This window comes from Myotis nattereri (genome assembly GCF_964212035.1).
Source record: "Myotis nattereri genome assembly, chromosome: 12".
NCBI lineage: Eukaryota > Metazoa > Chordata > Mammalia > Chiroptera > Vespertilionidae > Myotis > Myotis nattereri.
In genome coordinates this window covers 18464849-18536937 of record NC_138087.1, presented here as the reverse complement: position 1 = coordinate 18536937, position 72089 = coordinate 18464849, and positions in this window count along the sequence as shown.

Here is a 72089-nt window from a genome sequence, read left to right as displayed (position 1 = left end):
CAAACTGCGACACAGGCTAATCCCGGGGAGGAAAATGAAGTAAGACAAAGCTGGTAGGAAGAGTCCCAGACTGCAGTTCAATTTTTTAAAACATTTTAGCCACGTCAACAGGGCAGCCTTAAGCCAAAGTCACAAGTAAGAGGTGTTTGCTATGTCACAGGAATGTGCCTCACTATCCCTGCCACGCTAATTCATTAGGCAGCGTGTCCTCAGCGCTGATGCAGTGGGTTCAGTAGGTTGTCCCTTAATCACACTCCTCAAGGCAGGGTATTTGAGTGGCATATTTCCATGCTCACCACATCCCCTGACCTCACACCACACACAGAAATCATTGCATGGTTGATTGAAACAATAATAAAGAAAAAAAAAAGCTTAGAAGGCAATATAGAACATACCTTTCTAGCTGTGGAGTAGGAAAGATTTTATGAAACAAGGCACATAAAATGCTAACCATATAGCAGAACACTGATAAATTTTAAGAATTTATGTTTCTCAATAGATACTGTAAAGGAGTGAAATAACATGCCACATACTTAGTGAGCTAAGATATTTGCAACACATATAACCATTAAGAGGTAGCACCCAGAACCAATTAAATCAACTATTTCTAGGAGTCTTAAAAAAGTTTTCCCCAAAGGGGAAAGTTCATATGCCCAATGGTCATATGATAAGATAGGCCAACAATTTAATAATCAGGAAAATGTAAATCAAAACCACATGATAAGGTTACAAATCCAGTGGGTTGGTAAACAAAATACTGAAAGTAAAATCTGTCAAATAAAAGAAATAGGAAATTCCAATGTTAATGGAAATGTAAATCGGTACACCTGTCTTGGAGTCAGGCATTAATTTGCTAATGAAGTTATAGATGCCCACAAGATACCATCTAGCAAATCTACTTCAGGTGTCTATTTACAGGCCAAGAGATGCATGTAGGAAAGGACAGAGTAGCTTCTTTTCTGAAGATACATCACCCTGAGGTGTGGAAGGGAGCATTGCCATGGACAGTAGACTACACAAATAGTAAATAAATAGTGGTATATTCATGTCATTAAATGCTGTACAAGAAAGAAAATAAATGAACTAAAGCTATATATTCATCGCAGATCAATCCTAAAGACATATTAAGCAAAAGAATTAAGTCACAGAACAAGAAGTCAACATGCTCTTCATTGAAGCAAACCAAAAGTGCACTGTGTTATGAAGGGATTCATATATGCGGATAACACTATAAAGAAAAACAGAGGAATTTACACAAAAATGCATTACTCCTGGTGGGGGGGCCGGGGGCTCGGGGTTGGAAGGAGGGAGCTGCAGAATGGAGGAAGGGATGTGCACATTTTTTTCTAAAAGGTTAATGAATATACTCCAGTGCTTGTTTTTCCTTTCCAAGATGTAAATGTGTTCTATATTCCTAATCCTGTGTATACTTCACATAATTAATAGTCATGTTATTGTATATTTACAATACAAAGTAAAACTCAGAGACAGTGAGTCACTTATTCCAGGTCACACAGCAGACAAGGAATGAGGAAATTAAAATGCTGTGTGTGCTTCCCCCTTGCCCCCCACAAATTGTCAATACATTCATTTTCCCCTAAATCAACATAATTGTTAACCTCTTTAACAGTACAGTCTTCACTTGGCATGTATATCTTCATCCTTTGAAACTTGTTTCAAAGGTCAAATTTATTTTCTTTCCGTGTTTGGCAAGCACATCGCACAGGCCCTCGGAGGAGAGCCCTCATTTCTGACATCCCCATCTCTGCTTTCTGTTTTCCCAATATGTAAATAATCTGTCTCTTTCACCTTGGGCAGCTTCTCAACTGTATTCTTTGTCCTCTCATTTTTATAGACCAGTGATGGCGAACCTTTTGAGCTCGGCGTGTCAGCATTTTGAAAAACCCTAACTTAACTCTGGTGCCGTGTCACATATAGAAATTTTTTTGATATTTACAACGATAGTAAAACAAAGACTTATATTTTTGATATTCATTTTATATATTTAAGTGCCATTTAACAAAGAAAAATCAACCGAAAAAATGAGTTTGCGGTTCAGAGGTGTCACAGGTTCACCATGACTGTTATACACCAACAAAAATTAAGGGGCAGAGAAAAGGAAAGGAAAGGAAAGGAAAGGAAAGGAAAGGAAAGGAAAGGAAAGGAAAGGAAAGGAAAGGAAAGGAAAGGAAAGGAAAGGAAAACATGCCAGTCCCTCCGCTATAACACTTGCCCTCCCAACTCCCTCCTCTTCTTACCTTTCAAGTAGCCAACTCAAAATTAACCTGCAGTGTTTTTACTAACATTTATTGAATTATGTACCAAATGCTTTGGATTCACTTTCTCGTTGAACACTTACTATCTGCTTGATGTATTTGCTGAGTTTTCAGATAAACTTACTAAATATCTATAAAAGGGGAGTAAAGCGTGACTTCAGGGCTATGGTGAGTTTTAAATGAAATACTAGCACTTAAGATGCTGTTTAAAACAGTGAATGTTCAGTGCTGTCTCAGTTGTACTTGTCATTCAGAAATGTAATAGGCTTTCCACTTGTTAACTGCTACCTTTACAAAGGATGAACCAACAAATACGGGTTTGGGGGGAGTGCTGCCTTCATGCAGAATCTATTCCTTCTCCTGCCAGGTCCTGCATGTGGGGAGGAGGACAGAATGCACTCCTGCTATCCCTGTCCCCGGGAGATCACAGGAACTCACAGCTCTATAACTGCCTGCATTTCCAGGAGGACTGGAAGTGTGTGAAAGGCAAAGGAATCAAAACTGCTGTTGTTTCTCTTAGAGTGAAGATGAGTTCCGCACCCATTTTATATCTCTTTATCTTTGCAGATTCCACTGTTGGGACAGATGAAATTCTGGCTGGAGAAAAAAAAAAAAAATCAAGTAATTTCCTAGAAATTTCTTGACTGACCTTCTGTTCTTCAAGATTTTGGAAGGTCTAAGTTCTCATTAGACAGCAACTGAAGATAGAGTGGTATATGCCAGATAGGGCAGGTCTCTAATAAAGGGTGGCCCTAGAAGGACCATAAAAACCAAGATGGTTTTATTGATAAAGTAATCAATGGAATTTTATATAAACAAGCCCAGCACACCACCATAATTTAAGGGTGCCAGAGCAAGTAAGTTATTCAGATAATATCTAAGTCAGGATTTCACTAGATTAAATTATTTGTCATTGGAAAATTCTTGTTAATTGAATTATTTATACGCTATTTAAGAAACTCCCACTATTTCAGAGATTAATCACTTCCCCAGCTTTAACTATTTGAGGCATCTCCTCAAGTAAACCTTTTTATGTTATTCAGCCTTAAGTTTTGCTTAGAAGAGAAACACCTTGTTTCCAACATATTGTGTCACTTCTTAAGTGCAATCTTGTTTATATTAATTTTTTTAAAATATATTTTATTGATTTTTTTACAGAGAGAAAGGGAGAGAGATAGAGAGTCAGAAACATCGATGAGAGAGAAACATTGATCAGCTGCCTCCTGCACATCTCCCACTGGGGATGTGCCCGCAGCCCAGGTACATGCCCTTGACTGGAATCGAACCTGGGACCCTTCAGTCCGCAAGCCGACGCTCTATCCACTGAGCCAAACCAGTTTCGGCTATATTAATTTTTGAATGTTGAGAACTAATATTCTAAAATACTTAATAGTGACAAAACATCAGCTGAAATTCACATATATGATAAGATCTTTCAAAGAAATTTGGCAGGTGCCTCGTTGCGCAGTAGGTAGAGCATCAGTCTCAAAGAAATTTGGCTATAGATTATTGTAGTCCCAAGCCATGTTTTTCAGAGTAATTTAATATGTAGAACCATTATATTTATTAGTTGTATAGCCTTGAAAAAATTATCTGTGTGTGTGTTGATTTTATTATTTATAAAATTAAAGCTATACTATCTACCTCATGGATATGTAGTAGTGAGTGAATGAATTGAATGTGTAAAGGCACTGGAATATTCTTAGGTCACAATTGCCTTCAACAGAAGCATACTTTAAAATTCTTCACCCCTTTCTGTGCCCACACCCACGTGACTGCAGATCTGCCCTTGACTTGCAGTATAGCCATGTGAGTTGCTTCACCTACAGATGGTACAGAAGTCTCCCTATGTGGCATAATACATGCATATACAGTTGGGCTTGCCATCACCAGGAGAAAAGCTAGCACTTCCTTATCAGCCTCTTTAACCATATTTATTAAAAAATAGCACCATGCAAGTGTATATTACATTTGTATATAGTGGTAAACATGGAAATTCATTTTTATAATATGATAAAATATATGAATTTTTAGGATAAATTTAAGAAAATATATATAGGTGTACACTGAAAACTATAAAATAGTTCTAAGTGAAATAAAAGATAATCTAAATAAATGAGAGACATACCATGTATTTGAAGTAGAAGACTTAATATTGTTGTGATGTTATTTTCTACCAAAATTTTCTATAGATTCAGGGTAATGCCTACCAAATCCACAAATTCATTTTGTAGAATTTGACAGACTGGTGCAAAATTAATATAGAGATGCCAGGTGCCTGAAATAATCAAAGTAATTCTGGGGCGGGGGGAGGGAAAGAAGAACAAAATTAAAGGACTCTAACTACCAGATTTCAGATTGACCACAGTATTACATTAATTCAGACAATGTGAGCTGGAATAAGGTAGACATGCTGATCAGTGAAAGAGAAAAGAGAATGAAAATAAATTCACACAATTGATAAATTAATTTTGACGAGGTAACAGCATATTCCAATGGAGAAATGAAACTGGAAAACCTAGGTAAGTATTTGAAAATAAACGATCATCATAATTTTTGCATGCAAAAAGGTTAACTGGAAATGGATCACAGACAGAAGAAAATATGTGTGACATTGAAAAAGCCAAAATTTCTAAGGTGGGACTAAAAAAACTATGTTGTGAAGAAAAAATTATGAATTGGACTTCATCAAAATGAAGATTTGCTATTGTTCAAAAGATTTTCTGAAGAAAATGCATAGCGAACTTGACTATAAGCAAATGATATATATGTATTATATATATTCTCTCTATATATATGTATATAGAGGATATATAAAACAAACCGATACAACTAAGAAAGAAGACAATTTAAAAATAAGCAAGTAATTTAACACTTTTATAAAGAAGATATAGAAAAGACCATGAAATACTTAAAAAAATACTCATCATCATTAGTTACCATGGAAATATAATTAAAACCAAAGTGTCATATCATTACATATCCTCTAGAATGACTGAAATTAAAAATAATGTCAGTAGCAAGTATTGGTGAAATGCAGCTGGAATTCTCATATATCAGTGATGAAACTGATAACTTACATAAAATATGTAACTTATAACTGATAACTTTCATTTGTTTTTTTTAATATGATAACTTTCAATGGCATATTAACAGATTGTCATAAAGCTCAATATTTACTTATTAGAATAGTCAATTCCACCCTTATGTATCTGCACAAGAGAAATGAAAATATATGTTCAGAAAAAGACTTAAACTTGTGTGTTTATAACGGCTTTATTTATAATAGCCCTAAACTGAAAATGGTCCAAATCTTTTTATTAGTTGAAAGTAAACAAACTGTGGTTTAAGACAGACAATGGAATTCTATGAAGGAATAAAAAGGAACATATGACAGAATCACATAACAATATAGATGAATCCCAAATAATTGTGCATAGTGAAATATGCAAGATGTAAAAGAGTTTATCTGAATATATTTTTTATAAAAATTTAATAAACAAGACTTATTTAAAGTGGCAGAAAGAAGCTATGCAGTTGCTGGAGGCCAGATTAGGGTTGGGAAGATCCTCCGAAAAAAACTGAAAAGGAAACTAGAGGGGATTAAAAATGTGCATTTTCAGTATATTTAAAAATAAATTCTACCTCAAAATTATTAACAAATACACCACAATAAATTCAATAAAAAGAAAATAATATAAAATAAAGCTTTTATATTTATATATATATATTATTTACAAAAATAATAATAATAACATTAATATATATATATATATATATATATATATATATATATATATACTCTCTTTGCTTTGTGAGAAAAGGTTCCCCCAACCACAGGAGTAACAGTCTGAGAAAAAGATAGTCCAATACAATTTTGTGGGTAATTTCTTAAAAGATGGTGCTTAAAATTTTCCAGGTGGCATTAGAGACTAAAATAGCAGCATTCTACAACATTTTAAAAGGAAAATCAATGTTTGGCTGGTGGGTAATCACAGTTATTAATTTTAGGAGAATGGTCATCAATTACTCACTCCTGTCATCTCTGTATTCTCAGCACATAGAGGAAGTCAAATTTTCCTCAATGGTCTGTCACAAAGTGATCATGTTCAATGAAGCCTGAGAAAGTGTGTTACATCACCATGTGGTAACATAAGTGGATTTATTTAATATTTATTATTTTATTTCCCACCATTATGAGTCAGCAGGTATTTGACATAGTCAAATTGCAGCTTTACAGTTCTATAGGCAATCTTAGCACAAGTGAAACATGGATAGATGACTTGAGAAATAAAAACATCAGTGAAAACACATTTTTTTTTTTTTTTACTTCTTTGGAGGAAAACAACAACAAAAGAGCCAGAGATAAGATAGTTGTTAAGTGTACAAAGAGATTATTCTTTTCACAAAGAATAATGAAAAGAAAGTCATTTAACCTTCACCAGAAGAATCAAGTTTTTAAAAATTTCATATTAAAAGAGTTTGTGAAAAATATAGGGAACGTTTCAGAATTTAAAGAAATCCTGTTCTAATATCTTCAAGGGTAAGTAAATACTCAAGAAATTAAAATATTATCAATCATTAACTTCTCAACAGATCAACCAATGAAGTGAATTAATCAGTAAAAGGGTTTGTGGGAAATCAGAACAAATTTTGGAATTTAGATAATTTTTTTTTTATATCTTCAAGAGAAAATAGATCTCAAGAAACTAAGGTAGTTTGTTTTCACTTTAGCTTTGAGAAAAAAGATGTGACTAAAATCTTTCAATATATGCTAAAAAAAAAAAAAAAAAAAAAAGTCAAAGTCCCAGAATATTTCTCTAAATGGCTCCCTGGAAGAAAATAGGGTCACTAAAGAGATGTTACATTTATCATAAAAATAACTTCCTGCAATTCCCCAAAATAAGATGGATTTCTGTGATATATGTAGAACCAGAAAGGAGTTTAATTCCATAGACTTTGATAAATTGCTAGATCGCATCGTCACCCAAAGTTGAAACCAACCCAGCATTTATATAATCAGAAAACCTTTTTATTGAAAGGTTTGCACGAATTAGAAGACTTTTAGTAGGGAGGCAAACGTCATTGATATTTTTATGAGGATATTAGGCATCAAGTTTTTTCTCTCCTCATAAAGCAAGTTGTGCTTGCAGTTACTAATTAATCTGTCACTAGGTGTAACTAATGCTCATCAGGGCTGTTGGATGCTGATTGCCTTCTGAGCCTCCCCTCAATGTCATGTCAAGCAAAATTACAGTGGCAATGCAGCAAAACTAATTAGGCCACGCTGACCTTAGCAGTGGGCAGTTCTCATCGATCTCAGACCAAGCTGGTTAAAATTTTGAAAAATGAAAATGAAGTAAGAAAATATTTCTAGCCCTTTCTAACCACCTATTCATTCCGAGTGACATAAAATGAGTGAATCTTCTATCCAAAGGGGCAACATTCAGAAAAGAAAGGATAGGTAAATCCTTGCAGACGTACTGTTAAGTACATGTCTGTCTTGGTCAGTTTGTGCTGCTGTAACGAAATCCCATAGACTGGTTGGCTTAAACAAAAACACTTATCCATTAGCTATTTATGCTAATTCCCTGTGCTAGCAGGTTTGGGGGTGAGGACCATCTTCCTGGTTTACATGCACATAGTCAGGTTTTTGCTGTGTCCTCACAAGACAGGGAGAAAAATGGTCTCTTTCATGTCTATTCTTTTAATGGAGCTAATCCCAATCATGAAGACTCCACTCCCATAACCCAATTATCTCCCTGGCACCACCTTCAAATGCCATCACTTTGGGGATGAGAGCTTCAACATAGGAATTGCAGGGGGATACAAACATTCAGTCCAGAGTAATGTCAATTTCCCATTTAAATGGGTGCTGTGTTATTTAACGTATTTTATTCACTCAAGTGAGATATTTTTAGTAGAAATACTTTTTATAAAGGAGGAATAGAAATGACATAGGGTCATTAACATGTCACACTCACATTAAAATGACAGTCTCAATTTAAAATAGTTTGAAATTGCATGCTTATTTCAACATTCAATATTAAATACTTTTAAGATTCAATGTTTCCTAAGGTTTCCTTTTAAGAGAGAGAAGTAAAAGATTTTGCTGCCAAACAAGTATTGACCAGTTTACATATTGATAACAAAGTATTTCATTCTCCACATCAGATTTCTGAGACATTTAGGTGGCAGTTCTCCTACTTAGTCACATTTGAGCAGAGTTAGTACTGGTGTTTGTTTTATAAAATGTGCTTCTCCTGACTGTCATGTCATCAATACAGGCAGGCTTGGAGTAAGGTCAAATTTCTAATCAATTCACATTTCATCCAATGGTGACTATAAATTCATAGATATCCTGGTTGAAATACAAAGAAATAAAAAGCTAAAAATATCTGTCTATTATCTATCTATCTATCTATCTATCTATCTATCTATCATCATCATCTATTTATCTATCACCTATTATTTGTAATGCTTATAGAGGGATAGGGAAAATGATATCATACAGTAGTAAATGAAGCTTTTCAGAAAATACACTAAATTTTTATGTTATAGAATGTCAAACTATTAGCAGCATGCTATAGATTACACTGTAACATGGAGCATTTGGCTTCAGAGGGCAGAAGGTTTGTTTCTGATTATTTGTTAACAGCATCAGGTTTTGAGAAAAATTCATAAAGTTGTGTGCTATAGAAGTCTAACCCAAATACTAGGAGAGTAAATTATCTCTATAGAATGCCGAGTGGTGCTTAGCCAGATAATAAAATGTCCTTCATAACATCAGCCATGTATTATATGATATTAACAACTTTAAAAAGAAATCAACAGAGGAGAAATTAAAGTGAAAACATATTGCAGGTACATGTACTCTACAGGTATTCCACATATAAAAAGGAATGATGTGTCCTACCTAAATGTTCAGTGGTCGAAGAAAGAAATGATAATGTTGGTATGAAGTGTTTGAAGCTAGACGCAGCCTTTAAAATAACTAATTATGTAGATTACGTAAAAACCTGAACAAAGTTATGCCAAGTGAAATGCAGAGTTCAAAAGTATAGCTCTACTAAGTTAGAGCTGCAAGTTAGTTTACTGACATTTTCATGTTTCCCTCAACTCTAATAATTAGTCACAAAGACCTCCTGGTTGAATTCTTCAAATATCTCTGGAATCTGATGCCTGTCTTTTGTGTGTGTGTTTTTTGTTTTTTTCTCATTTAACTGTATAACTTCCTTATTTTAAGAATTCTTTTCTCTTTTCCCTGGATTGTCAAAATATCCAGGTCCTTCCTTTCACCAAATCATTCCCCACACCCCATTGAACATCATTTTTCAGCAACTTGCGTCACGGGGTAGAGTGCATTTCCCCAGCCAGTCACTCTGCCTTTGCCTTTTGATTTTTTAAGCAATAGAAAATAATAGAACTGACATTTTCTAGCCTCAGGCAGCCTAGTAGTTTTCAGCTCTCTCTGAGTTCTGCCCCGTCACCGTAAAATACACACATGGAAGCCTGATGGATGAGAAGAGAGCCATGCAAACCACTCTCCACTCCCCACCCTGTCATTCCAAACAAATTTACTCACATCTCAACAGCAGAGCCTCCTTGCTCAATCTACAACTGACCCCAGATAAGTGAGAGTCCCAGAGAGTCCAGAGGAGTCGCCAACCTGAACCAACCATTGACCTGTGAGCTAAATAAAGAGTGTGTTTTTCTTAAGCTATTCAATCTCAGTGTGGTTTACTATGCAGGAATAAGCTAATTGGTACAGTTGTAATTACATTTTTCATCTTCAAAATTTCTGCAATAGATGCCAATCAAACATAAAACCAGACTTCTTTTGCTCAGACAAAGCCATTCTTCCTTGAGCCTATTCAGCTCTACATCCATATAATTTGCCCTGTATTTAAGGAAGGATGTGATATTGTAATATGTAAGGCCCCAAACTGATAGACTTACAAAATCCCCAATGCCTATGTTACTTATAAAACTTTTCAACATTTATCACACAATAAAACAGTAAAGACTCAAGTAAATAATGTTTCCCTCCAGAAAGAGGCCCCTAGATTTAGGGTGCTGAGTCAATATGACATGAATTGAGCTGAGTCTGAGCTTTGTTGCAACTTGATTCAGGTCATCACAGGCTTACGATGATTTGAGGGGAGCATGAGACTTTGACTTCAGCAGAACTTGGAATCTAAGCACAGATAAAATTCAAGAAATCTCTTTTGTTCTTTTGCCTCCTCACCAGCTTTTCGATTGTTTTAGTGCCTAACCACCAGCATTTTGGGGAGCCATGAGGTGACCTTGCTCTCCATGCTCGCCCCAACTTTATGAGCCTTTGGAAGATGCTGCCTTACTCTCTGCAAGGCTTGAAATGCCTTCTCTCAGCATTGGGAGGGTCCTGCCTTGCTTTTGTAGAAGGGCCCACATGCCCAGAAGAAATATCACTCAGATTTCCCTCCCCCCCCCCAGTCTTTATCAAAATACTGCATTATACTAGATGACAACCCGTGGGAAAGTATAAACAGGTAGAGGCAGACTCAGGCTGTGACTGAGCTCTTGGGGCTGACAGTGTCTTAAAGGTTCAGCTAGTTTCCTATTACTTGACTATGGTATATTTCTCCTCTTTCTACTACTCCACTAAGTATGAGAAGTGATCATGGCTCATGCTCCAATAAAGGGCTCATTACTTCTTGGAGTTTAGTTCATTACCATTTACGTTCATCATATCTTGGATGGGTTAAACCAAAACAGCTATAATTTCTGCAGTCACTTAGATGATTTTGTTCAGGCATGAGTGACATCTCTTGCAACCTTGTACATTCTAATTAGAAGCTGAAGTCTACTTTCACAGATTTTTGCTCATCATTTATGATTGAGATGTCCAGATGTTTGGGAATATACATATGCATATCACCCCTTGGCAATGTTGTCCCTTTCCTAGTCTTTAAATTTAATATTTTATACAGGTAAACTAAAGAGGGATTGATTTATTTATTTGTTTGTTTATTCATTTATTTTGATTTCAGAGAGGAAGGGAGAGGGAGAGAAAAATAGAAACATCAATGATGAGAGAGAATCATTGTTCAGCTGCCTCCCACATGCTCCCTACTGGGGATCAAGCCCACAACTCAGGCATGTGCCCTTAACTAGCATTGAACATGGGCCCCTTCTGTCCACAGGCCGATGCTCTATCCACTGAGCCAAACTGGCTAGGGCAGGGATCCCTTTATTGATTCATTCATATTAAAAATGGAATTGTTTGGCTTAAATGTCAATATTTAAGATTTGTCAATATTTGTATTCCAACCATTCTATAAATTTACAAACTCATATTCTTAATTAATGTTAATATATCATATTTAAACTGCAGTATAACCAAGCAGAGTCCAGTTGAGTCAGCATCCTGAGATTTTTCAAAGTTATAGTAAGAAATGTAGTATGTGATTAAAACAACAATAACAACTTCGTGGGAGAACACATAGAAACTATGAAAAATTGCTGAAGTTGGGACTTGAACTCATAAAAAACTTGACAATTCCCAGTAGAAGAAAATAATCCACTAAGAACCATCTTGCAGATCTAGGTCTGAAAATATTGTTGGAGTATTGGTTAAACCATTTTGCAAAAAACTCTTATTAATTACTAGAGGCCCAATGCACAAAATTTGAGCAAGGGTCTCGGCCCTCGCAGCCTTGGCTTCATCCGGAAGGTCATCCAGAAGGACGTCTGGAAGGTTGTTCGGCTGACCAGTCTAATTAGCATATTATGATTTTATTATTATAGATGAAGTGGAATAAATATATGCTGACTTTCAACACAGCGATTCTTTTCATAGGTATATATGCAACAGAGATGCATGCACCAGTAACATGTCTAAGAATGTTCATAGAAGATTCATTCATAGTAGCAACAACTCAAATCTACATCAGAAAAGTTAAATAAGTTCACAGCTAAATAAATCAAAATTAGTGAATTATATAGCTACATGCAGTAATATGAACGATCCTCTAGAAACTTTCGTTTGATGAAGACAAACACAAAAACTACCGATTTTTATGACATTCAAATTATAAATCAATCTAAACTAAATACCAGGGTTCTAAGTGGGATGGTGGTTACCTTTAGGAAGGAAGAGAGGGCGAAATGGCTGAGGTGTAGCAAGAGGGGGCTTCGACGGTGTTATTTGCATGGGTTTCACTTTATGATAATTAACTGAGTTGCTCAATTATGCTTTTGCACTTTTAAGTGTTATACTACAGTTTTTAATATTTAGAAAAGAATAGGCCATTTAGAAAGGTTACTGAGTGAAAAATAGGAGAGATTTCTTTTCCCTATTTCCTTTAGTAAAAGGTATTGAACTTGACACACCGATATCAAGAATACCACACTTTTAAGTGTCAGTAAAGGTATAAAGCAATTGAAATTCTTCATATATTAAGCCAAGGACTTTAAGATGGTACAATTACTTAGGAAAATTATATATATATATATATATATATATATATATATATATATATACCCTCTAATATAGCTATTTTACTCCCACGTTTTTACCCTAGACATAAGAAAACATTGGCCAACAAAAAAAGTGTGTTTAAAAATGTTCATAGCAACTTAATTCAAAATACCCCAAACTGTTAACTAATATCCATCAATAGAAGAAAGGATAAGCAATGGAATGCAACACAGCGATAAATGTAAACATATACACAACAACAGAGATAAATCACACAGCAAAAGGAATACACAGAGTATGATCTAATTATATGAAGTTCTAGAACAGGCAAAAATAGCTATGTTGATAAGAATCAGAACAGTATTTGCCTCTTGGGGGTGAAAATTGAGTGGAAAGTGAATGAGGAAGTTTTCTGGAGTAAATGAAAATGCTTTATATCTTTATCAGGGTGCTAGTTACATATAATTATACATTTTTCAGAACTTACTGAATTTGTATTTTTACTGGATAAATTATAGGTTAGAATAAGGTTTTGCAATAATTAGAAGACCTGACCCACTCTCCTATTTCCAGTATTGTATATTGGCAGCTGATATATGCATGAGAGAATACAGGGTTCAAACAGATCTCTAAATAAAGTCTAAATCATAATCCTACTTTTGTGATAGATAGCAGAAGTGGAATATAGAATAAGAGGTTTATAGGTTTCAAACTATTAATAATTCAATACTGAAAAAATAATAACATGGGAAGAGTGTAATTGTGATTACTGGGGATAATGATATGAAAAAATTGTTAAAAATAAATTTATCATAAATGATGTTAAAATGATATTAATATCTAAATCTTAAAAAATATAAACAGAAACAACGTAATATTGAGCACTATTTCAAAACATTTGAAAGGAAGTTTCACATATTTTATTTAAAGTAAATAAGGTGACAGTCCAACTGCAATATATATAATGATTATGGCTTACATTACTAATGAACAACAAAATTAGCAAACTCATAGATAGTTTTAAAAAATTCCAATAACCTGTGACTTACAACAGAGCCTTAAAATACCATAGAAATACAAAAGACTAAATGAAAAATTATAAGCAGACTAATTTACAAATTTAACAAAAGTTAAGTATATGTAGCACTAATTTGTGCAAGACAAAGTAAAGTTTTGTATAATTATTTATGAAAATCAGGTATATAATAAAAATATGATGTGTAATGTTAACAAACATGAATGTTCCAATTAACCAAATAAAAAAGCAAAAATTAAAAACTAACAGGCATGCAAGGAGAAATATTTGGAAAATAATTAAAAAGAAAATTCCATCCAAGTTTTAATTTGTAAAAGTTATTACAAACATTAAATAAAGATCTGGTGCATTGAAATGGTAAAACTATCTACAGCTATTAAAAGACTAATATGACCATTATTCATAATAATTAAGGGCAAAGTTTTAAGAGCAATATATTTATACATATATATATAGCATATATACTATGATTGTGATTGTGTAAAGAAATATTTTGTATGTAGAAGAGAATATACACAAATGAAAATAGTAATAGAATTACTGCTTATGTTTTAAAGTTGTAACTCTGAAAATTTGTTTCTGACACTATAATGTCTATTCATAAGAAAAAAATAATGAGCCAATTTTCATTATTCTGTATTACTGAAAACTTACAAAGTGCATAAGAATGAATAGGATAGAAACCATTAAGACAGAGGTCATCATTGACCTTCTGCCTATGGAAGAATAAACTGACCTTCAAGAAAGGGGGGCGGGAACAGAAAAAAAAGAGTATTATGCATTATTCAAGTAACTTTGCTAATATCTGCCAAAGAGAGGAGGTAGGGAACAGGTACAGTCCTTACTGACCTTCCAGGTACCTCTGACACTCCAACTCTGAGATCTCAAATAAAATCTGCAGTCTATTGTACCTGACAGCAAGCGTTGCACTTTCATTATGCATATAATATCTAATAGATCTTTTGAAATCATTACCTGTCAAGAGGGGAAAAGAAAGGCAGAGAAAAAGCCTTGAAGAATAGAGTTTGTCAAGGGTCAAGGTAAATGGCAATATACTTTAATAAGCAATAAACTCCACATTCTCTGGGTGGCCTAGACACTCAGTGGACTGTGCTATCATTACATTGAATTGCAGAATAACTTCTTAGTGGCCCATAATAGCCTCCTGGGATATTTTTCAGTTTATATGTAGTACAAAAAAAAAGACAATGTCATTTTATCCTAAGCAACACACAATTGGAAAGATAGATTTTTGAGCACCCAAAATTTTAAGATGTATTACATATATATGATTTGTATTAATTTCACATTAATTATTAATATCACTATTTCCTCATATTAATAGTAACATTGAGAGTAATCTTGTTTTTCATTTTTTTAACACTCAAAATCCAAATAATGCATGCATGGACACAGAATAGGCATCATGAAATGCAAATTTTATTTGCTAGCACTGAAAGAAAAAATATTTTTCAGGTAAATGGCTGTTAGAACTGCATGCCAACAAAACAACAAAAACTTTGTGCAAACATATTGGATCTAAAAACATGGAAGATAATCATTCCATATTCTTCCAAACATCTCATGCATCACAACTTAGTGGCAGAGTGATTGACATAGAAACAGGTGAGTGGGAATCAAATTACTCACATTCCAGTTTGTGCTCAAATGTAAAATACTTCCTCTCTTCTCTAAGTCTTTGGATCTTGATTTTCTTATCGAAAAGGAGGAAACCTCAATACATAGGATAGTCTCCAAAGTTATTGCCAACACCACGGCTTCAATTCTACTTGGAAACCAGATAAAAATTTCCCCTTTTTACAACGGTGCTTATGAAAAAGAAGCAAAACCAATGCCTTGCTAGCGATTACATCATGCTTCAACAGTTGACAGATTGTTGAAGTCATAAAATTAAGGAAGTTTTAATGATAATGCACTACAGAAAAACAGACTCCCTGCTCCACACACTGCAGAGCCGAATGGGAAAATTGCCCTTGCGGCTAGCTTGCATTGGGCTTAAAGAAAACAATATGGAATTTGCTCCAGAACTTTTCCCTTAATCTTCAAGGACAATAAAGTGACTTTCAGAGTTGCCTTGGGGTTATGCAGGCTGGCAGAACACTATGAATTTCAGAGCACAGTGAATGGCATCTAGTGGATTAGCTGTCCTCTGTTTGCTAAACCTTTTATGGCTGAAGGTGGTACTTGATTGGTGCATTCGGCAGTACTTCTCAAGATCCTAAACAATAGCATACCAGGAAGAGAGAAGAGGAATTCTAATATTAAGAGGATTTTTATAGGGGAAAAAAAAGAGATGTCTTAAAGATTTAGACTTAGGATATAAGATTTTACTTTTGGTCTTCAAAGATGAATTTAAGAACGTGGGTTTTACTTAGTGAGATGGAAAGATATAGTGCATTGGATTCAGGTGGCAATTTTAGGTGCCGCCAATGGCCAACAAAATAGCCTTGGCAGTTATTTTCAGCTCTAATACATACCAACACTCTAATAACTCCTACAATCGTGCGTATATACTTTAAGCTTTCTTCTATCCAAAAGTAAATAGACATCCGACTTGTCATTTCTAAAATCACATACCCTTGGGCCTACCTTTTAGATATGGGCACTTGTTAAACACTTTAAAGCTGATGACATGACTTTTAGTTAAAAGAAGTATGTGACTGGATCTGGTGACTATTTCCTTATGCTTCTCTTTCCCTCTGTCATGCATGTCCTTGCTCTGCCAGGAAGTCTCCAAAACATTACCATCTTTATGTATTAATTTTCTTATGAATTCAATATGAATTCAACTTTTTAAATTCAATATTAATTCAACTAATATTTACTATTCAGCAAATCCAATAGCTATGAGCACTTAAAAAAACTAGGACTGAAAAAGAATTGTATCCACTAGGAATATGCAAGGTGGCTGTTCCCTTTGCTATCTTTGTGAAAATACAACATGGAATGGAAAGATAAACAGGTGAAAATATATCATTCTGCATTCTTTAATTGTGGACATATTACAGAAATTGCCTGTTAGTATTTTGAATCACCTTACCAATATCCCTTACATTCAAATCATCTCCAATTTTTTCCACATTGTTTCACTTTGTTTTAGATTGTATGCCAGACAAGCACTGCCTATATCATTAGACAGTGACTCATATGTAATGTTATGTTCTGAGCCGACTCCCTGCTATTCATCTCAGCAAATGCTAAATAACAGCTAGCAATTCAATCAGGAAAATCAGCAGGAATTGTAAACACAATACACTAAGAACTGAATATGTTGTAGTTCCTTGGGAATAGACTTATCTTAATGATTGTCTAAACTTAAAAAGGAAAAAAAGTTTGTATGTTTTTGAAAGGTGAATGGATATATAGATATGTGTGTGAGCATGTGAGCATGTTTGTGTGTATATACTAATACGTATGAGTATGTATGTGCATATGTGTGTGTATATATATATATGCATATATATGTATGTATGTGTCTATACACACACACACACACATATGGTTTTGCAACAAAAAAACATTAATTTTTATATTTTTCAAAACTTTTTGCCCTGGCCAGGTAGTTCAGTTAGTTGGAGCATCATCCCCGTACACCAAAAAGAGCGCAGGTTCCATTCCGGGTCAGGGCACATTCCTAGGTTGTGGGTTCAATCCCTGGTTGGAGCACATACAGGAAGCAACCAATTGATGTTTCTTCTCTCCCATCAGTGTTTCTCTCTCTCTCAAATCAATACACATATTCTACGGTGAGAATAAAGAAAGAAACAAAAACCTTTTCACATGGAAAAATAAACTCATTGGTGATGACTCCTAAGGGCAAGTGTTTTAAAAGTTAGTTGTACATCTCACAAAGGAAATGTGGAAAATGTGGTTTGGATACTTTTTTCCATTGACTCTCCCTTCAGTTCTCTTTCAAGCACACCATGTCACCATGTACTTGCAATTTCAAATAATTTGAATAAAAAACATTATGCACACACTTTTCTATGAAACCATCGAGTATCACTTCACGTCTGAGACCTACTTAGTCTAGCCTTCACCATAAAAGAAACAAGCACACAGTCTATTCTCTCAAAGTCATATCTCTCAAGAACATAAATATCCGAACATTTCAGTGCAGTTTTCAAGACATATTATTGATGGGATTAATACATTGCAAAATATTCGTGGTGTGATATTCAGCTCCTGTTGGCTTTACTTGGGAACATTTGATTGTGTTTCAGAAGCATGGTTTCTGCGCACGGCCTACCATTCAGAGATCAGGATGCACCCTCAGTTGTGGGAACATGTGGGAAGCACAGAGTCATGACCAACCACCAGATGGGACATTTGGAGATTGGCAAGAGTTCTTTTTTTTCCTGGCTACCAGCTGACAAACTCCATCTTGCTTCATCCATTGCTGAAGCAGAGCAGAACATGTAAGACAGTCCAAAAAATGAAGGCAGTGGACTGCCCACCAGGAAATCTTAAACTTTAAGGAGTTGATAGTTTATTATTGGTCTTAAATTTTCTCCCCTTTACTGGCCTTATTTTATTGTCACTGCTGCTGCTGCTATTTTTGTTATTGCTGTTTGGCCAAGGAGAGATAAACTTTTTGGGGTTGGTAGACTAAGATCAATTGCTAATTTATTCGGGAAACTGCTAATATGATGTTGGTCATATCATTTATCTTTATGAGCCTTTATTTACCCACATGTAAAACTGTGATTAAAAAATATCATACTTGCACAAATATTAAGGACTTGAAATAGCATACCACAATGCTAAGCACATAGTGGGTTCTCGATTAATGGGAGCTATTCATATTATTTTTTAAAGAGTTTTTGATTCTTATTTAACGTCAAATACCTAGAACAAGATTGGTAAACTTTTTCTTAAAGGCAAGATAATAATACCTTAGGCTTTGTAGGCCAAGAGAAAAATATCAAGGATATGATGTAGATGCTTATGTCATTATTTAAAATGTAACCATTCAAAAAAAGTAAAAAACATTTTTAGCTCATTGACTATTTGAAAAAACAAAAACAAAAGAGGGTGAAACCAATCACAGCCATGGCTGTCATTACCCACAATGAAACTAAAAGATTAAAATTGAGAAAAGAATTTAACAACTCAGTCCACTCCCCGCTGTTTTGTAGAAAGGTAGTCAGTCCTAGCTAAAGTAAGGGATTCTCTGGGAATCCCATCTATCACTACTGTTACTATCCCTTAGAATAAAACTATGTCATAGGGAACTAACCTCAGTTGTCTCATACTTCTGTTATCCAACAAACCCTGAAGTGTACAAGGCTTGTGGGAAAATCTCATGACAGAAAAATTAGTGAAAAAATCTTACTGAGAAAAATATTCCAAAAAGTTATCTTTGTCATTCAAAACTGATAGAAGGTCTGCTAAGTGGCAGAAAACACTCAGACTGAAATATTCATTTCAGATACACTAAAGCTAATACTGACTTGGTTATTTATTTATTTATTAAAGTGGCATCTATTGTGAAGTTACTATGCCCCAGACATTGTTCTAGGCCCAAATGATACACCAAACAAACAAACAAACACCCTTATAATTTTCAGTTATACATTTTGATAGAGGAATACAAGCAATGAATAAACAGATGGTATTTTAGAGGGTAATGAGTGCTATGCAATGTTATGTTTAAGTATTCTAGAGAATAATAAAGCAAGAAGGGAAGATATTGAGCTAGGTGTGTGGGTGTGTGTGTGTGTGTGTGTGTGTGTGTGATATAAGACAGGGCAATTGTAACTTTAGGGTAGTTAGGAAAGGTCTCACAGATACGAAGAGAAGCTGAGAAAGGTAATAAAGCTAGCCCAGAAATTACCTTGGGAAAGAGTATTCTAGGCAGAGGTAAATGAAAAGTCTCTAAGGTTGGAAGATGCTTGGCATCAAAGAGAAACTGCATGGAGGCCACTTGACAAGGGAAAATTAAGGGAGAGGGAGGAAAGGGGATGATGTTGTAAAAGGTTGTACCTTGGAAGCCACTGTAAAAAGGAAATGCTTTTATCCTCTGAAAGAAGTGGAAAGCCATAAGACAAGAGTAACATGATCTAATTTCCAGTTTGACAAAATTCCTCAATAGTGATTTTTTTTTTCTGGGAGTCTTTTTGGTATTCAAACTGACAAGAAGTAGAAGTAAATTATATCATCAAAGAGATTTTCTTCAGTCTGGTATCAATTATTCAATTTATTTACTTTTATGGATGCATTTTTCTTTCTAAAGAAGAGTCTTTAATGACTAAATTATCCATTTGCTTATTAATTTTGAAAACCAAGAAAGATATATTTAGTGTCAGATTTTGTGTGTGTATCTACAATATAAGGATAGTTCAGATGTATTTAAAAAGCCTATAGTTTATTGGAAGTTATAATAAAACAATAGTAGAATAAAAAAAAACCCAGTTATAATGAAGAGTAATCCAATTTGTCATCAAGCTGTAATACCTACTATATCTTATTATCACTGATCCTAATATAACAATGCTAATCACGGTAATGATAAGTTAAATGGTCAACCAAAGAGCAAATGATGGCTACTATCTCTATGTGTGACTCAAAAAAACCTGCTGATTTTCCATTTACATAAAATTAGAAGTGTACTATTCTTCTATCTGTACCTCATCACGACTCTGAACACTTTTAAATGTTATTTTTAGCTCAATTTCATAAAAGTGTCTACTTTTCTAGGGGTTTAAGAGTCTTTTTCTTTCAGGTGAAAATAATTCAAGACATTTTTTTTTTTTAGATTTCCATGAATGGTTTGCTACCAACTAGAAGCAATCAAAGTGCCACAAAATTAGAACTGGTTATAAATAGCATAAAATTATCTAGCCTTGTGACATGGATTTCTACGCAGGTATATGAGAAAGGACATAGGGTTAGACATAAGGAAGAACTTAATTGAAATGCTAGCTTTGTGATTTGCAGCTGCTGTGGGCATGTCACTTTTGTATCAAGTTAAATTTATTTATTGTCTTGTTTATTTCCTGTATATCTGGGATGAAATTTTATCTCAAGGAAATTAACTGACCTGACCACGCAGGAAGTCAGGACTACTGAGACTTCAGTGCAGTTGAAGCTAGATGAGGAAGTGCTTAAAACATTGGGTGACTGTTAACAGTGGCAGCTCAGGAACAAATGCCAAGGGCATTGGATGATAAACATCAAAGGAGTGGTATAAATGGTGAAGACTCTGAGGTCTCAGAAGATGTAAGAATCAGTAAACATTTCAAAGAGGAGACTGATCATGCATGTGAAATATATTTGAAGGAATATAGAGCTTAAAGCAGTGGTTCTCAACCTTGGCTGCACATTAGAATCACGTGGAAATCTTTTTAAAATCCTGATTTCTGGGCCTCATCCTCCAGAAATTCTGTTTCTTTGTTATGGGTTGGGGCCACAACATTAGTAACAAAGAAACAGAATTTCCGGAGGATGAGACCCAGAAATCAGGATTTTAAAAAGATTCCCAGGTGATTCTAATGTGCACCCAAGGTTGAGAACCACTGGTAAAGAAATGATAACAGAAAGAGCATTGAAAAGAAATGGGTGCCTGGTTATTTCAGTTGGTTAAACATGGGGCATGAACTCAGCAGGGGAAGATGCCTCGATTTAGCTACAGGAGAGAGCTCAGAGGAAGATATAATAAAGTATGAGAGGAAAGGGAGCTGGTGGTCCAATGATAGGGATCTCAAAACTCAGATTTTTATGATTTTAACATTTTGTTTCCATATAGTATACAGTACACTATTCACCTTGCATTTTGAGTTCTCATTTCTGTATTTATTATTTATTTTAATCAAATGTAACCACATTTGATTATATCATATTCTATATTCAGTTTTTAGGACAATGAATATAATGGACAAAGATCAAATTTTAATGAATATGGCCATGGAGATTTGTAATAATGTTATTAAAACTTTCTATAATAAAAAGCTCAAAGCTTTTTTCTCTTTGAGCCTTTCAAGTTATGAGTTTTCAGTTTCAAATTAGAATTATGGGTTATAGCCTGCGTTACAGTATACTTTTCATAACTAGCCATGTGACCTTAAAAATGTTGCTTAAGCTCTCAGTTAAAGTGTATTTTGTAGACTTATGCATCAAATATTTTTGGAAAGGTATCCTCTGAGTCACTTACAAATAAAATCTTTTAAATTATATAATTTAATTTTTGAGAAAAATGGCATGTGCAAATTAACACTAATTCATTATAAGTCATGTCTAAACATGTTGAAAAGGTAAACCAATTAATTGTTAAGTTTCTAATAACAAAACCTATCACTTTTATCATTTAAACAATTTTCAGTCTGTACTGTTAAGAAAAGGTCAGACCAAAAGAAATAATGGGAAATGCATTTATTTTATAAATAAGACACCAGAATTTAACCCTCTATCTTAACATTCTAGTAGCCTTGAATACATTATTTAAACTTGATGAACCTCATTTATCTATCTATATCTATATCTATGTCTATATATATCTATATCTATATCTATATCTATATCTATATCTATATCTATATCTATCTATATCTATATCTATCTATATCTATATCTATATCTACATCTATATCTATATCTATATCTATCTATATCTATATCTACACTATAGACCTGATGCACGAAATTCGTGCAAGAGTAGGCCTTCCTTCCCCTGGCTGCCAGCACCGGCTTCCTCTGGCACCTGGGACCCAGGCTTCCCTCCAGCCACTGACAGGCATCCAGGACCCAGGTTTCCCTCACGGCCTCGGCTTCGTCCAGGAGGTCATCTGGAAGGACGTCCAGCTTAATTAGCATATTATGCTTTTGTTATTATAGATATATTTTTTGAAGCATTGTCCTCAAGTCTTTACTAGCTTTGTCATTTGCCTTATTATGTCAGAAGCTGAACATAAGCCTGATAGATCACCTTTTTTTTTTTTTGTAGTTATCCATTTAGATTGATTTTGATATTTTTGAAGAAAAAACTTTATCTCATCAGTACATCACATATCACAGAAACATATGTTTGATTGGGAAAGCAAGTCTATTCTTTTAATTTTAAGTGTAAGCAAACTTGCTCATGATTAAACATTTGTAATATCTCCTCAGTGATTGCTCCCCAGGAGGGTATATAGAATCCTTTATACAGCCGTTATGTTTTAATTCATTTTATAAAATTTTACACAAATTAGTCTTACTGGTTTATTGCAAGTTAATAATTAGGAAAAAAACATTTGGCAATTTAGATTTTCTCCTGAACGGTGGGCTACTGAAGCTCAAATGTCACACTGATTAAGCAAAATATTAGTCACTTGGTAGAAAGTTTATAAAAGTAGAAAATTAAGCCTGAATTGATCCCTGGTTTGCTTTACATCTTAATCTTTGTATCATAAGTTGAGCACAAGTTAAGATCAGAAAACCTGAACAGATGTAATAAAATGGAAATATGTACAAAAAATTGCAAAACAATATCACTTCTATAGCATTAATAGTGTTCTATATTTTCCTTTCTTCTTTTTTTATTTTTTATTGATTAAGGTATTACAAATGTGTCTTTATCCCCCCATTGTCCCCTCATCCCCCCAGTCTTGCCCTACCCTCACCCCCTGTTGTCTGTGTCCATTGCTTATGCTTATATGCATGCATACAAGTCCTTTGGTTGATCTCTCCCTCTTACTTTCTTCTTTATATAGTTGAGATATTTTCCTTAAAATAGGATCTTTGTTTTCTGAAAGCCCATCTGCTCTTGATATTTATGTATCATCTAATGAATTGGTTATTATCATTTTCATCACACACCCAACATACTGCAAGATGCAAGTTTCAGCTGAGTTCTGACCTGATGTACACTTGCTTGACCACTGCTAAACATAGCACCTATTAAAGGTAACATCGTTCTCCTTGCACACTCCCTAGACTCAGTGAGTAACAAAATAAAGTCTTTAGCCAACTTCATATCGAAAAGGGAAAAGGTGAAATCAATGGAACAATAAAAACTGCAATCTCTTTTTGTCACATTTTATAACCTCATCACCAACAAACTCCACAAGGTCATCACTCCTTGTATTAGTCTTTTAACAGTTAGGGCACAATCACTGCTACCTTTTGAACTGGATGTCTGTTTGTTTTTTTACAATATTGATTTTTGTTTGTTTTATTGGATGTTCCTCTATAGGCTCCCTGCTTTTGGTCAAAATGAACCCCAAAGAAAAAAGTTATCATAGAATTCAATAAACTCATGCAACAAAGATACATAGGTCCTTCCCAAACATCATTCCAGACACCTTCTGTTGTGCAGCCATATCAATTCTCTACATCTTATTGTAAATTCAGATATTAAACCAAAACCAAGCAAAATTAATGCATTAGATATATAACTAATTACAATACCTACTGAAATTTCTTGAGATGTAGAAGAAAAGAAAAATACTTCTCTAGGTATGAAAAATATATAATCTAAAATATGTCACAAAGCATGAAAATAGATAACTTTTCTTTCAGTAAATAACAGAATTTTGAATAAAAACTTAAAAACTCCTCCATTTTGGTAAGCACTGATTTTATTGGTTATTTCTTCTGTAACCTTGTTAAGGTATCATAGCCACGAAGACTATATTTTGATCCAGGTTTAAAAAATTTATCTGTGATGTTTAAATTTTTATTTAGAAGATTTCATTTACTACAGAACTTCGTTAATAGAAATGTGTTTTAATGAAATGTTGGAAAGTTAGGCAGGAACTCTCAGCTACACAGAACCCAGGGGTTTTATTCACAATTGTCCTCTTTAGATTTAGCATCAAGATATTTTCTGTCCTCTCAGTGATCTGCATGGGCCTTCGCATTTCTTCCCTCTGAGCTTCCCTTCTACTTCTGATCAAAATACTGACTCTTCCCTTCATGTGGATAAGAACATTTACTACTACAGTGTTTTCTCAGGAAGTTTTGCCTCTTGACATAACTGAATCCTGGTTCTCATTCACAATTTCTATCTTTTAGGCAGTCTTTAAATTCTTCCATCCTCCAAATACCTCATGGCTACATGCCATGTGACTACTCTCTTGCCAATTCTGGGTCATTGTTTTTGCACCAATATGCCATATGCTACCTATTTTGAATTTCATAGCATCTACTTTACCTTGTATTTCTGCTCATAACTCTCATATATCAATATCTTAGCTAAATCAATTCCTGAATATATTAGTAAGAATAGTTATATTTTCCACTATAAACCTTTGTTCTGAAATTAAGATGTGCTTTTGAACAACTCATACAATGCTCTAGTTACAAAACTTCCCCTCCTAGTTTATAAAAGTAAACTTTGCCTTATCTCGTCCACAGCTATCAGTTTTCAAAACCAAAATGGACTTGAAATGGACTTTTCAAGTTCATTTGAAGTGGGAAAAATGTACTGGATGTAGATCTGAAATGAACAAAACAAAAAAGACTTTTCAAGTTCAAAAACTTTAAGACTCTTTCTTCTGCCTTACTTCCTTAGTCCCAGCACCCCCCCTTCCTTCCCTATTCAACGTAACCTTTATCACCCCTTGCCCTCAATTTCAGAAGGGATAGAGTGTGTTTCATCTTTTTCAGAGCGGAACTCATATATCAGCTTTATCTTAATTACCTATATGACCCTAGGCAAGATATTTAGTTTCTTAAATGTTCAACCTTCTCATCTGTAAAATGAGATTATTAAACCTCCAATAATTAATTAATTAAATAAAATAATACACATGAATGCCTAGCGTATTTCCTGGCATTTCAGTTATTCTAAAATGCTGTGAATAGTTGTTACTTATCTTATTTGTTTAGAGCAGCGGTTCTCAACCTGTGGGTCGCGACCCCTTTGGGGGTCGAAGGACCCTTTCACAGGGGTCGCCTAAGACCATTGGAAAACACATATATAATTACATATTGTTTTTGTGATTAATCACTATGCTTTAATTATGTTCAATTTGTAACAATGAAATTGGGGGTCACCACAACATGAGGGTCGCGGCATTAGGAAGGTTGAGAACCACTGGTTTAGAGGAACAATCAGAAATGCTTGCAGACATTTATTAGTATGTCCCAGGGTAGCAGTGTGGTAAAGGAAGGCAAATACCATAATGTCATACAATACAAGTTAAGAGACAGGCTTTGCTAGGAAGCCGGAAAGCTAAGGAAGAGAAGACCCACAACATCATCGTCCCGGAAGAGTCTTGCACGGGTCAGTGGGATAGTGTCCCCCAGGAGGAACAAGGCCAGCCAGCGCTTCGCCTGTTTGTAGTTTAAATAAAGGAGCACACTTTGGCAGGGATAACCAGGGAAGACTTAGGTATCAGGCAATCTACATGTCAATTCTAGCTGCTAGAATTTTCTGAGGATTCTTAAGTTAGCATTCCAGACCCTTACGATAAGCTTCTGCAGGGGAGGCCCTACTGGGTCCTGTAGGAAACTGAGTTTCATTCCGATATTTCTGCTGAGGAAGAGAAAGCCCTTTCTCCTGTTTACATGGCATGGCAATTGGATGTTCTGAGTCTCGTCACCTTACAATTACTTCTTATCACGCTACTAAAGGATGTTTGGTGAATATTGCGAACAAATGAAAAATTCGCATCAATCTCCATTGGCTAATAGTGTACATAAATTAAGTTGTATGCATTTTGTGGGAAACTATGGTGCTATTACAAAAAGTTTCTTATTGGAAATTTAGAATAGTACCTTTAAAAATAGCTTATAAAATATGATAGATATGTGAACCTGTTATATAATAAAGTTTTGTAAAAACCGTGAATTTGTTTCTAAAGAAAGAAGAGTAAAACAAAAAATATAGGATTTAACTTGAAAGAAAAATAATTCAGAGTAGTATTTTTAAAATAGCTTGCAAAATACGATAGAAATGAGAATCTGGTATATATTAAAGTTATGTGACATTAATGAATATGCCGCTAAAGAAAGAAAGTAAAACAAAAAATATAAGATTTAACTTGACAGAAAAATAACAAATAATGAGAATAATGTAATATAATATTATATAAAATATGTGTATCAATTAAGGACGTAGAGAGTTATCATAAAGAAAGTCTGAGAGTCCATGACCAGTATCATTTCAAATTCAAGAAAGTTCTAAAAAGAATTATGCTTGATAGCAAAACGAACACTTGGGGCAAAAATAGTACAAATATAAAAGTAATCTATTTACCATCACTGTCAATCCTATAGAAATAAAAAACTGTGGAATTTTATCGATTTGCATGTACATTATTCTATTTCTGTTCTGAAAGCCAACACTAGGGAGAAAGCCATGCATACCAAAACCACGCGTCAGCAGGAGTAGCAGCAGCAGCAGCAATGAAAGCAGGAAAGGAAAAGCCATAAACATTAATTTAGTTCCCTAGAAGCCCCATTATTACCACTGTAATCTTCAAAGTTGGATCACTCTGTGGTAGCTTCAGATTTAATATTAGAATCCTCTGGGACTAAATTGAAAAAATCGGCTGCTATCATCTTCTGAGCAGGAAAATTTATTCTGTGTAATTTAATGTAAAAGAGCCTTTTATACTTGTGACCATTATGCTCTTCCACATTAGAGCAATAGCACAACACACTGAAAAGCCAAGGGAAGCTTACAAGCTAGACTGCTTTATTGACACTACAAAGGAATAGAGAAAGTTGCAACACAGACACCGCCTGCTGATATTTCCAAAGCATTTTCCCCTCATTTGTATATATCGTTCCAAAGTTGAATTTTTTTATACATAGAACTTAATGTTTATGCTGATAAAGGTCAATTCTAATGGTGCATTAAAGGGTCTCTTAAAGTAAGACCTCTTTGTACTTTTCGTCTGCCCTTGGGTTATTTTCACTTGAGAAATCTACCATTCATAATGGAGTCTCAGAGTATTTTTTTTATCTCTACATCAAAGTTTAAAGAGGTAGAAACCAGTAGCCCTTTATGCCTCACTTGTCATTTATTATGTTGAACGGATTCTAATGCCCCCACAGATGTTGGGGTAAAGTCAACGTCTATAACATGACCTTTAAAATCTTGTAGGACCTGGGCTCTGTCTGATTCAAGAGTAACTTCTTGTGCTTTTCACCCTCCTGCCTTCTAATGGAGCATTGACCACAGCGGATCTACTACACATAGTTACTGGAAGTTTTCAGATTCTTTTCTGACTCAGAACTTTTCTCTTCCATCCGATCTGTGCTTTACATTATGAGTCAAAGAAGTCTCCGCCACCCTCCAGACCTAGTTTAGGTTTCCTCATTTGTTAGCTATTATAGCATCTTGTACTTTTCCCGTGTAGCACTTTTCACAATTGTATTTATTTAATTGTACAACTAATAAATTGCTTAATACCTTGTATTGCTGTCACAACCCATTGAATGCTGATTTAATGAGATAGAGTCTGCATCGCTATAGTTCTTTACACCATCTCCAGGACTAGACAGTGGCTCCATAAGGTAGGTACTTCATATGTATTGGCTGCATAAATTTAGGGATGTCACTGCCAAGTTCTTTCCATCTGCTAGCTAAGAAATTTGGGTATTATCCTGACAGGGTTATAGAAGCCAATATATGTGATCTCTGATGGACTATCAGTCAGCCATCATTACATTTTTGAAAAGTCTCTCTCTCTCTCTCTCTCTCTCTCTCTCTCTCTCTCTCTCTCTCTCTCTTCTCTCTCTCTCTCTCTCTCTCTCTCTCTCTCTCTCTCTCTCTCTCTCTCTCTCTCTCTCCACCCAGGGCATTTCTGTCTTCAGATTTTAGAAAACATGCCTTCCTGGGAGAAAAAGTGACTATTATTCTAGCCCACATTGTCCTTCCATTTTATCATTTTCCCATGGGTTTTCTCAGTTCAGGCCCTTTACCTAAAAGGTTCTCCCTGCATCTTGAGTAAACTGAGTGTTTATTCATTGCCAGGGCAATGTAAACTAAAAGCAAACACTCTTTCTAGCAGTACTTGCATTTAGGTATACAATGGACTTGCCAACAATGAAAATTCTTCCTTTTCTGGCCAATGGGGGGAGGGAGGGGGCAGGGTCCAGGGTTAGTCCTACAGATATCTTAGATTCTTAAAGATACATGACCAATTATTTCCACTAACATTCTTGGCATCTGTCAAAATGGAATGGAACAGTGGCCTCATCAATATCTTTTCTTTTTAGCTTTGAAACAAAAGCTTTTTCCTACTCAAGTTCAAGAGACATAAACAAAAATAATTAATGGTAAATATACTACAATGAAGCTAACAAAGAAATTTTATAAGTTTTTTATGATTTGCTATATTCTATTTGAACTGTAGTTTCTGATGAAGAGTTTTGATACAAAATCCATATTTTATATTTTTTTTCATATTCTATTATAACTAAAAGTGATCCATTAATCTCAGACAAACATTTATCTAATATTCTTGCTATAATAAACAATATATTCTATATATTGCTATAATAAACAATATATTCTATTCTTGCTATAATAAATAATATATGAACTGTAGTTTCTGATGAGACATTTTGATACAAAATCCATATATTATATTATTTTTCATATTCTATTATAACTAAAAATGACCCATTAATCTCAGACAAACATTTAGCTAATATTCTTGATATAATAAACAATATATTCCTTTTGATTTAAAAAGGCATATATTTTATAATTTAAAGGACAAAATAGCTGAGTTCAAGACCAATAATGTAAAAAGGAATCCAGAATTATAAATTTTAAAAGTGCAATTTGGTTGTTTCATGTATCATAAATCAATGTACTGTAATCAAAAAAGGAAAAATGAAAGTCTGTCTAAATTAATAATAGTTGAGCATCCCATGTATATTAATCTAATTTAACAGGTTTTATTACTCTGCAGAAATTTTCTCAAGGCTTAATATCTCTTATATGAAAAAAGGATGATTGGAAATGATTAAAAATATAATTGAGGGAAAATCTTCATTTCAACTATAAATGAAAACTGCTAATGAATGAGCAATGAATGACCAGGAGTTCTGTCATTGCTCAGTAATCATATTTAACAGAAAAATATAATTCAGATTAAAATGTGCTGAAATAGAGCTGAAGAGAAATAAAAAAAAAACCACATAGGTATTTTAATTTCTAATTAGGTGCCTTGAAGCAGTGAGCAATCTCACTTAGACTAAATTGCCTTGTTACTTAAAGCTTTATAGTCAGATGATATGGTCTAACAACTCTAACCCTTTACAATTGAAGTGCATAGGTTTTTGTATGTTTTAAAATATTTGAATAAAGCTTTAAATGGCAGTAAAATAACTGATAATTATAAAAAGAGATAATATATCTATTAAGGAAAATATCAAAATATGTATTACATAAATATATATAAAATGTGTGTCTAGAAATGTAGGCATATATGTGGTATATATTTAAAACATGTAAAAATAATATAATTAAACAAAATAAAATTAAAGTCAAGTAAGTAAGAAAAATTGAGCAAAGAGAAAAATGTTCATTTAATAAGGGAACATAAATTTGATTTATGGATAAATCACACAATATGTGAATCAATTGTTAGAAGAGGATCTCAAAATGGATTGAATCTGTCTGCTAGCCATTAAATAAAGGAAGAACAGATATGTATTCCAAATGTATCAAAGATGATATTAGATATTTAGAAGAACCCTATCTAATAAAAGAGTAATATGCAAATTGACCATCACCCAAACACACAAGGTGGCCGCCCCGTGTGGTCAAAGATGGCTGCCACAAGATGGCCTGCAGGGGAGGGCAGTTAGGGGTGATCAAGCCGGCAGAGGAGCAGTTAGGTGTCAATCAGGCTGGCAGGGAAGTGGTTAGGGGCAATCAGGCAGGCAGGCAGGCGAGTGGTTGGGAGCCAGCAGTCCTGGATTATAAGAGGGATGTCCGACTGCCCATTTAGGCCCGATCCCACTTGGATTGAGCTTAAACATGCAGTTGGACATCCCTTGAGGGGTCCCAGATTGGAGAGGGTACAGGCTGGGCTGAGGGACACCTCCCCGCCCCCCCGTGCACGAATTTCATGCACCAGCCTCTAATCCCATGGTTGGCAAACTGCGGCTTGTGAGCCACATGCGGCTCTTTGGTCCCTTGAGTGTGGCTCTTCCTAAGCCTTAGGAGTACCCTAATTAAGTTAATAACAATGTACCTACCTATATAGTTTAAGTTTAAAAAATTTGGCTCTCAAAAGAAATTTCAATCGTTGTACTGTTGATATTTGGCTCTGTTGACTAGTGAGTTTGCCGACCACTGCTCTAGTCCTATATAATAAAGAGGTAATATGCAAATTAACCCTCATGCCTTCACAAGATGGCTGACTACGACCAGGCCATCAGGGGGGTTAGTGAGGGACGACCAAACAACTGAACAGAAAGCTGCGTGAGGTGACTAGGCTGGAGGCAGGGGGGACCATGAGGGGTGACCAGGCCAGCAGGGGGTGCAGTTAGGGGCAACCAGGCTGGCAGAGGGGGACAGTAAGAGGTAAGCAGGCAGGCGGGGGGTAGTTAGGGGTGACTAGGCAGGCAGGCAGGTGAACAATTAGGAGCCAGTGGTCCAGGATTGTGAGAGGGATGTCCAAAGGCCAGTTTAGGCCCAATCCCTGGGTTCGGACCTAAATGGCAGTTGGACATCCCCCGAAGGGTCTCAGATTGGAGAAGTTTTGGGCTGGGCTGAGGGGACAACCCCCCCTCCCCAGTACACAAATTTCATGTACTGGGCCTCTAGTTAATAATATTTGGTTTTGGTACTTAATCCAATAAATTTTTCCTATAGAACACTGTCAAACTATGATTAATATCTTATCATGAATATGAATTAATTAAATATTTATTAATTATTCTGTTCTAGACTACCTCCTAGGTGGTAGATATTTTAAAAGTCAGCAAAAAAAAACCCCATTCATTAGATTTTCATTCCAACTGGCAATGTCATAAAATAAATTTCTCTTGCTTTATAAAAGGACTGTGTTGGGGAAATAATAGTGTTTGCTATTGCAGCATACTGTTAACTCATGTCCATAACATAATACTGGAACACATTTCAATAGAAGCCAGTATTTCCTACCATAAAAAAAGCACATGCTATCTGTTCATAGTTTTCCAATGGTCTCAAGACATGTCAGTCATGAAACTGATTGTTAGCATAACCTTGAGCCAATCATTCATGTTTTAGTTGGGATAGATTAGGTTATGATGTAGTAATAAATAGTCTCTACATATTTTAATAGCTTAAAACAACAATCTCTCATCCTACTCAAACTACATAGCAGACATACATGATATGGTACCCTCGAACATATAAATGATCACCATGGCATGAAGAAGGGAACATGGCCATTCATATATTGGCTCTTAAGTGCTGTTGTCTTGACATGGTGAATGTCACACATTTCTTTGTACAAATAAGTAACATGAGTACAATTAACTTTAAGGGAATGGACAAAATCAATCCTATCCTGGAAAGAAAAGTAAACATGTTGATAAGCAATACTAATGATGACCGTTCCTCATAAACTATGTCTACAAGGTTTAGAAGATGTTGAGAGCAGCTATTAATAAAATAGAGTGAAATTCTATTTCCATGAAACTTTTGAATGCAAGTTGGGCCTAGGACTGAAATATTCCTGTATAATTATAGGAGAAAGCAAAGTTATGTGAGAGGAGAAAGTATCTGTTAGATCCCAAATACCAGTTCTGACAGTTTCTCCATAAATCTAGAGATAATGATAATCATGATAATCATGATAGTCTCAAATTCTGATCCATATTATATGACTGCAATACTTTTAGCCTGTGAGATAGCTGCACTAATAAAAGAGAAAGATGCAAATTGACCACACCTTTGCAACACCCACCAGCCAATCAGGAGTGAGTATGCAAATTAAACCAACAAAGATGGCGGATTAATTTGCATGCATAGGCTGAGTGGCGGGATGGTGGGGAGTGGGGCAGGATGCAGGCGTTCCGCACCGCGCTAGCCGCTCCAAACCTCTGGGCAGCATGTGAAGGCGGAAAGGTGGCTCTGGTCCAGAGCAAAGGCATTGCCGGCAACCAGGGGAAGGGAGGCCCATTCTTGCATGAATCTTCATGCATCAGGCCTCTAGTATGTATATATATTGTTTAAGTAGGTGATAGCAAAAGTCCAGCTGATCTACAGAAAAGTCTCAATATAGCATAGCAATCAGACTCCTGGGATGCCTATGAAAATAAATGTTTACAAAGCCTATGCCAAGATAACTAAATGAGAAATCTCATTCATATAAAAGTTGTGAGTTGTTTGCCTCAAATGATTTTAATTTGATTATAGATTTAAAGACCTTTCTTATTGCAGTTAGATAGCATGGCCAGAATTACCACATAATCAACACAAATGAGAATTAGCTAATAAATCAATAAATCATACTTCTCCCATCACTCTTTTCACAAATTCAAGTACCTGTGTATTGCACAAGCATTGAAAACACACACACTCCTCAATTAAAGAGAATGCATTTAGGATAAAGGCATATTTTCATTGACCATGTGTTAGATACCAAATACTAGCCAACTGTACTCTATGTGGGAATATGATTCTTACTTTTGAGTAACTTGATGATTTACCCGAAACCATGAAGATCACCAGGTCCAAGTTGGGTTTTCAGTCTGAGTCTAATTTCAAAGCCTCCATTTATCCTACATATACCTAGATTCAGAGTTGGCAAATAATCTCATTGCAGGAACAACTATTAGCAAATTCATTAATTAAGGTCATGTTTACACTTTATTTTCAACTAAAACATCTGTTAATTTATATAGAGGTCTCCTTGGTTTAAACCAGCTTGTCTTTACTGCCTCTCAGTGAGGGATAATGTGCTTGGGTTTTACAAGTACTGTAAGGGTGAATTGAAAAGATTAACAGTTCTTGCCGATGGGCACTCTCTGTCCATATTTTTAAATAATAATAGTTATAAGAAGACACAGGGTCTTAAGATAATAAATGGTTTTTCTTCCCAACAGATCTATAAACAGGATCGGGATTAATGAATTTGCTGGCAGCTATTGGTTTTAATTAGCCCAAGTTCAACTTGAGCAGAATCATAACCATCCAAAAGATTTCAAATGTGCTAATACAAATCCTAAACAACTATTTCTGTAAATTTAATAAAGAATTGGTCAGATTCTTATTTTAAAGCCAGGTAGGTGTGCAAGTAACTTGGCAAAAACAAATAAACAAACAAAAAACTTTAAAGTTTTTATCTTTTATTTTCTCATTATCTGGCTGCAGTTAACATCTTCAATCAAATATCTTAGCCTACCTGCCTGCCTTTTTAATAACTTTAAATACTATCTCACTTATCTTGTCCCTTTACTTTCATGCCTTTGCCTCTTGGGTTTACTTTTAGAGATGCCTAGCATTCCCTTCCTCTCTTATTCTGGATAATTAAAATGATTCTCAGTTTTCTTACTTGTCATGGATGTCACTTCCGCCAGGAAGCCCTCAAACCTTATACCAGATTCTAGCCTCCAATAATATTTTCTGAATATCACTTGAGAAATCTCCTAATGCTGGGCTGGAGTTGAAAACTGTTCATTATTTTTCCTAACTTCACGGTGAACCTCTTGAGAGATTAATAGAACTGTGATAGGCAGTTAGACAGACATGGTCAGAGCAAGGATGATGGGCCAGGTGCAGAATATCACCAGGGCAGAAAGCCCTGGGAACCTACCAAAGGACAATTGTAGGGTGGAATCTCACCTCAGGGTGAACTTTTCTCCTCTAGCATAAAACTAATCTCCAGATTTGAACTCCCGGCCCTTGCCTCCCTAGAGATAACCTCAGTTCTATTTCAGCTCCAGGCCCAGAAAAGCAATGAAACCACACCAGCAACCCCATGGCTGACCTCTGGACCAGCTGCATTGAATAATGACCCCCTGCTGGCACCAACCAATCAATCAGTGTAGACCTAGTCCTAGACCCTGAAGAAACACACCTGGAAAGCTCCTGCATATTCTATTAAGATCTTCCCCTGGGAACTTCCTTGAAATCTCCCTTAAAACCCTTAGGATGGAGGTCCCAGTGTATTCTATTGCTCTTCACGGCCCCTTCCCCCGCCCCCCGACCCCACCACCACTGCCTTTCCCTTCCACCTCCCTCTTGAATTAATGGAGGAAGGATGGGGGGAAATTAGTTTATATTTGGCTAATAATTAGGTCCAGTTACTAAGAGAAGATGGTTAGAAGTATTGAGGAGACAGAGGAAGCTAATGGGGACCATGGGCAGCTGGGAAGTAAACTGGGAACGCAACTGGTGGAGTTACTAAGACACCCCAACTGGGTGGGGAAGGAAGGGCGTGTGTGGGAGACATGAACTTTAAAATGGCAGAAAGTTACTGAGACAGGCAGCTTGCAGATAACCAATCGCAAGGCAATGAGGCGTGTAACCACTCCGAAGGATGTTGCTGAGGCAAAAGTCTTTGAAAGGACCAATCAGGAGCTAACAAGCATATACAGTGGGGCCTTGACTTACGAGTTTAATTCATTTCGAGACCGAGCTCCTTGAGGAGCTCTCCATTAAGGAGCTCGTTAACTCAAATTACTCTATCAACTCAATGCAAAAAATCGGCCGAGAGACAGCTGGTATCTCAAAAAACTCGTTAGTCGGGACACTCGTAAGTCAAGGCCCCACTGTATACAAAAAAGCGGGGGCACTTCTTTCTCCCTCTCTCCAGTGCCCTAGAATCTTGGGTTGATGGCAGGAGATGCGCTCCCCATCACCCACGTGGCTTATGGCCATGTGAGCCTCCACACATAGACTCATAGACTTTAATTGGCTTGGATACTGAACGACTCCTGACTGTAACATGGAAAGGAAGCTCTGGACACTGGCTTACACCTGGAACCCCAGGTTCACCTTCTCCAGGACTGGCTTCTCTCAATAAACTTTGCTCCTACTCATTGTTTTTGTCCACGACTTCATTCTTCAATTTCATGAGACAACAAACTCAGACTTAAACACCCCACATTTTGGTTTCAGTATGACACTTCAGGTACGCAGTTCTGGCTCTCTATGTATTACTGACTTTGTGATTAGCTCCTTCAATATATAGCCACCACTAAATGGGATTTCAACACATCCTTTCCTGGATTGTTGACCTTCATGCTGAGGTACTACAATCCTCTAAATATTTTATCTCATTGCTAATGTTCTCCTTATCAAAGGTGCCAGAGTCTTGATGCATAGTCCTGCCATTCCAGCTACAACTTTAATTTCCTTTCTTAACCACAATTTAGATTTTCCAGTCTACTCTATAGCCTAAGCAGTAGAACCCAAATTAATTCTTGTGAAAAAGAGCTTTCCTTAAGAGACCCAGGCAATGAAGGTCATATCTACTAGTATGTTTCCTTATTATTCTTGTTTTTCTTGCTGTGTTTTTTTTTTAAATCTTTTTGTTTTGTTTTTCTTCTTTAACAGTGAAACAGGAATTTTTAGGGATGAAAAGACAGGTTTAAGAAATTTTAGAAATTTTTGAAATTAAGGGGACCATGGAAGAAGCACAGGGCTGCAAGCAGCAGAAGGTATATTTCCATAGAATAGGGGAGCTGAAAAGCTGTAACAGCTACATTTCCATAGAATGAGGGAGCTGGGAACAGCAGAAAGCCTATATTTATAAAATAAAGGGAAAGAAACCCCTCATTCAAAGGAAGAAGAAGAAAGTCCAAAGGGAATAGGAAACCAATAAGGAAGGAGGGGAGGAAAACCTCACCGTGTCCCATGTGAGATGTGACATTTGAGCTCACAAGTTACTATAGTAATCAGTCTAAGGTAATAGTGACCAATCAGAAGGGATATCAAGGCACAAAGATATCCTTTATAAACCGTGAAAAAAAGGAACTCAGTGGGACTCTTCTTCCTCCCCATGTGCAAGTCTGTGCTGTGAGATTCTTTCCCCTTCCCCACATGGGAATCTGTACTTGTTCTTCAATAAATTTCCACCTTTGCTATACCATCTTCTGTCCATGGATTCATTCTTCAACTCCGACAAAGAACTCGGGAACCATTCTGCTCAGGAGAATACTGTGTGTTCCAGTCCAAAAATTCCATTTCAACATATTGAATGTTATTGAAATGCAAATGTTAAGTAAAATAAAGTCCTCACTTATTAAAACCTATTGACTCCCTGCCAGTGTTAGAATCTATAGCAGGCATGAAAATAGAGATGATGTAAGTTAATTTGTGACAGATGAGGTGCACTAATGTGTATGTTTCTGACACCAAACCTCCTTTTACTTTCACTATGCTATTTTATGCATGATCATTAGAACTTGAATTTCAGTTTCACCCTCATCTCAAATGTAATTGTCAACTTGTATTTTTGTTCCGGTTTATTGCTATGCTGTTCGAATAGTCTTTTTTAGAGTTATTACTTAATATAAAATCTTCTTTAGATTATTCACACTTATACCAATTGCTTTGTGCATTCCCCTATTTCATTCTAGGTCTTCTTTTTCCTTTAAATGTGGGTCTGTGAGAGGTCATTGTACTGAATATAGGTAGATAAGTTGACAATTATTTTTCATCACTTTGAGGCTGTCATTCAAATTCTTTTTTAAAAAATAATATATTTTATTGATTTTTTACAGAGAGGAAGGGAGAGGGATAGGGAGTTAGAAACATTGATCAGCTGCCTACTGGGTATGTGCCCACAACCAATGTACATGCCCTTGACAGGAATCGAACCTGGGACCTTTGAGTCCGCAGGCCAACGCTCTATCCACTGAGCCAAACCGGTTAGGGCTGACATTCAAGTTCTTATAGCCTCCATTAATATCCACTGAAAAGTCATTTACCATTGTCAGTAATGACTCATTTTGTCCTGCTTCTTTATTTTCCCCAGACCTCCTCTGCCAAGTTGTACTGCTTGTGTCTAGGTATGTGCCTGTTTTAGGCCACAGAACAGCACCAGGAGTCTGACCAGTGTGGTCAGACCAAACCTGGGTTCAGTAACCTCAGTATTTGAGTTCTGGCTGAGAAAGAATTCAGAGGCAAGACCCAAAACTTTAAGAACATTTATCTTGCCTTGGTCCATACATTTTTATTTCACAAGAACACCCAGACTTGTTACATCTTCTTGGACAATCATTGAAAGGTTATTTGGCCATAAATGTAGTCATAACAAAAGGGGTTGAAAAAAAAATAGACTCCAAATAGTGTTAGACCATCTAACATGAAAAATCATGGGAGGTCAGATGTCAACATTTATCACATAATATAACATCTTTTATAAGGATATTTGACTTGGGTTTCTAAAAAGTCCTAGAGTTCTCTTTTATTATCACAGACAATTACTTTTATAAATACTTATTAAAATAAGCTGCTCTATAATCAGAGTAATTAAAATAGAACTTCAGTGAATCACAAACATTCAACTATTTCAGAGAACGTGGCCTTGTTCTATGAAGTCGACTATGGGTATTTTGGGTAAGTACTTCTACTGATTTCACTTTATTGGAAATACATAGTTGTGTAGACCAAACCCTTACAATCAAAGTCAACAATTTGAAATTTTCTCAGAAGAGAGTTCCCATTACAGACAATTGCAGACCAGATAGATACTTTCTTTGTGAGTTCTTTGATTTCTTTTCTTTTTACATTTAAAGGTTGAGAGTAACTAGTGTATGTGTACCCGAGGGAAAAACTAAGTTGAACTTCCATCTATAACTAAGAAACAGCTATTAAATATTACAATCCCTGTTTTATTGTCAAATGCAATAGCTTGTTTCAAATCATTTCTTCTTAGTTATTATAGTCAGTTATTATTTCTCTCAGTAAGAGTTATTGTACTTATATTTCTAAAGTATAAAATGATAAGTTTTAGCTAATAGTATATTTTATGAAAAAAGGACTCAAAGCAGACAATATTTTAATAAAATTCATTTATCAACAAGGTAAAGGTCTTATTTAATTTTACAAGTGATTATTATAAGCTATGAATTTTCAAATTTGTATTCTAATAAGTAATTGTACAAATATCTATTAGCAAATGATTGGCACTTGAAAGGTTGGCATTGAATTCATAATCATTCAGTAGGCTTCAGGCATACCAACCCAAATCTGGGAAGGACAGGTGCTGAAAAATTAATAACGAACTACAAAGGCAAAGAAATGTTAAGATATATCTATATTATAATAAACTAGTGACCCAGCGTGTGAAATTGCGTGAGATCCAGACCTTCGGGAAATCGCGTGAGACCCGGGACCCAAGGCCGCACAGTGCAGTGGGACTTCCCAGAGTCCCGCCACGCCCCGAGGCCCAGAGTCAAGTCCCTGCCCACCAGCGCACGCCTGGCCATGCACGCTGCCTCCTGGTGACCAGTCTTTGGTTGTTATGGCATTAGGGCCACTGTGTTTTTATAATATAGATTACTCTTTCTTGAGTTACGTCAGTGTATATTCATTGCTTTAATCAGAACCTATTAAACAAAGTTCATAAGAAATGGAGACTGGAAGAAAGCAGCTACCATTTCTGATGAGCTCATATGGATGTATTTTTGAATGATCTAAAGGTAATTTGTGATTATAAGTTACCAGGGTTTTTAATCAAGTTCTTTGGAAAGGTTGTATGTCTCTTTAGATAAAGCATATGTTCCAATCTACAGCTTGGAAATGAAATACATTGTGCAAGTAGAATGTAATGTTTATGAAAATCCTCATGATGTATTTAATGTGTGTAAATGCAGGTGAGTTCCCAGGGTAAAATAAAGGAACCCTGCCTAATTTGAATAAGAACCTTTCTTCAGTGGAGGTAGAAATATATTCTATAATCCTCTCTAGGGCAGAAAACTCTATTCATATCTAACTTTAATAGATTGTGGACCTCTCTGAGGGAAATCCACCTGATACAATGTCATTTTAGGAAAGGTATGCTTTAATTTAATGTGTAAAATAAATTACAGTGTTTTCAAAAGAAAAACTAAAGCAGTTTAACCACTTTCTTTGAATAACTAAAAATGCATTCACAACAAAATTCCTTTGATATTAACTATGAAAATAGCAGTGTAAACCCTGATTTCATCAAAATCATACAGTCTGTTCTACATTAGGTAGACTCTAGTTCCACTGACAATTCAAGTAGAAAAATATACTTAACTTGCTGCTAAGTTAGAGAATTACAAATGTCATTGCAAAGGTACACATTCATTATTTACTACAAATGTTGTCAACTTTAAAATATCTGTGTAAGACTATCAGATAGAAGACATAAATAACTCAAACCAATGGATAATCTTACCAATAAATTATATTTGGCTGTGAAATGTATTCTGTGTTTATATTTGTAGCATATTTCTTTTTAAAATATATTTTACTTGGACAACTGCATTTAGAATCTGGGTTCTACTCCTGTCACTACTAAGAAGCAAGTAAACAAGGGGATCATGAGAAATGATGGGTAGATAGTCCCAAGAAGTCAATTTGCTTCAAATAAGTGATCATCATTAGTATAATAGTTGGTCATAATTTGGATATTGGTTGTTTTATTCAATAGACTGTTTTTGTTACTTGGGACCATAGAACAAACAAACAATATCCAAATTATGACCAACTATTATAATAATGACTAGAGGCCCTGTGCATGGGGAGGGGTCCCCCTCAGCCCAGCCTGCACCCTCTCCAATCTGGGACCCCTTGGTGGATGTCTGACTGCTGGTTTAGGCCGTCGGACATCCCTCTCACAATCCTGGACCGCTGGCTCCTAATCGCTCACCTGCCAGGTCGTCCCCAACTGCCCCTCCCCCCCTGCTGACCTGGTCACCCCTCACGGCCCGCCCCCCGCCCCCAGCCTGGTTGACCCACGCAGCCTACTGTTCAGTCGCTTGGCCATCCCTCACTAACTCCCCTGCCGGCCTGGTCATAGGCAGCCATCTTATGAGGGCGTGAGGGTTAATTTGCATATTACAGCTTTATTATATAGGATGATCACTTATTTGTATCAAATTGACTTGTTATCCCAACACAAAACTACAATGTTGCCCAAAGTAATTTATTTTACCCTTGTTCTCAAAATATAGGGGGAAAATAGAGCCAATGAAAGTTTAATCAAAATGTGATTAAAGACCAAATATTTTCAACTCTGAATCTAAATTCCTTTTTTCTCCCCTAATTTGAAAGTAGCTGACAGTGATGAACTTTATTTAAGCCTGAAGTTCCAGAAAAACAGCAAATCTTCCCTACCTCCACATACAGCTAACTCAAATAGGCCACTCTGCGCTTGCATATCCTAAAGTAAGTCCCCGACTCTTTGAAGTGGAGATTCTTTGTCCACTCTTCCTAATGACTTATTTACCTATCTCTGTAAAACTCTAGCTTTTCTCTCTCTTCTTTGACATGCTCCTTAAAAGAATGCTATCTCTGTTGCAATAGCCTGAATAGAAGCATCTCCTTAATTATTGAAAGCATTTTGATTTCCACTGAATCAATCAAGAGCTTATATTGAATTTGTTTGCTGTTAACAGAAGGTGTAGCCTGAGTCATCTCCACTAGATCTGTCATCACTTTGAAAGTTGCATCCAGCACCAGGTTAATAAGTCTTCTCATGAGTTCCTCTTTGCTCTCTCTAACTTTCCAGTGGTCACTAGACTAACAAGAATATCACAAAATCAGTACCATAGACAAAAACAAACAAATCAAAAAAACACGAACAAGTTCCCAGGCACTACAATTGTTTACATCCTAAGTACCAATTTCCTTAACAAACACACACAAAAAACAACATGTTTTCTGAATTTAATGTGTATCTCAATCTATACCTACATGGTTCCAAAGTAACTCTGGAGATCCAGGATTCCAGGTTGCAAATAGACTAGTAAAGTTAATAAAGTCAATAGTTTTTGACAGACATAGAAAAAGACTGAGGGTTCAGTGGGATTCAAGTCCTCACAACCTTGCTTGGTCATCTATCCAGTGACTCCTGGAATCGCTCCCCATTGCTATGTTAAATGACCAGTAACAGTTTCCCATAAAACCTTTATTGTAGTCATCTTCCTCAAGACACAAAAGTTATAATTACCTTTTTGATTTGATTTGATTTTGAGAAACCATTTCCAAATTTCATATGGAATAACAATAACCTCAGTAAAGTTTTATTTTTTATCTATTAATTTGGCTACCTGATCATATCCATTAACTTTAACTTTAGGAATATGAGGCACCTGTTTCTTTTGATATTTTGGAGTTAAAGCTAGCTTTAAGTTTACTAAAATCTGCAGGCCTGGGAAAGAGGGTAAACTTTAAAGCACTTCTCAAATAAGAAGAAATAAATACTGAAATCAAGAAAATCCATCGTATTTTCTTTTCCCTTAACCTTGCTTTATTAATGAATGTAAAACATCTCTGGGGATAATTAGGTCCTGGTTAAAACAAGATGGAAATGATCCATTATAAATGATTTCAAGGAAGATGATGCATCCTTTTGTACATCAATCATACCTCAATAAAGTGGTTAAAAAAAACAACAAAATTTCAACATGAAAATATTTGTCAAAATATTCCGTGGATAGGTTGCTGGCAGAAATCATCTCTTTATTCAGCAGCAACTTAATGGGTACTTTTTATGTGCAAGATCCTCTTCTGTGTTCTAGAATATGTTAAATGAATTACATTGTATTGCTAAGAAACAGTATCAAACCAGCTAAAAAAATTCTGCCACATGTGTTAGGTAACTCAAAATTAGTCAGCCTCCAATCCATAATATTGTTTTCATGCATGAATATGCATTCCCATTTAAAATTAATAACCATCATTTTCTATTCATGCATATTGCTTATATATGACTGTTAGAGTTATATATGAACATAAATGCATGTATGTGCATGTATAATGAACAAGTTCAGCAACACTACCCACTGCTGCTAAAATGAGAAATTTGCCAAAATATTCTTTAAATCATAATCCAAGACAACTTAAAGACTTATTAATCTTTAAAAAAAATGTGTAGATTTTAAATTAAGAAGCAAATAACAATGAGCAAAATTAGTAATTGTTTCCTATTCATTTCTTCTGATTTATTTTGAAGGAAACATCAGTCATTTAGTTCCCCAATGTTACAAATTAACCACTTTAGTTTCCAGTCAACAAATTAATCTTCAGCACTTACTATATCCTAGGAATTTGATTACTGAACATTACCATTGGCATATTAATTAGGAGAACATACAAAGAAATATTGTATCTTCCCTGCTCCAAAATTATATCTTGTCCTAGTAATCATAGAGTTGTGAAAAAGTCATTCTGGTTGCAATTATTCTACTCAAATATTAATATTCTTGTGCCTTCGTGAAAATTACTTAATTTGTTTTTCTCAAGAAAATGAAAAACAGAATGAAAAAAAAAACACCTCACTAATAAATGGAATAATAATATAGACTGTAAACTTCAGCTCTTTCAATGACAATTTAATTTTTCTAAGATGCCATCTGAGATCATATAGAATTGCTTCCCAATTTTTTTGTTTCTTTTTTATTCTCTCATCCTTCGTGTACACACATTAGATAATGAGTAAAAATATGAATGGGCAAAAGAAATCCTTTTCAACTGCAAATCAAAATATTGGAATCTCTATTTTTTTCCCTTGACTTTTGTTCAAGTCTGCCTAGAAGCAGGGATGGGAAAAGGAAGTGTGGACTAGGCTGAGAAGCCTAGCAAAGTCAAATCATATTACTGCAAAACATATAAAAGAAGATTAAGGGCCAAGGTTTAGTGAATATAGGAGGAGCTAGTGGAGTTTAGACAGAAAGCAGAACCCCAACTCTGACCAGTCAGGTCTGGAAGGTGCAAATTACTAGAAATACAGTAGCAAAAACATATGAGAAAATATATTTTTCCATTATGGAGGATCTCTATATTTTTCTGTCATTTCTGGTGCATGCTGGTGAATGGGAGATCTTCCAGACTCCTTAAGTGTTGAGGGCAGCAAAAAGACATAAGAAAACAAAATGGACATCCTGGTGACAGCACCATCACTACCACCACCACCACCACCATCACCATCATCACGTTGTCACTATCACCATTTATAAATGTATGCCATGAACACTGCTAAGTACTTTATTTTGTTTCAATTATTCACTTATGAATGATTCAATTATTGTATACTATTATTATTTAATTATTAAATAATATCTTCATTTGGTATCTAAGGAAATAGGTTCAGTAACTCATCATAGTTTATATACCTAATAAGTGGACAATTGAATCTTTTTGTACCCAGTACATTTCTTATATAATACCATGAGGAGGATTCTCTATGCTCCTTAGGCTTTCATTGTTGTAATGACTACAAAAGACTCTTCACTATAGGCTAGTTAGGTTGTTAACTGTTTAAAGTTAAGGAACTAATTTTCTACATTTCAAATATTCCTCAGAGTAGCCCACACTATACTGATAACATGAATGGGGTTGAATATATATGTATTTCAAAGGAAAGATAGGAGAGGGAGGAAGGAGGAACACTAGAATACTGGGGAATATTATGATAATGTATAAAAAACAATCACATAAAGGAGTAAAAAAATGATCTACTGAACAAATGTATTTGTGTTCTTCACATTTTTATATTTATGCATGAATCAATAAAAAACAAGAGTCACATGTTTGGCAGATCTTCTACCTCCTCAGTTATGCTGAATACAGCCTTCCAGTTATTTCAGTCACAATTACAGTTTTCATCTTTTGTTCTGGTATAGAATATTTTTTTTAAGGACAAGCTATCATATGTGGAACTGTTGTCAATTTTATAGGCAATATAAGAATAAAATCGTGGTGATGATGGTGACAGTGGAGTGCCAACAATGAATAAATACAACTCTTCCTAGTGGCATAAAAGAAATTTCATCCTGCATGAAAATGTATCCAGAAAAAATATTAAAGAGCAGCCAATGTGCTTCACTGAAAATAAACAAACAAACAAACAAACAAATAAATTCTGGTTAACTAAGCAGAAATAATATTTCTGCCAGAATACTGGAGTTCAGTAAATCAAAGATAAACATAATTCACACAGGAACCAAATAGTCTCAGAAGCCATGAATATAGGCATGGGAGAGTTTGGGTATGGGGAAAATCTTTGGGGTGCTGCAACCATGAGGCATCATTATCAAATGGATCTGCTAGAATTTCCAATTCCACACTACCCCCACCATTCCCAGTGGACTCCATAGGTGCTACGACCAGGGTAAATTCTAAAGGTTCCAAGACTAACATCCAACTGACCAAGACTTAATTATTTGCCTTCACCTGACCAAGGCACTCCCCTCAGTATGACTAAACTTTAGACAGGTTTCTTTTGACGATAAATCCCCTGATGTATTATCCCTTTCCTTAGAGCACTTACTTTAGGAAACTTGCAATTCTAAGTTTTTCTGTGTCCTTTGAGATGTAGATCTTTCAGCTTCTTGCCAGTTTTATTTATTTATTCATTTACTTACTTATTGTCTAAAGTTTTACATATGTCTCCTTTCCCCCCAATTGATCACTTCCCAGCCCGGGCAAGCCCCCACTATCCCAGTGTCTGTGTCCTTTGTTTATGCTAATATGCATGCATATAAGTCCTTTAGTTGCTCTCTAACCGCCCCCCACCATATGTCTCTAGATCGATCTATTCTTGTTCATCAAAATAATTTGATCATTATATCCCACATATGAGTGAGATCATGTGCTTATTATCTTATTATTTATCTTTCTCTGACTGGCTTATTTCACTTAGCATAATGCTTTCCAGTTCCATCCATGCTGTTGCAAATGGTAAAAGTTCCTTCTTTTTAATAGTGGCATAGTGTTCCATTGTGTAGATGTGCCACAGTTTTTTAATCCATTCATCTGCTGATGGACACTTAGGCTGTTTCCAAATCCCAGCTATTGTAAATTGTGCTGCTATGAGCATAGGGGTGCATATGTCCTTTCTGATTGGTGTTTCTGTTTTCTTGGGATATAGTCTAGAAGTGGGAGTACTAAGTCAAATGGGAGTTCCATTTTTAACTTTTTGAGGAAACTCCATACTGTTCTCCACAGTGGCTGCACCAGTCTGAATTCCCACCAGCAGTGCAGGAGGGTTCCTTTTCCTCCACATCCTGGGCAGCACGTGCCATTTGTTGATGATAGCCATTTTGACAGGTGTGAGATGGTGGTATCTCGTTGTTTTGATTTGCATCTCTCGGATGATTAGTGACTTTGAGCCAGTTTTAAAACTTAGGAATGTCTTTTTCGAGGATCTGAACATCATCCCTTTGAAATATAATTATCAAAAAAAGATAGCACTCCAAACTCCCAGTCTCTTTGGAAAGGTTGAAGTCTAATTTCGATGAGATAAGTGCCAATAAGCAAATAAAAGTGGCCCACCTGTAACATTATCCAGTACTTTTCCACTAGCTCACCTAAGCATTTAAATAAATTCCCACCTTTCATTCCAAGGGACTGTGTTCAAAAATCTCTATCTCCTATTTTAATAGCCTTAAATAAAATCTTCCTCAGCATTTAACTTATCTTGATGCATTTTTTCTTTGATATATCCCAGCTTCTGTGAATCTGAGAGAACAAAGATCTGACCTTTTTCAGTTTGCATAGGTAGAGGCAGAATTTCACTTCTCATCAAGACACAGACTGAAATACAAACACAAGAAGAAAATACTCATCCTGGATGGCAAAAACCAGACCAATGTAATCTCACAGGAGCATCATTTATTTAATTTGATCTTTTCTCTTTTCTTTACTTTGATTCAAACTGGTCTCATCCAGCAGCACCCTGACTCATCTGCCTCCTTCACCCTTACATGTCCACTCCCCTAATCATTAGGCCCTCAGGACAATGAGGTTCTGGTTAGCATAAAATATTAGGAACAAAGCCTTTGGTCTATTGACCACAGAGACAGTTTTATTCAAACTAAAGATAACATCTAGGACTTAGTTGTGTTTCAGCTCTAGACCCAGAAAAGCAATGAAACCACAGAAAGCAACAGCCATGGATGACATCAGGACCAGATGCAATGATCAACTACCTCCTACGCTAGCATTGATCAATCAGTAGAGACCATGACCCTAATTCTCTTAGTCACAGTGTTTAATAATTTTTCTCCTATATAAGCCATCCCCTAGAGGCCATCTAGGAGCCAGGGTTTTGAACATTAGCTTGCCTATGACTCTGGATGTGGGCCACTTTCTAAAATAAGCTCTTATTTTCTTTGCTGCAATCTCCCGTTCTTGTTTTATTGGGCTTTGATGAGAGAAGGCAAATGGACCTGTTTAGTCTGGTAACATTAATGTCCACGATCTATAGTAAAAGTGTAATATGCTAATTAGACTGGACATCTTTCTGGACAAACCTGGGGCTGTGAGGGAAGACTGGGTCCTGGGTGCCAGAGGCAAGGCAGTGCCAGCAGCCAGGGGAAGGAAGGTCTACTCTTGCATGAATTTTGTGCATCGGGCCTCTAGTTTCTCTATATTATCATGTCTAAGGGAGTAGTATTTTTCCCTTGTACACACTGAATTCTAATATACTCATTAAAATGATTTTTAAGGCTCTTGCCTTGTTACATTGAATTTCTTGAAGATGCTCAGAGAGTAAACAGCTTCCAGATCTGTCTTGGCTAGCCTGAGCACATCTGTATAGTCGCAAGTGGAAATAGGCTTCCATCACAATGATAACTTCCATTTGCTGAGTGCTTACTAGATATTTAAACCTTTTAAAAATGAACTGTTTGAAAGATTAAAAGTTTTTAAAATGTTATTTTATTGAGCTTAAACATAAACTGTGAGAGGAAAAATATATCAATTACCTTCACCTCACAGGAGATAAATTGATTCCATGTCTACACCTACAACCAGCACTAACAGTCTACAGAAATAGTTCAAAACTCTAAACTAAATTTAGAACCTACATCAAAATAGTGTACAGATTTGAACTTGGGTTTGCCTAACTCCAAAATCCTTACTTTTGCTGCAATAATACAAATTCAATTAAAAAAATCAACATTTAAACAGCAGCTTATAAGGATTGCAATGTATTCATTTCCTAGGGAGGCCTAGTGGTCACCTTTTTTATTTCAAAGAAAGGATCACATATAATGCTCCTGACTGAAAGCTTTTGTTAGTCCTAATTCAGTGTAGTATGTAACTCAAGTAAAAAGGCTTTGAATGAGAAACACTGCAAGCAATCTTTTCTTCAAGAAACATCGTTTTCCTTGACTCCACAATTCTAACCCACTTCTCTGCTCTTCTTTATAGCTAAACCCTTCAAAATAGATATCTACACTCTATATCTCCTCCTTTCTTGAGCACCCTCTCTTTAATCCATTCTGATTTGTGTTTATTATTACCACTTCAAACAAAACTGCTCTTTACAATGTCATTTCTTAGTCATTTATTTTACCTTTTGGTGATCTTTGTTGAACCTTTTTTTTTTTTTTTTTTTGCGGGGGAGGGGGCAATTTTTCTCTTGATTCTCATCTTACCTCCATGGCTTCTCCTTCTTTAGTTCTTTTGCTGAGTCCTCCTCACTGTCCTGAATTAATTGAATGTGTTGGATTTTAGTCTTTTGATACCTTCTAACCTCTATTTATGTTATGTTCAGTTCATGGGAGATGTCAGCCTACTTAAGGTCTTTAAACACTGTATAAATTCTGATAATCCTCTCATGTTTACTTGTATCCCAGACCTCACTTCTGAACTCTAGATTTATATATCCAGGTGCCTACTCAACATCTCTATTTCAGGAGGTCATCATAGTTGTAAATAATAAAACAACAGACACTATTTTAAAAAGATACAAAAATGTGTATTATGTTGGTTTTAAATTTACGCCTGGATTAGCTATTGCCTGCTCTCAATGATCACACCTACCCTCAATCAGAGCAGGTCTTAGTCTGTCTTGTCTCACTGTGCTAAACACAGTTACATCCTCTATGCTGAGAAGTGGCTGTAAGTCCAAGCAGGGTTCTTTTACATCAATCCACTCGTTATAAGCTTACAAGTGACTAACTTATTTTTTTTTCATGCTTTTAAGGAGGACATCTGAAAAGTATCTCATAGTATTGAAATAATGACCTGTGAAACACCTGTGGAGCACATATAATGCTCCTGCAGCAAAATTTTTCAGTATAGAAATGAACTTACCAACTTAAGGAGTTAATGTTAAAACTATCTGTGTCTAGATCTGATGTAAATTTGATTTACCTACTTCACTTATTTTTTTTTTTTTAGATTTCACAGCCAGGAAGCTATTGAAATAACTCCTAATAACATGCTCTTCTTCCATTTCTGGTCCCTCAAGAATATCAATAGTCAATTAATATATTGGTTCAATTAGGGTTTTTATCTTTATTGAAAACCACATATGAAGAGATGTGAATTTTAATATGCCACATAATCATTCTAGTGAACATGTCTATTTCTATTCTTGATATACTTTTTAAAATGTGCATCATATTTGGAAATATAATCTTGCCTTTTAAAAAAAGTCACAACAAAGCTAATTACCTGAAAAACGTAGAAAATTGAAATAGTCATAGTATTTTTCTTATTAGTTATTCAGTTTTGACATGTTAATAGAATTTGTTAGATATCAAACACCATGAAAAAGCATTATACAACATTGACTTTATAAGTTAATGGAATCTTACCCAGTGGATCACTTGACACTCACAGTTCTCAAAATCAGTGTAGTACCTGGTCTAGAAAAGGAAAAATCTCTCCTTTTCTAGACTTAGAATTCTGGACTCTGACCTTTCAACTAAGCACTACCCCAGAACATGGAACCTACTTGTTGATAATAGGAATTCAAGAACCTTCAATTCAATGCACTAGAGATTTAGAATCAACATTTTCTGATCATCCCATAGGGAACAGGTGTAGCAGATCAGAAGGCAGAACATTTTTCTTCCACATCCCTGGGACTAAGGTTCCTTAATTTCTGGTAACTGGACTACTATTTTGTTCCCTTATGCTGAGCCCAGTCTTAATAGAATATTTGCCAGCCTCACTGTCTGTTGCTGGAACCCTTCCATGGCCATTCCACTTTCTCTCTTTTCACCAAGAAATTGAGCACTACGCCCCAATTCAGACCCAAACTTACTGATCTGCAATAGATTTCCCAGATCCGAACTTATTTTTTGCCTACCCAACTAGGTTCAATCCATTTATCTGACTGAAAATAGTGAATATTTGGACAATAACTGTCAGAATTTTATGTGATTGAGCCAAAGTGATCCTGTGCTCCAATAATCTCTATAAAAGAGATTCAATATTGGCTCAGAGTTCTTTAAAAAGGTTAACTGTGCTCACCTTGCAACTAATACGTGAGAGTGACATAAAATAATAAATAGGTCATGAACATAACATAATTATCATATCAGGTATTTTATAGCCTCTGAAAGATGTTATTCAGATATTTTTTTCCCCATGCTTGTTTATTGAATAGTCCCAGGCCATATACAGATGAATATTTTTAAATACCTCCATAGAGATTCCCAGTTTTCAGGTAACAACTCTTCTAGAATCCATAACATTTTTTCTACACACACACACACACACACACACACACATAGTCATTTAAAAGTTTTTATATTAGGTCCACAATAGAAAGAGTTAATTGAGTTTGGAGGTCATTTACCTTCATACCCTGTCTTAAGAATCCATGGTGGAAATTCACTGTGCAAAACAAATTGAATGAAGATGTGGATATAAATGAAAGATATTGAAGGTTCTTTATTAGGGCCTCTTTGATACCAAAACCGCCTTCGTGGGCATGGCTACATTGCCTAAGATATGCCAACTAGTTATGATTGATACTCATGACCCAAAGATTTTTTAAAATAATTATGTGTACAAATCTAACTTTCTGCTCACAAAAATCTCTTCCTCTTTTATTTTTTTTTTTTTGAAATTTCTATATGGTCTACCAAGTAACCCTATCCACTATCACCTTTCACTTCTCCCTCTCCCTGATTTCCCCATATCTAACCAGGTTTTCTCCATCATACTATTCAGGGGATGGTACAGAGAACTGATCTCTGACACAAAAGTGAAATCTTCTCCAAATAATTATAGAACTTTATCTACACTTGACCTCCAGAGGGCTAGGGAGGTACACGTTCCCAGAAATACCTCACCCCCAACAGTGTGTATAATTCATGAGAAACAACCTGAGGGTAAAATAAGAAAACCTGTATTAATAGGTCATTGTTACAGAGATGAACACACACAAAGGTAAATCAATGGTCTTGAGATGAACTGGATTACAGAATATGGAGGGCCAGGAAAGTAAAATCACGTGGAGGATAAGTAAATGGGAAACCAGCAAGATATACGAGTTGATTGAGATCAAACTCTAAGAAGAAATGAAAGAGCCACAGGTGGAAAGCTGTATTCTGATAATCTCTCTTTTTCACATGCCATCTTATGATTTTTCTATTGTGCAAGGATAAAAACTCCAAACTTAGAATTTGCTAACACCAAAAGCTATAATTTTCTGATTATCTTGTTAATCCAGATGAATAATATCAAGATTTCTTCCCTATCATTTTAGGAAATGTATCCAAAATTCCATTATTATATATCTTCCACCTAAAACACTTCCCCAAACTCACAGTTTCATGTTTAAGTAGTTAAAATAGGTATAGAGGTAAAACTATGTATTACCTGAGCCTCTTAGACAGCGGTAGAAAAAATGATTAAACCTCCACAGAAATTATCCTCTACGGTGGATAGCTGACTAATTCCTAATCAGTGAATTTGACCTCAATACCTCTTTCCTCTGAACACACTTCTTGATTGACCTCCAAATGTCAGCATATTTCGTCTCACTGACCCAAGCTAAGAGGCTTTAGCCTTCTTGACTTCCATTCAGCTCTGATACAGTCTAATAATTGAAAGCAGAATTCTTTTTTATATTTATCTTCAATTTTCCTCAAACTATGATTAATGCCATATAGTTTTTAAGTATAAAATTAGATATATGCCCAATAGGAACAATTAGCATGAATGTTTTTAGTGACTTCAGATCAAAGGAATGGTAGTAAATATTTTAATACCATCAAGTGTTTCACTTCTGACCAGTATACCAGAAGTGATCTTGAATACAGTTGCCACTTTAATAGATATAGGTATAGATTAAATAAAACTATGTAACACTTCTATAGCTTAATTTCCAACTATAGTCAAGTACTTTAATATTCATATGAGATAAAAGGAAAACATTACCAAATGAATTTTATTTTTCACGTATGGGATTTCTGTTGAATACATATTTGAAAAGGCAGTTCATATTCTAGGCAAAAAGTCACATTTTTTAAAAATATTTCATTCCTTTATTCAAAAATATTTTCTTGGGCAGAGTGTTATGATGTTGACATCTGGCCATTTTAATTACCAGTATATCTTAGTTTTTGTTACAGTGCATTTTTTACTGGAAAGTGACACTTACTGATTTTAAATGTTTTGTTTTCCCATAATATTACACACACTTTTATTTTTATTTTTTTAAAATTTGTTTTTATTGTTGAAAGTATTACAGATGTTTCCCTCTCCCCCCTATTGAATCCCTCCCTCTGCATCACCCTACTGTTTGTGTCCATGGGTTATACATTTATGCAAATAAGTGCCTTGGTTAATCTCTTCACGCCCTCCCCCGCTTTCCAGACTACCAGACTGACTTTTTAGAAAGTGTGAGAGCCACTGTTTATTTACCCTAAGAAACCCAAAACATTAAATCAAAAATATAAAACATATATTCATCTACATGTTCATTACAACATTATTTACATAGCCAAGGTATGGAAGCAACCTAATCACCCATAAATAGATAAGTGGTTAAGGAACAAATGGTGAATATATACAATGGAATATGACTCAGCCATGAAATAAAATGAAATCTTGCCATCTGCAACATGGATGGTCTTAGTGGATATTGTGCGGAGTTAAATAAGTCAGACAGAGAAAGACAAATGTCATTTGACCTCACTAATATGTGGAATTTAAAAATAATAAAATAAACAAATAAGTAGAACAGAAACAAACTCATAGGTACAGGAGAACATTTTGAGGGTTGCCAGATGGGAAGATGGGAGTTTGGGGAAATGGGTGAAAAAGGTGAAAGGATTAAGAAATAAAAGTGGAAGTCATAGAATAGTTACAGGGATGTAAAAGTACAGCCTAAGAAATATAGTCAATAACCCTATATAATAAAAGCCTAATATGTAAATTGTCCCCTCAACTAGGTGTTTGACTGGGAGTTTGATCAGGGGGTGGAGCTGGCCAACCAACTGCCTGTGGCCCCTCCCCCTGACTGGTCCCATTCTGGCTGGCTGCGGTGGTAGGTGGCTGGGGAATCCGGCCGGTAGCAGTTGCTAGGGACCCTACCCATGCATGAATTTTGTGCACTGGGCCTCTAGTATTTTAATAACTATGTATGATGTCAGATGTGTACTAGAATTATTGGATGATCTCTTCTTAAGTTAAATAAATGTCTAATCACTGCGGCACACCTGGAATTAATTTAATGTTGTATATCAACTGTAATTGAAAAATAAACAATATTTTTAAAAAATCTTTTAGATGATAAAAATAAATAAAGGAAGTTCATGAGAAAAAAAAATAGACAGCATGAGAGCCACTAGTAAACTCTTCTAAACAGGCTATATCAGACTAGTGAAGTCAATCAACATATATTTGTTTAGTCATTCCCATTATGAAAACTATTGCTAAATATTTCTCTTCTGCTTATTTATTTGATCAAATTATTGTACCTTTTCTTTGTAGCCACCTGGAAAAATTTCTCAGTGTAGGAGTTTTCTATCAATATCCATTGAAAGTGTCACACCTGCAAGCTTTTTATTTGGTGTTCCGCAGGAGTGTCCAAAGCAATCTGAGGACCAGTGAGTGATGAAGTCCACTGTGTATAGTTATATGAGTTTTTCATTATTCATCCTACCAAGACTCTGTTTAGTTATTTTGCATTCTCTTATTGTTCTCCTGTTATTTATGGCTTTATTTCAGTTTATTTCTCCATGGATGTTTTAAAAGAGTTAGACATACAATTAAATGTTTTACATTTCATTCCACATAGAGTTCATCTCATTTTTAGCTATTCTTTTATATTTTAAATTTTGTTTTAATGATACATATTTCCAGAACTAGCATTAGATCAGCAATTTGAAATGTTTTTTAGTAGAATATTTTTTTTGCTTATTATTATTGTTTATACATTTACTTGTTTCTAAGAATAAAGTACTATTTTAAATACTTTTTATAAAATGTAAAGATTGAGTTCATAGTTTGTGAATCTTTTGCATTACATAACCTCACTGTTATGGAGATAAGATTAAAGTCATAATAACTATTGCAAAGATTTCTGTCATTTCATTCCATTCCCACCTGGTATTGAAAATGATTGACTCTATAATAAATTTTCCATACTGTCTTAGAACTCTCAAGTGAATTACCTCCAGTTGATTTGTGAAGAGATCCTTTTGGCTAACACATATCATCCAAAACAAATAAGCCAGAACACTGCTGGCCCTAACCCCTGGTATTCCCTAAATAACCCAATACCGGTTTAGATTCAGCTTAAGTTTTCAAGCTGAGGTCACTTAAATGTAATAAACAAATGTGTCTTTTTCCAAAGAGAGAGGGGTAATTTCACATCCATTTCCAGTATTATGTTTAACACTACCTCTATTCGGTGAGAAAATATCAGCACTATTCGGTGAGACAATCCAGTAGATATCTTAAGGTCCCGTTTCCAACAGACAAATATTTAATTAAACACTTCCACTGATTTGACTGGGAAATTCTCATTAATGCAAACATCAACCTGTGTTGTGAGTGATAGCTTCATCTTTATTTAATAGAGTTAAATATACATTTTACCCCCACTGACTACTGAGCCAAAGTACGGCCACTCAAAATCAGCATGCCATTCAGAATCAAGTCATACAAGCAGATTAATCTTAAATTGGGCATAAAACGATTAAATTTTAGGAATATGAGATACTGCTAATATGTCCTTTTGGAATAAGTGTAGACACCAAAGACCAAAACATAGATTTTTGTGATTATTTTGTTTTTAGAATCTTAATTTTCAGCTCAGTTGATTTCTTCACATTATGTAAAACTTGATTTTCTTAAGAAGCAGATAATCATTAGGGTACCAAATAATATTCCTTAATGAAAACTTGTCTTTTTTTTGTTTCTAAATATAATATATGTAAATATAGGGTGTCCCAAAATTCACACAAGATTTGCAATTGAATTGAATTGCAAATCTTGCGTGAATTTTGGGACACCTTATATATGTTCACCTTTTCAAGAAAAATCCAAAATCCTTTTTTAAAAAGTTCAGAATCTCATTTTAAGTGTAGAAAAGTTTTTTATTCCTATGGTGAGTAAAATGAATGGATCCTATTCTCATTGTGCAATGGCCTTCACGTCCTTAAAATAGTCTGATATTGTGCTGATGGTACAGAAATATTGTTCATCACTCTTCCTCAAACCTTCCTAAGGAAAAAAAAAAAGTCAACTGTGTCCTGTAGGCTGGACTTATGGATGAAATGAAATGACCTATAAATATTGATGTACTGATACCCTGTTTTTATGAAAGTTTAGGATGCATGGGGGCAATGTTTATGTAGCTATCAATTTAAAGACTCTTGAATTGAAAGAGACACCCTACGTTTCTTTAGTGTCTGATAAACCTGAGATCCTAAAACAGCAAGGTACTTCTCCTAGGACATTGACAGGGCAACCTGAAGAAGGGAGTTTAAGTTCTCTCTCCACTAACTTCTGTTAGGTTATAGTATATCCATTAGCTTCAGTTTTCCTTCGCTTATAAAATGATGAACAATGAAGGAAAACTGATGCTAACAAATGCTAAATAGCCTCTTCCTTAGTGCTATTTAAATACAATTAAGTCTTCAATTAACAACTCACTATACAATAAATTTTAAAACCCTATTATCGATGCCTGTGTTTCAAGCATGGACATTGAGTGATGTCAATGGAGTGATGAATTATCTTCTTTCTCTAGATTATCAGAGCTAAATATCCAATTATATCCTCAGCATCTCCATGCAGATGCCCTGAAAGGTCTTCAACCACAATATTAACCAAAAGGAGCATATAGATTTTCATTTGGAAGGACAAAATAGCACCCATCCTTGTAACCCAAATTTCAATAGAAGATATTACTAGCTATTAGTCTCTCAAGCCAGAAACCAGAGCAGTGTGATATTGTGTTGACCTCTTGGATATTTCTAAAACTGATACAATTTTTTTCTTCACAGCCATATCTTAGTCTATATCAACGGCATTTCTTACTTGAATCATGTATTATCTTAATCACTGAGAGGTTTTTGTATCCCCGGTTTAGCCCATTTTAACCTATTCTATGAAATATAGCCTATATGAGCTTTTAAAAATGTGAATCTGGTTATTTCCTGGTCTGCTTGAAATGACAAAATAGGCCCACATTTCCCTTAGATAACATCCAAACTCCTTAATAGTACCATATTGTTATAAAATAATAATTGTGTCCCCATCCCCAATTTTATTTTGAAGTCTTAATTCCTAATGTGATGGAATAAGGAGATAAATCCTTTAGGAACTGGTTAGGTTTAGATGAGGTCATGAGGGTGGAGCGCCATGATGGGATTAGTGCCCTTGGAAGACAAAGAGATGCTAAAGCTTTCTCTCTCTGACAAAGAAAGGTAGCAGTTTGTCTACCAAGAAGAAGCCTCTCACCAGGAACCAAATCTATCTGCACCTTGACATTAGGTTTTCTGGCCTCCAGAACTCTACGAAATAAATGTCTGTTTCTTAAGCCACTTAGTACATGGTATATTGTCATGGCAACCTGAGCTGACCAAGACAACAAATGGGACCAAAAAGTGAAAATGCTGCCGTATCAAATACCTAGAAATTGTGGATGTGGCTTTAGAACTGGGTCATATGTAGAGGCTGGAAGAGTGCTGTCTTCCTATTGCCACTTTTGCCTGGTTCTAACCCATTCTCTAAAATATAGCCTGAAGGAGTTTGTAAACATCTGGTTATTTCACTGCTCTGCTTGAAATTCTAAAAAGACTTCCTATTTCTCTTAGGTAAACTGAAAACTCTAACATAGCGTACATGTTCTCCCCCCACTTACTGTCGGGCTCCAGTTTGTCTTTCCAGCCTTATAATCTCATTTTCTATGGGGGGGGGGGGGGTGACGGACTATATCTTACTCTTCATTTATGCAGGAAGAGTATATCCCTCTTCCTGCAATCCCCTTTACACATACAATTTTTTAAATCGTTTAAAGATTAGACATTATTAGATCCTATTTTATCTGAAAAGATTTTTGACCCATCTATCTTCCCATCTTCAGGTAGATAGCATATATATATATATATATATATATTAAAGTAGACTGTATTTCTATATAGATATCAAAATGTTCAAAGTTGAAAAGGACCTCAAAAGACTTAGATCTATTCTTAAATCTCTACAAAATGCCTTCCAAATGGTTGTACATTTAAGCTTTAACATGTCCAATCACTGAGAGCTCAGTGCCTCACCTCACACAATTTATTCCAACATTAGATGTTTCTGACATAGAAGTATCAATTGTATATCAAATCAAAATTTTCCTCCCTATAGTTTAACCTAGTTCTACTCACTAAGGGCTATATTGCCTAAGTTTATTTCCTCTTATAATAATTCTTTCAGTATATAAAAGCTATGATTGAGGTTCCCTAAACATCATGGTTTTTACTCTTTTAAATATGTCTTCATATTGTATATAAAGTTGCTCCTGAGAAAGAGAAGGAGAGGGGCAGGGAGGGAAACAGAGAGGGGACGGGAGAGGGGGAGGGGGGGGGAGAGAAAGAGAGAGAGAGAGAGAGAGAGAGAGAGAGAGAGAGAGAGAGAGAAATCAAGATAGTTGAATACTTATTTCAATTTCAAAGAGAGGGCTAGAATATATCTACATGTGGATAAAACAGTCTGAGGTATTACCTGTTTTAATCATCACAATTAAAAGACATTATGGACTATACAATTAAGGATGCAAATTTTTTTTCTTGAGATGTTAGTTAAATAAAGAGCTACTTATAAACATGGTACAGAAAACTGTTTGCCTTTCTTAGCAATAGGAAATACAGTTATTTTTAGATGAACAAATCTCTTTACATAAGTAATTTCCTCCATTATTTTTTGTTTTATTCCATAATTTCACTCACAAGCAATTTCCATTTAATCCTAACAGGCAAAACTAGTAAATTTTAGAAAAAGTAAAATCCAACAGCTTTTGGATACTTTCATCTTCTATTTTTCATTTAAAATTTTCTGAATTTGTGATTGGAATTACATGTGTTAAATTTGAATTTATGAACTAATAAGTTTAAAAATTTTAGGGCACATTCCTTATGATTGTGAAGCAGTGTGTGTGTACCTTCCCTGCGTATAAAAAGTTTTCATTGTGCTTCTCTTTCTTCTGCTTCCTTACATCACTTTGCACTGATCTGTGACATAATGAGTTACCTAATAAAACATGATGTGTTTAATTGACTGTTTAATATTATTTTTCCATGAGAAATTAGAAAATCCATGAAGGTAAGAACCATATTTTTCTTGTTTCCACTTGTGTTCCCAGACACAAGTACAATGTCTGAGACATAGTGACTACTTAATAAATAATTGTTGATATTACTTAATAAATAATTGGTTGACATCAACCAAAAGACTTGTATACATGCTTATAAGCATAACAAATGGACACAGACAATAGGAGGGTGAGGGCCTGTGCTGGGAGGCAGGAGTGGGTTGGGAGAGGTCAGTGGGGGGGAAAAGGAGACATGTAATACTTTCAATAATAAAAAATTTAAAAAAATAAAAAGAATGGAATCATCTGTTCTCTTTTATTTAGGAACATTATATGTAATGCCCAACACTCTTTACACAGATAACCTTCAATGAGTAAGAGTTAATATCTCATTTCATTTTTTAAGACTGATTTTTACATCTATTTTCCTGAAGATGCTGATACCCCATCCTCCCTCACAGGAATGCACCAGTGAGGGAAAAGCCATTCGTCTGGATCCTGCACTCTGCCAAGAAAGAGAATCCGTCTTCTTCGGCGGCTGTCAGCTTAGAGGGCTGCACTGAGACTGCTCAATTAAGCCTCTGATAGAGTGTCGGATAGATTGCCGCTTTGGGCTACTGGATCAATAATCATAATTCCTTGTATTTGTATAGCAAGCACTTCCACTTCCAAAAACTACTTTCACATCTATTGTCTAATTTTATCCTTACAAGAACAGGGGCAGATATGAGGGTCAGCTTACCTTTTCCTTTTCACAAATGAGGACAGTCCAGGACTAATGAAATTCCATGGCAGGTTGGCAGAAATGGAACTAAGTATAAGACCCTAGGTTTCCAGCATCTGTGTTAATTGCTTTGTCCCCTGGACAGATCACTTTTTATGATGTACACATAGCTATATTTAAGTTCGGGAGCAGAACCACAGTTAACCATGTATCTACCATTTCTAAGAAGACTTAAATGATGAGGATTAAGCCCAGTAATTTAATGATCTGGTACCTGATCTGAGCCAACATTGCAAGAGAAACAATGTGGTACAGGTCACAGATCATAGACCTTGGAGCCAGAGAAATCTAGACTCTATTGTCAGCATTGGGACATACTAAACGTCATGGCCACATCTGGAAATAGGACTATAATTTATGGCTCCTAAATAATTTTGTTTTGATTTGAGGATTAAACATGATAATGTATGTGGAAGTAGGTAGTATAGCATCAAGTCCATTTTTATATGCCTTGTCTGAGATTACTACATACCTTCCCAACGTCCATTTGCCTTTTCTATGTCATACATGTCAACAACAAAAATCTGATTTGATAGTATTGTATTAACTAAAACTCAGTTTCCCAGACTCCTGATAAGAGGGGGTGTCTGACATAGTTTTGACCAAAAGGAAGCAAAAGAAAGTAGTTCTGTAGGATTTGAATGGATGGCAGAAACAGCAGGTGCCCTTTCCCCTTTGATCTTCCACTTCTTGCCTGGCACCTGAACAGGGAGGAAGAGCAGCACACTGTGATAACAGGGAGACACAACTGCACCCTAAGGATGATTGCACAGAAGGTATTGCATCTTGGAACCACCATCTTACCCATCAACTCCGAGATGCACATTTTTATTTTGTGGCCAAAAGTAAATCTCCTGATTTTTCCGTCACTGTTTGGGAGAATTTCCATAACAGCCCAACAAAATTCCCATCTGATATAACTAACTTCCTTTTATTCCATTTCTTTACAGGGTTTTAGAATCCATCCTGAATTTGCACTGCTGGATTAAATATTTTTTTAAATAAAAATAAGTAAATACTATATTGATGTGTTCTGGGTCAGCTACTATGACTTAGCAATAAAAGTAGTTACTGGCAGAGCCAGAGTTCAGATTCATCTGGTTGTACCAGACTATGGGCTGTTGCCCATGATTTAGGGTCCAGTATAATAAGAATTGTGTTTTTGTGATTTTCCAGCTGTGTGAGAATACCAGACATAGAACCAAGTATTTGACTTGACATTATATAATCAAATCCTTACCACACTTCTGTGAGGTAGGGACTACTATCATGACATATTGCAGATGAAGAAAGCAAGGGTTAAAGAGATGAAAAAACTGCCCAGAAGCACACATGTAGCAAGGGGCAGAGCTCTGTAGATTCAGGTTCCAAATTCATATTCCTAATGACTACCTTGATTCCATATAACAATTCCATATTCACTCTACTGCCTCGATTCCATATCACAAAGGTCAGTGAATGTTGAATTTGCAAAAACGGAAAAGCTGTTCCAGGAGTCTGGAAGTTTATATGTACAGAAAAGCCTCTTATAGTTGGTGGTGAGGCCAAGCCACCTTAAGTTTTTACTCTACTCAGCTGAGTTTAAAGGGCCCATGCTAACTAAACCAAGGAAATATGATATATTGTCCTATATATTCACACTGTAAGTCACTAATAGTGTGATGGATTTTTAAAATATCATTTCTTTTTTTAAAAATATATTGTTATTGATTTCAGAGAGGAAGGGAGAGGGAGAGAGAGAGAGAAACACCAATGATGAGAGAGAACCATTGGTCGGCTGCCTCCTGCATGCCCCACACTGGGGATGGAGCCTGCAACCCGGGCATATGCCCTGACCTGGAATAGAGTCATTACCTCCTGGTTCATAGGTTGACCCTCAACCACTGAGCCAGGCTGACTGGGCATATGATGGATTTTATACAGCTTAAAGAATCATATGTACTCCTCAGCACATTTGAGCAGTGTTCCTGGTAGCAGATATCTACATTTATAGAAAAGTCCCTGTATTAACCCTTTGACCCCTAGGAATAGCAATAAATCAGTCTCCAGTATCCATTGCAAAATTATCAGACTTATTTCATTAGAAAATATATCTCATGTGAAGCCAGGCCGTAGCATTTCTGCGTTTCCCCCTACCATCTAGAATGTCCATGATCTGGGATATATTTCTGGGGATTTAGAGCCTAAAATGTCACCACAGGCTGTTGCTAATAATAACACGTAATAATATCTGCCCTGAAAGTTCTGTAGTTGTCAGCTCTACTTTTATTTCATTTCAAAATAGTAATTTCATTGTCCATTGCGGTGCCTCTGACTGCATTTACAAATCAACAACATATTTTACTTCTTTAAAAAAAGCCAATAGCAACATTGAGCCCATTCAGATAGCAAGCCTCAGGTAAAAGAGTTGCCTAGGCTGCTAGCAAAGAAAGACACATAAACTGATGAACCAAGATAGATACAGAGACAGAGAAGCATCAGACTGTTAAACTTCAGTGGGAAGACGTGCGTGTGTGTGTGTGTGTGTGTGTGTGTGTGTGTGTGTGTAAGAGATCAACCAAAGGACTTGTACGCATGCATATAAGCATAACCAATAGACACAGACACAAGGGGGGTGAGGGCATGTGCTGGGGGGTGGGGTGGGGTATAGGGGGAGGTCAAAGGAGGAAAAAAGAGACACATGTAACACTATATGTAATACTTTAAACAATAAACAATAAAATAAAAATAAAATATTCTTTCCCAAGTGGGGGGATGGGGTGGGGGGAGAAAGGTGGTGACTTTTAAGTGGTCACAAATTAAACTAGGGCAGCAATACAGGTTAGATTCAGAGAATCAAGAGTGCTAACCTTCCAGTGTATGTGGTCTGACTTTCATCTGTTGTATTACTAGATCCTCTTTTGTGACCACACACCCAAACACAGAAAATATACGCCGCGAAATGTTTGTCTATCTTGGTATTTCTTTCTATTGATGGGAAATTCGTTCTGAGTCAGTCAATTCCATTTTAAGAGCCACATCAATTGCAAGGTGTTTCTGTTTATTTGTTTTGCTATTGTTGTTTGTTTTTATGTTAGGACGAAATTGTCCCCCCGAAGCTCCTGTGTGGTAGCTCTGTTTCTGAGCTCTGTACCCAATAGACTCTTCTACACACAATCTTTCAATTGTTTGAAGATGGCAAGCATTTCTTTAAATCCTGTCTTTTCTTTATTATGTCAAACATCCTATATATGTTTTGAACAACTCCGTGACAACTAGTATAGAACTTAGTCAGTTTACTTTACTACAAAAAAAAAAAATAATAATGCTCCATATTCAAAATTAGCCAGAATTCTGGGTATGGTTTAAGGATATATAGCACTGAAATTAAAGGGCCAGTTGTAGGCCTCAATAATCTTTCCTGTGAAAGCTTTCCACACAGGAGGAAGCAAGGATAATCTAGACACCTTCAATACCAGATCTTCAACACCAGTCATCACATACATGCTTCTCTTATCTGACAGCATGGTAGGCGTCCCCCATTCAACTCTGTCCTTTCTCTCCAGTTCTTATCTTCTTACTTCTCACCTCCTGTCTGGAGCTGCAATTAGTATATCACTGCTCGAGGACTTTGGCATCTGCCTTTTCCTATTTAGAATATACTCTTAACTTTTAATCTTCCTTTAAATAACTCACTTGCCACCTTATGATCCCCCAACTCAAATTTCATGTTATATAGTCTCAAAACACCATTGATCTCAGCATGCACAACTTGTAAAACACACCAGCCATTGTGGTTTTCCATTTATTCAATAACCATCTGTCTATCCGTTTAGGTTATAAACTCCATGGGGAAAATACATTGACTTTGGTTTTACTCATGTTTCCTCAACACTGAGCTCAAATCTTAGTTCATAGTGGATGATTAGTAAATGTTTGTTGTATCAAAGGTTAATGGATGACTGAAAAAAAAAGGAATAAAACTATCAAAGAGAAAGTGGGTGGATTGGTGACAAAAGATTAAGCAGAATGAATAGGCTGAAACTTAGCTGACTCTGTGATTGTGTGTTTGTGCTTGTGGGCACACATATGCATTTGTGTTTGTTTGTGTTTATGAGTTAAGGGGAGGTGGTAGAATAAGAATAGAGATGAGCAAAAAGAAGTAATCTGAATCTCAGTCCATAAACCGGTAGGTGGTGTATAGAAATTGGTAGAATCTCTGAATTAGATGTTCTTAGACTCCTGGTCCCCTGCCTGGCTCACACAGTCAGACCACTGGCCGTCCCCCACTCCCGTAGAAAGCTGGGGGCTTGATGCTATGAAAAAGCCCACGTTTAGAGACACAAGGCAGTCCTGAGAGTGACAGGAAGGGTAAATTTGAGATGAAATGAGGAGAGGGGGATAAAATGAACGTCTATGAAACTGCCAGCACCTCTCCTAGCTTGCGGGCTACCTACCAGGCTTATGTCATCAGAAGGGAAACTGGAATATTCCTGTATCAGGTCCTCAGAGAAGTACAGGTCAAGAGAGGATTAGATGTGCAGGAGATTTCACGGGGAAAGGACTATGGAGATAGAAGGGGGGACAGGGCCTCAGACAACGATAGCACAGTTGTGAGAGTTTGGGTTAGGCCAGTGGGGAGTTCTTGAACCAAAGTGGTCCATGAAAGGGATTCCGTATTGTTCATGAGGCAGACAACAGGGAGCTGAGGAAAAGTTGAAGTCTAAGAAAAACATCGTTCTAGACTTCTGCTCTTCTAGATCCCTCCCTTCCATCCTCTCCTTTATCAGGTAATAAGTATCTAATTATGTTTTTACAATATCATCCGTCCCCTACTTTCTGTCCGTATGGTTTAGGTGTGGCTGGTGCTCTGCTCCTGGCATAACGCCATACATGTGATCCAGACTTGACAAATGAGGGCATGCCATTCCCCAGGCTACAATATTCAGTTCAGGGACAGGGAGATAGGGACCTAATCCAATCAGCCCCAAAAAAACAAAATTTGAGTTTTTCTTTTTTGTGTTTTTTTTTGGACTAAAGAGAAATAGGTTCTCAATCTATACGCTTGCTAAACTCCTGCAATGTAAACCATAAAGTTTTACTACCACAAGTGGAGGAGCAATTAAAAAATGAAGCTACCGCAGAGGAAAGTTAAGCCCAAGGAAGGAGAAAAGCTGGTGAGAGTAACATCTGGATTTAGAAGTGCCTGGACTTACAGCTTACAACTGGCCAGGAATTCTCCCTTTGTAAAAATTGAAACTGCCTTTTAAAAAAAGGCTATAGTTTTGTAGGTACTGAATAGAAAGTTAATATTTTGAATTCTGACAATGTTGAAATACTATAATAAATTTAGAAGGGTAAGAGAGAAGAGAAAAGATAGCGTATTTATTTTTGTATCTCTCAATTTTTAATACAAAGGAATAGACAAAATTTAAAGTAGGTTAATCAAGTAATAGAAATGTAAGTATGCTGGAAGATAAAACATGAATCTAAGATAAATAATGTAATATAATATGGTGGTAGAAGTGAGGGGAAAGAGAATCTTGAAGATTCATATAGAGTCAATTAATATTTACTTAGAAATAGAGATTAAGTACAGCAGATTCTCATTTACTGTTGGTGAAAGTTACTGTTACCACAGCATCTATAGAGAGCAATTTGGATTTTTTTTTTTAATTTGAGAGAGAGAGCGAGAAAGAGAGAGATTTTGTTGTTCCACTTATTTATGCATTTATTGGTTGACTCTTGTATGTGCCCTGACCAGGGACCAAACCTACAACCATGGAGTATTAGACTGACACTCTAATCAATTGAGCTACCCAGCCAGGGAAGTGGAAAGTTCTTTATCTCCTGAAATTAAAAATGTATATATTTGCCCTAGCCAGTGTGGCTCAATTGGTTGAGCATTGCCCCATGCACCAAAAGGTCTCCAGTTAAATTTCTGGTCAGGGCACATGCCCAGGTTGTGTGTCTGATTTAATCCCCATCAGGGTTGAATACTGTAGGAAACCGATCTCTCTCTCTATCTCTATCTCTCTCTCTCTCTCATCAATAAAAACATATATCTTTAAAATTATTTGGTTCAGAAGTTCTTCTAAGAATTTATTCTGTGGACATATTTGCAAAAGTACATAATGAAGTTTGCAGAAATATATTTAATGTAGCACTTTTCTAGTAAAAAAAATGGAAAAACTTAAATATAAATCCAAAGACTATGTCTTGAATATGTTACACTGTGAAGTAGTTACAATGGATGAGATTATTCTAATAGAATGGTAGGCAATACTATATGAAACATATATTTTAAGTGAAAAAAAATCAAGATGCAGAATAACATATAGAATATATTATTAGTGGACAAAATAATATATAGATCCTTTCAAATATATAGAATCTCTCTGCAATAAATTGCAAAACACACACACACACACACACACACACACACACACACACCAAAAAAACCCACAAACTATTAATAGCGGTTGCTCCATGAAGATAAATTCAATTACTAGAGGACAGGGAATGAAGGGAGACTTATTTCATCCATTCATTCTTTTGACCTTTAAATTTTACAGTATATGCAAGTATTATGGATTCCAAAAATAAGCAATTTATTTTAAAAATGGGTAAGCGGAAGCAGAGCCGGAGGACTTCCTCAGTGAGCTTGGAAAGGAGCAGTCAGCTGGGGTGGTTAGAAGCACTGGGGAATGCTGCTGCAGAATCTGAAACCTTAGGAGGAAGATGTGATAAACAATTCCAAAGAGGTCAAGTAAGGTAATACTGAAAGGTTTCTTTTTACTATCACAATCGCAAATAATGTCTAATAATGCAAAGGGGTTTTAAAACAAATTAAATCATCAAGACAAAGTGGCAGAGAAGTTGTAGTACCAATGCTAACCTGCAGGTGCATGTTCACAGGGAGAGCACAGCACATGAACAGATTCTCAGGAGTGTGATGGGAAGAGCAGACTTCAGGATGTTTGTACTAAGTGGGTTCTGCTCAATTACAAACCTGAAAAGGAATTAAATTTGATCCATACCAAAAAAAGGAGGGAGGAGAGATGATGACAATGATGATGATGATGATTTTGGGCCCAGAACTAAATTAAACACTACATATAATTTTACTAATATATATAATTTGCCTTCAAAAATCTCACACTGAATTTAAAACACATCTTTTGTTCGATCTCTCCATACTGAACTATGAGAACACCCATTTATTTTCAAATTTTATATATATATATATATATATATATATATATATATATATATATATTATTTTCCTCCTGTGAAATCAGGCTCTGAGTTCTCCATGCCTTTTTCACCCATTACTGGGTTTTCTACACATGCATTTATCAAATTCCCGCCACCCAGATAACTCAGTAATGTCTTGTAAAAAAAGGAAGTTGGTTTGGAGAAATGCTATTTTTGATCATGGCCCGACGAGCTGTGCTGCAAATATGAGGTGTCTATGGGTTACAGAAAGGTGAGTGAGCTCTCTGTTAGTCTGCTCCTAAGCAAGAGAGAGAAACTTGCCACTTATGTAGAGGATGTGAATATATATATATATATATATTTTTTTTTTAATCTAAATTTATTCCTCTCAGGGTTACACTAGTTATTACATCTTTAGTTACATTTTCATTTGAGCAAGACTTAAAGTGAATGAGCAGAGGATCAGGAATTATAATGCCTTTCATTCTGAAAATGTAATTGCCTCCAGTATGCTTTGCTCTCCACACTTGAACTGCAGGTGGATAAACTACTTACGTGTGTGTCAAATTTTCAGCTTAATATTGTTTTATTAGTTTTTACTATTAATACATGTTTCTATTTGTAGTCATCTAACAAAGTTTAAATTATAGCTATACTAAATCTTTCACATAAAATATTTCATAAAATGCTTATATTTTAACTGCATCCCCCAATGTGCCCATAGAGGCAGGGGAAGGGGACGGGGATACCAGATGTGTGTGTGTGTGTGTGTGTGTGTGTGTGTGTGTGTGTGTGTGTGTGAGACCATTTTATCTTCTACATTTTCTATTCAGAAGCTTCTGTCACAGCAATAATAAACATATCAAAATATTTAAAACATTTGTTTTAAATTATCCACTGCTCCCTCTCTGTTCAATTAACTCTAGAATACAAGCTACAGAAAACAAAATCAATGACCTACATGTGAAAAAAAAATGCTGTTCAGTACATATAAAAAATTACTTCAAAAATAGGTTGTCTCAAATATATATTTCTCATCATAGGGGCCCTTGGTTCTTAGGAATTTTAGACAATGTTTTTAAATAGAAGTTTAGGAGTTTATTATATTAGAATAATAGCAACACTCACCTCCCTATACTCTGTCTTCTGGCTTGTTTCTCCAGGGTCCAGTAAAGGGATTACTTACATTTTTTATTTTTTCATCATTTTTCCACCAGCCATTTTCTGTTATCCTCTCAACCACCAACTAGAAAGGGTTAGTTATTTCTATCTTATTCTTTTTCTCAACCACCTGGAACTACTAAAAATCCTGTCGTATATACCTTTCCTTTCTTGGTGAAAGTATTCAGCAGACTCTGTTAGGAAGATAGAATTCCTAAGGAGGTTTGAGAAAAAAATAAAATTACGTGCTATTGGTTAAGCAGAATGACCCCATGGTGTGCATGCTATTGGAGAGAAAATAAATTGGGTGGCTCATTTGATGTTGATAATATCCAAGTTTCCCAGTTATTCCCTCCACGCCCCATAAGATGGTTTGAAGAAAAAAACACATTTAATTTAGCATCCCCAATTAAAGCCATGATAGTTCATATGTGTAGCAGGAAAGAAAAATATGTGAATTTTCTCCCAATAGTACCAGGAGAACTTTGTTTGCAACAATGAAGAATGAAATCTTGGTCATTACTTTCAATATTGGCATTGATAGCATACGTAGTAAAGAAGATGGGATAATTTTTAACTTTTTAAAATTCACACACAATAAATACTTTGAATGGCTACATAAATATTTTTAAATCAAGCCCATAATATTTTACTGTTCTTTGATTTTCTTGTTGCTAAATTTTCTTTTCACATAGTCCAGAATTTTTGGTGAAAATTTAATAGATTCCTAAAGGTATTGTGCTCATCCAATATTGAAAGAGGCGAAAACAAAAACAGCAAAAGCATATATAACTCTAGACAATCCCCCAATAACATTTAAACATATTTCTGTAAAAAAAAATATAGTCGAGAGTTTTCATTGAAAATAAGAAATGCTATTCCTAATAATTATTTGGCTTTTATTGGCATTTAATCCATTCAACAAATACTTGTGAATGCTTATGTGTTACCAAGAAACAAGAATCAAATATTTCTATTTAGAAAAAATGTGCATGCAAGTCATGGCTAGCATTTTGAATTAAATAAAAATTGATTTTTCTTAGGTTCCACATACACTCTAATCAAAAGAATTGTTCATGTAGCTTGAGAATCTCAGTTTGTTAATCTTTGTTCTGATGTATTTCTTTAATTGGTTTGATGTGGAGGGTCATTATAAGTTCCATTTTCTCCAAAGTTGGCTCTTTTTAGTTCTTGAAAGCCTATGCCAAAAACAAACAAAAGAACAAACACAAATTCTAAAGGAAAGGACTCAAAATTCAGTCCAGATATTTCCCATCTTAGTTATTTGCTTACAAAGTCTGATTAGAGAGAAAGGTCCCCTGGCACCCTGAATAATGGAAAATGTTCTTATGTAAGTTAACTTTTTATGAGCACCATTAAAGGCCACAGGCCATTGAGCATAAAATAGCAAAATAGAAAAAAAACAAAACAAAACAAAAACCTGACCTGTGTTAGACAGAAGAATACTCATTAGGATAATAAAGGATTTGTAATGATATCCATGTCTCTACAAAGGATCCATTTCAGCCATATTTCACTCTGGCAATTAAACTTGTCATAGAAATTTATTCAAAGCTTGGAATAGGCAAAGAGATTGTTGAGGGTATTCTCAAAATAGTGCTGGGAGTAGGATTGTCTGATTTTCTAAGATGTGTACCATTGTTTGACTGCAAGTGTACTGTTTATTAGAATACCTTACAATTCTGTAATATTAGAGATTAATTTTTAAAAAACATATAGCCATACATGATTCTTGTCTAAGAGCATTGCAAATAATCCTCGTCTAAGAATGTTGCAAATGATTCTTCAGCAACAACATTTAAAGAGTTTCTGGCCACAAGGGAAAGTAACTCACAGGTTACTCTTTCTTGTCTAGTAGATATTAATCATATGTAGTCATACATCTATTAGCAAATTTATTCCTACATTTTTTAGACTAAAATACTATAAAAATCCCGATATCTAAAATTCTTCTTCAAGCCAGCATTAATAACGTACTGGTTCTTTCATTAGTATTAAATAAAACTCTGACATGTTCATTTTACATTGTTAGGAGAGTCATATTTTTAACTTTTTAAAAATTGTACTTTAGCACTCTTACTAACAAGAGTCTTTGACTAATGAAATAGCCCTCCAGTGATGAGAGCAGGAACAAAAGCCTGATCATAAGTACACAGAATAAGCTGGCAGGCAAATGGGAGATACTCAAATTAGAAAGCAAGTAACAAAGCTACAATGAAACAAGGAGGAAAGAAAGGAATCCAGTGTCTTAGGGCAATACAAGAGTCTTGGGGCTCCATGACACCTAAGTGGTGAGACAAGGCACGCTTCTCACAGAGGACGCTGATAAAGAGCAGCAAGGTGGCTCACTACCTACCTTCAAGTGGTGTTTTGCAAATAGGCAGCAAAGAGAAGTGGACGGTTAAGGGACTATTTGTAAGTAAATGTGAAGCATTTCCAGAAAAAAACATGTAAGAGTTTAAGAGCATGGGCTGCCAAGACATAGAGAATTGTCTCATTTACCAATATTTTTACAAAATGTAAGCATATTATTTAAATTTTCTTGGCCTCTGCTTACTTATTTTTAAACAGAGGGAAATGAACTACATACCTCTTGGATTTGAAATCAACGTTAAATTTGAAAATGTATGTAAGGCACTTAGCCCAGTGTCATGCACATATAAATAAAGTAACTCGATACATGTTAGCCCTTATTATTTTTAATGATGTGGGAGATTTTTGAAAGGTGACAGAGAATTAAAGGCAAGAAGCCACCAAACTTCAAATATTATTGTGATCTTATTGTATATAGAGGCTGGTGGATCCTAGAGTATGCATTGCGTGGATACTAAGATAGGCATACACACAGGATGCTAAGTCTGCCTTGAATAAAGGTATTTCACAAAGAGCAATTATAATCCAGTTATGAGAATGCAACACTACAATAAAATCCAGACTGGATAACAATAGTGTGAGACATATTAGAACAGATTTGGAAAAATCTAGCAATTCATAAAGTTCAACAAGACCAGAAGTGAAGCGTTCAGGTTGACTAATAATATTTTCCTATCCCTAGTAAATTGTGAGCTTATATCTAAATCTTTCTTTAAAGTTTTTTTAATGTACAATTGTGCTTATGTGATAGAGAAATACATGTCATGTTATCAGGCCACTGTATGTTCAGTCATTTATTTCTAATTTGTGATATTGTCTTCAAAAAGTGCCATTCTGGACGTAATCTGCTATTGCAATAGGAAGATAATTGAAAAGAACTTGTTACACATGATTTCACTCACAGGTGGAATCTAATAAACAAAATAAACTGATGGACAAAATAGATCCAGAGATATAGAAGCATAGAACAAACTCACAAATTGGAGAGGGGATTTGGGGGAGAGAGACTGATTAACTGGAGAACTTATATGCATGTATGCATAGCCCATGGGCAAAGACAGTAGAGTGGTGAAGGCCTGAGAGGAGTGGGTGCAGGGTGAAGGGAATCGATGGGGGAAAAACAACAACAACAACAACAACAACAAAGGGGGCATCTGTAATACTTTCAACAATAAAGATAAATTAAAAAAAGAAAAAAAGAAAAGAAGCCATTACAGAAAGGTGTGAGAAGAACTGGAGGATTACGGAACTGAATATGTAACAAAGACATCAGGATCTCAATTTCTGTTCTCACTGTACATCATTTTATAAGTCATGATAACATGGCAATGTTGGAAGCATCCATCTATCCTTCTACTCTCAGCCAAAATCGGATTTCTAGAACAACAGAAAGAGATCAACTGACCATTTTTAACGGAATAAGATTTAGGATAAACAAAATAAATAGCAAAATCCTCTGAAGATTCTGTCTATTGGCTTCATATCATTAGGATTTTCTCAGTCTGCATTGTGCCAAAAAATTCAGTTCCAAAAAATACTTTCATCCGAACACAGTGCTGCAAAGAAGTAAAACAAATAACTCACTGTGCTCTTATGTACTCTGTTCATCATAAATGGAAACAGCAAAATCTTAGCTTGGGTCCTCTTCCCAATCACATATTTATTTTGTTTAAGATCAAGTAGAAGAATACATGTTAATTTGGGAGCCACTTTGGGCTTAAACTGAGAAAGAACTGCTATCCATTGTGGCCAATGCATTGACGCTATAAAAAATTCAATGGCCCTTGCCAGTTTGGCTCAGTGGATAGAGTGTCGGCCTGCAGACTGAAGGGTTCTGGGTTCAATTCCCATTTAGGACACATGCCCAGGTTGCGGGTTCAATCCCCATAGGAGGCGTGCAGGAGGCAGCCGATCAATGATTCTCTCTCATCATTGATGTTTCTGTCTCTCTCTTCCTCTCTGAAATCAATAAAAATATATTTTAAGAAAAACGTCAATGTTCCTGAGAACCAAGAGGCATGATGGGATTTCCATGGAATGAAAAGAGAATTTCTATGGAATGGTCTAAGGGAGTTCTTGCCAAGATCCCTTCCAAGGTTTTTTCCATTCCCCGGTCTAAGGTTCTATTTCTCATCTTTAAGTATTGCTAGATTTATTTGATACTTTAGAT